This window comes from Myotis myotis, unplaced genomic scaffold (assembly GCF_014108235.1).
Source record: "Myotis myotis isolate mMyoMyo1 unplaced genomic scaffold, mMyoMyo1.p scaffold_m19_p_1, whole genome shotgun sequence".
Lineage (NCBI taxonomy): Eukaryota > Metazoa > Chordata > Mammalia > Chiroptera > Vespertilionidae > Myotis > Myotis myotis.
The window spans coordinates 149,851,337-149,912,284 of NW_023416313.1; the positions used below are offsets into that span (position 1 = coordinate 149,851,337).

At 50.1% G+C, this 60,948-nt stretch overlaps 4 protein-coding genes and 1 pseudogene across 14 annotated transcripts; 2 read left to right on the forward strand and 3 right to left on the reverse strand.

Moving 5' to 3' along the window:
• The first annotated feature begins 966 nt into the window (after window positions 1-966).
• Window positions 967-2,150, forward strand: LOC118664178 (olfactory receptor 5AU1). The gene has a single exon (XM_036324009.1). It carries the CDS (start codon window positions 1,163-1,165, stop codon window positions 2,096-2,098), a length of 936 nt encoding a protein of 311 aa, XP_036179902.1. The 5' UTR covers window positions 967-1,162; the 3' UTR covers window positions 2,099-2,150.
• An 827-nt stretch (window positions 2,151-2,977) lies between these two features.
• LOC118664185 lies at window positions 2,978-3,920 on the reverse strand (annotated as a pseudogene).
• Window positions 3,921-22,540: 18,620 nt separating this feature from the next.
• On the reverse strand, window positions 22,541-28,405 carry TMEM253 (transmembrane protein 253). The gene is made up of 7 exons (XM_036295625.1): window positions 26,210-28,405; window positions 25,964-26,105; window positions 25,496-25,606; window positions 25,346-25,402; window positions 24,951-25,067; window positions 24,692-24,838; window positions 22,541-24,339 (listed from the first exon to the last, which is right to left on the reverse strand). The coding sequence occupies exons 2-7, from the start codon at window positions 26,069-26,071 to the stop codon at window positions 24,259-24,261; spliced, it is 621 nt and encodes a 206-aa protein (XP_036151518.1). The 5' UTR covers window positions 26,072-26,105; window positions 26,210-28,405; the 3' UTR covers window positions 22,541-24,258.
• Window positions 22,801-37,824, forward strand: ZNF219 (zinc finger protein 219). Of its 5 annotated transcripts, XM_036295601.1 has the most exons (6): window positions 28,673-28,783; window positions 30,596-30,640; window positions 34,340-34,431; window positions 34,717-36,130; window positions 36,373-36,504; window positions 36,759-37,824. In XM_036295601.1, exons 3-6 carry the CDS (start codon window positions 34,426-34,428, stop codon window positions 37,358-37,360), a joined length of 2,154 nt encoding a protein of 717 aa, XP_036151494.1. In that variant the 5' UTR covers window positions 28,673-28,783; window positions 30,596-30,640; window positions 34,340-34,425; the 3' UTR covers window positions 37,361-37,824. The 5 variants fall into 5 exon arrangements, with proteins under 5 accessions (XP_036151468.1, XP_036151505.1, XP_036151486.1 ...); XM_036295575.1 differs by lacking the exons at window positions 28,673-28,783; window positions 30,596-30,640 and adding an exon at window positions 22,801-22,969; XM_036295593.1 differs by lacking the exon at window positions 30,596-30,640 and having other exon boundaries at window positions 28,638-28,783.
• Window positions 37,825-38,260: 436 nt separating this feature from the next.
• ARHGEF40 (Rho guanine nucleotide exchange factor 40) lies at window positions 38,261-60,620 on the reverse strand. Of its 7 annotated transcripts, none has more exons than XM_036295546.1 (24): window positions 60,393-60,620; window positions 56,532-56,729; window positions 54,686-55,937; window positions 54,371-54,538; window positions 54,109-54,229; window positions 53,097-53,193; window positions 52,909-52,989; window positions 52,683-52,799; window positions 50,978-51,073; window positions 50,780-50,895; window positions 50,262-50,388; window positions 45,970-46,119; window positions 45,726-45,869; window positions 44,648-45,258; window positions 44,285-44,519; window positions 43,858-43,944; window positions 43,083-43,298; window positions 42,202-42,372; window positions 41,211-41,388; window positions 40,332-40,436; window positions 39,989-40,132; window positions 39,353-39,483; window positions 38,930-38,991; window positions 38,261-38,795 (listed from the first exon to the last, which is right to left on the reverse strand). In XM_036295546.1, exons 1-23 carry the CDS (start codon window positions 60,393-60,395, stop codon window positions 38,935-38,937), a joined length of 4,605 nt encoding a protein of 1,534 aa, XP_036151439.1. In that variant the 5' UTR covers window positions 60,396-60,620; the 3' UTR covers window positions 38,261-38,795; window positions 38,930-38,934. The 7 variants fall into 7 exon arrangements, with proteins under 7 accessions (XP_036151439.1, XP_036151428.1, XP_036212570.1 ...); XM_036295535.1 differs by lacking the exon at window positions 60,393-60,620 and adding an exon at window positions 58,834-58,980 and having other exon boundaries at window positions 45,970-46,092; XM_036356677.1 differs by lacking the exon at window positions 60,393-60,620 and adding an exon at window positions 58,834-58,980 and having other exon boundaries at window positions 38,930-38,976.
• Between the last annotated feature and the right edge of the window lie 328 nt (window positions 60,621-60,948).

Consider the following 60,948-nt stretch of genomic DNA (forward strand, 5'->3'; position numbering starts at 1 on the left):
TTCGTTTTATCAATCCTGTGTTAGGTCTATCTCCCCAACGAGAATAATCAAAGCTAACATTCTTTAATTTTTTTCATGTACCAGGCTTTATTTAAATGCTTTACATGGATTAACTCATTGAATTTTTACAACAATCTTTTGAGATTAATGGTATTATCCCTATTTTACAGATGAGAAACCTGAAACTCGGAATGGTCAAATAACGTTTCCACAGTAAAACAAATAGAAGGTTTCGGCTTGGAACGTGGGCTGTCTGACACCAGAGCCTGTGTGTTTAAACACGAAATATACTGTCTCTAAGAAGGTCAGACACTCTTTTTTTAAAAAATATTTTTTTATTGATTCCAGAGAGGAAGGGAGAGGGAGAGATAGAAACATCAATAACGAGAGAGAATCGTTGATCAACTGCCTCCTGCATGCCCCCCACTGGGGATCGAGCCTGCAACCCGGGCATGTGTCCTTGATTGGAATCGAACCCGGGACCCTTCAGTCCACAGGCTGATGCTCTATCCACTGAGCCAAACCAGCCAGGACAAGGTCAGACACTCTTGAATTCCTGACAGGGGAACACAGAGCTAAGCATATGGAAGGCAGTCAATATATATTTGATAAGTAACTGTTGGATTATTTAGAATTTTTTAAGATTCCTGAGAGACCAAATTGTGTATATATTTTTTAATATTTTCCATTGGTGCTCAAGCAATGCTTCCCAATTAACCAACAAGTAGAGAAGACTTTCTTTTTAAAAATTTTATTTTATTTATTTTTGTTGTTAATCCTCATCTGAGGATATTTTCTCCATTGATTTTAGAAAGAGTGGAAGTGAAGGAAGGAGGGATAGAGAGAGAAAGAGTGACACATTGATTGGTCGCCTCCTGCATGTGCTGGGAATGGAACCTGCAACCCAGGTACATGCAGTTGACCGGGAATCAAACCCCTGACCTTTCAGTGTGCAGGCCGATGCTGTAACCACTGAGAAACACCAGCCAGGATGAGAAGACATTCTTTATGACTGAGTTCCATCTACAAAACCAGACTTCCTCAGTCAGACCAGTCTCCAGAAGGCTGTCCTCAGGCCAGAACTAAATCTAGTGAGACCACTTGGGTGCTCTGCCTCATTTCTGGTGCTCTCCATTCTCCACACCCAGAGCATCTGAGAAATATGAAAGGAGCAAACCTGAGCCAAGAGATGGAATTTGAGCTCTTGGGCCTCACCAGTGACCCCCAGCTCCAGACACTGCTCTTCGTGGTGTTCCTGGGCATGTACATCGTCACTCTGCTGGGGAATCTGGTCATGTTCCTTCTGATCCATGTGAGTGCCGCCCTGAGCACACCCATGTACTCTCTCCTGAAAAGCCTGTCCTTCTTGGATTTCTGGTATTCCTCCACGGTTGTCCCGCAGACCCTGGTGAACTTCTTGGCCAAGAGGAAGGTGATCTCCTATCTTGGCTGCATGGCTCAGATGTTCTTCTATGCGGGTTTCGCCACCAGCGAGTGCTATCTCATTGCTGCCATGGCCTACGACCGCTACGCTGCTATTTGTAACCCCCTGCTCTACCCTGTCACCATGTCTCCTGAGGTCTGTGTCTCTCTGATTGTAGGCTCCTACGGTGCAGGATTTCTCAATTCTCTTATCCACACAAGCTGTATCTTCAGTTTGAAATTCTGTGGTGCTCACGTGGTCACACATTTCTTCTGTGATGGACCGCCCATCCTGTCTCTGTCTTGTGTGAGCACCTCACTGTGTGAGATCCTGATGTTTATTTTTGCTGGTTTCAACCTTTTGAGCTGCACCCTCACCATTTTGGTTTCCTACCTCTTAATTCTCTTCACCATCCTGAGAATGAATTCAGCCCAGGGCAGGTTCAAGGCCTTTTCCACCTGTGCTTCTCACCTCACCGCTGTGTGTCTCTTCTATGGCACAACACTTTTTATGTACCTGCGCCCCAGGTCCAGCTACTCCCTGGCCCAAGACCGCACAGTCGCAGTGATCTACACGGTGGTGATCCCAATGCTGAACCCCCTTATCTACTCTTTGAGAAACAAGGATGTGAAGGAAGCTTTAAGAAAGGTTTGGAGCAGGAAAATAATGGAATGATCTCAACTCGTTACCGCATACCTTTAGGAAGCCGAGGAAACTTTACCTCATGTGGTGCTAATCTGAGCACATTCCCATGCTCACCCAGGGAGCAGTGGGCATGCTCTCTGGTCTAGACGCAGGTGCTTCTGCACCAGCCTGCCAGCCTGCTGTAGAAAGAGTTGGTGGTGTCATAGAGACGAGAAAGAAGTGACTTTTTTCATATGATTCATTCATATATCCATGTTTATGAACATTTCACTCTATTGTTAGAAACTGACACTTATATTCTTCATGGTAAAGTTTCCCCTTACCTAATTCGAAGACCTTGGTTGATTCTTTAGAATCTCCTCTTTGTAAAAAATGACTCCTTGGCTTAAACATTTTTGTATTGTCGAGTTATTTGAATCATACTGTAACAACAACTTTAAAAGTTCACATGATGTTTCATTGTCTTTGTTGACTTTTTCCCCTAGCCAAATAGCTACTTGGTCACTTTCAAACTGAATAAGCTTGGGCATATTAAGAATCACAGATGTCTCATCTTTTGTTTTTAATTAAGCTTTTGTTCTTTTACTTTTTAAAAAATATATATTTTTATTGATTTCAGAGAGGAAGGGAGAGGGAGAGAAAGGTAGAAACATCAATATTGAGAGAGAATCATTGATTGGCTGCCTCCTACATGCCCCACACCAGGGATCGAGCTCCCAGCCTGGGCGTGTGCCTTGACCAGAATCAAACTGTGAACTCCTGGTTCACAGGTCGATGCTCAATCACTGAACCAGGCCAGTTGGGCTCATCTTTTTTTTTCTTTTTTCTTTTTTAATGGACACAACTTTTAGAACTCTATCTTCTGTCAACCTTATTTCTATTCTGTTTAAGAGTCTATGGAAGAACAGCTTAAGACCACTCAGTGGTTGTTCCTACCCATTCAGTGGGCTGAGCAGTGGGGGCTGGAGACCAGCCTTCAGTGGCAGCTGAGCACTGCAGGTTTCAATAGGAAACGGCTGAATAGGCACAGAGGGTACCTGTGCCTTCAGACCATTCTGTGACCTAAGGTTACGCAGCAGTGAACTTGGGTACCAAAGTCCATTCACCCTGAAACTCCTCCTTGGCCACAGCCTTTCCAGCAGTGGCCTGCTCTTCATTTTCCGTCTTTGTAGAAGTAGAGATCAGGTATGACCTCCCTGTGGGTGGTCAGGGGAGACGGTGCTGCATATGCAGAGTACTTCCCAGGCCAGCATCCACCACAGCAGACCCACTGAGTGAGCCCCCTGTTGTTGCAAGGGATGGCAATGCCCACATAGCTCAGAGGAGAGTCTGTGATACACAGAGCAGGGGGAGGCAGGTTAACATAAGGCACCTCCGTGAGAGGCTGGTGGTCAGCCCTGGGGTCAGTAACCACCAGAAGTCCTAGCTCCCAGAAGGCAGCCTGGATCTGGGTGGTGGAGGTTCCAGGAGTGAAGCGGCTATAGCAGTGGCTTCAATGGCAGCAGCAAACGTCAGCGCAGCTCCCTGGCCGGTATTCCTGGACGATGTGACACTGACCTCAGCGGGGGTTTCAATGGCAACAGTGGCACGAGCTGCCAGCAGAGGCTCTCCCAGGTTCTCTTCAGATTGATGATGCAGACACCACCACGCTTCCTTTTGTAGATGTTCTGTTTCATTTGAAATCAAAGTTAGTGCCACCGAAGTGGGGTCCTGCTGCAAGGAATGTCAGGACATCCTCCTCCATTTGTGGGACATCAAGGGCTCCGGACATTGTGAAAGTTTCCCTTCGTGTGGAAACCCAGAACAACACTGTGGGCACCTCTCTGGGTAGCACGGAAAAGATGATGTCTCGCATTTTAATTGGTGTGGTTTAAAATTTTTTTTTAAATATGGGGGCACGCTAGAAGGGTCAATGGGGGGAAAAAAGGGAACCTGTGTAATAATTCCAACAATAAAGATTTTTTTAAAATGTAAATAGACTTTTAGAGAGGGAGAGAGAGAAACATCAGTTTGTTGTTCCACGTCTTTGTGCATTCATTGGTTGATTCTTTTTTTTTTTTTTTTTTTTAAATATATTTTATTGATTTTTTACAGAGAGGAAATTGGTTGATTCTTGTATGTGCCCTGACTGGGGATCAAACCCACAATCTTGGCATATCGGGACAATGCTTTAACCAGCTGAGTTACCTAGCCAGGGCTAAGAGGTGTGAGTTTTAAATTAAGTACTCAGATACTGCAGGTAAATCATTCAGCATATAATAGTCATTGGTATGTTCCCTTACCTTTTCCTTTATAGCAGCACCCCTAAGCTCTCACAGAGTAAGAATGAGGAGAACATATTTTGCCTTTCTAAAAGACTGTTGTCCCTGCTAGCATTCTGTGCCTGGTAATTTGTAAGTTGTGATTGAATTAAACTAAACATTTTTAATTAAATCAGATAGAGGGAACTCAATCCGGCATCATATTCCTGGGCTGTTTGTCCTCCTTGGTAAACGTGAAGAAAAGGAACCAGGCATGCTTGGCTGGTCCCCTCGCGAGGGGAGACCTGCCCTGGCTCAGTGAATCCATGACTCGCTCAGCAAAGTCTGCTTAACTCCGGAGTTCAGTTTCATAAAGACTATTTTCCCACAGATACCATTCGTATACTTTCGCCTTTAACAGTAACACAATTGATATTTTGCTGTCTATCTGATTATATTTTATCCTTTTTCTAAATTGTTTAGAATCAGGAGGGGAAGAATGGTGCTATGTATTGACACACCCACACAAACATCCTGAATATCCTAAATTTAATGGCAACTTCTCCTTTCCTAATAGACTTTACTGTTAGCCTTTAATAATTAACGTTGATCATATTTAAGTATAGTGATTTTCTTTTGGTGCTAATTAGAGATTTTATTAGAGGTGGTGTAGTATAGCTGATAAGAATGTGGGCTCTAGAGCCACACTACCTTGGTTCAAATCCTGGCTCCATCATTTCCATATGTGTGACATTATTTAACCTCATTGAGTTCCTTTCTCCTTTGTAAAATAGGGATAAAAAATAATTGCAGCAATACAGTTGTTGTTAGGAGAATTAAATAAATTAATGCAAGCAAAGCCCTTGGAACGAATGCCTGGCATAAATAGCTGTTCTTATTAGAAATGGCTGCTGAATTTTTATCAAATGCCTTTTCTATAACTTGATATAGTCATGTAATCTTCCTCCTATATTATATTTCCGAGGTAAATTGAAGACATAGATTTCCTTAAGTTAAACCACTTTTGTTTCCTGGAATCCTACTTGGTCATAAAATGATTTTCTTTTAATAGACTGTTGGATCTGATTTGCAAAGAGATTATTTAGAGTCTTGGCATCTATATTCAAAAATAAACTTGGTTTATGGTCGTTTTTTAAAATATATTTTTTATTGATTTCAGAGAGGAAGGGAGAGGGAGAGAGAGATAGAAACAAAAATGATAAGAGCAAATCATTAATCGGCTGCCTCCTGCACATCCTACACTGGGGATTGAGCCCTCAACCCAGGCATGTGCCCTGACCAGGAATTGAACCATGCTCTACTGGTTCATAGGTTGATGCTCAAACACTGAGCCATGGGTTTTATGGTCTTTTTGTATTATCTTTATTGTGTTTTAGTATTAAGGGTAAACTAGTTTTATAAAATGTATTTAAGTTCTTTCAACTTTTCCAATAGAATAATTTAAATAAGATAGAAATATCTGTTCCTTAAAAATGATTCTCAGCTATAAACCCATCTGGAACTGGTGCCTTTTGAAAAGGTAGATCTTTAATTAGCTTTCCAATTCCTTCTTATTTTAAATATATTTTTATTGATTTCAGAGAGGAAGGGACAGAGAAAGATAGACATATCAATGATGAGAGAGAATCATTGATCCCATGCATCCTGCACGCCCCCTACTGGGGTTCAAGACTAAAACCTGGTATGTAACCTGATTGGGGATGGAACCGTAGCCTCCTGGTTCATGAATTGATGCTCAACCACTGAGCTGGGAATTGAGGACTTTTAATTAGTTTACCAAGGGATTCCCAGGCACCCTAATGTTTCATGAACATTGCACCAAACTCGAAGAGTAAAGGGACCATGCTACTCTTGTTCACCACTGTAATCCCCACATCTGGAACAATACCTGGAATATAGTGCTCAATAGTTATTGAATGAGTAAATGAATGAATGAATTCTGGCATCAGTGTTTATTATTCTTTCAGAAACCATGTCTCCTTTACTTTAGGGCAACGATTTTCAACCAGTGTGCCACGAGAATTTTTAAAACATGCAATACCTGACTATTTAGTCAGGGGCGCTCATCTCTTTTCCCTTAGATTGTCAAATGAAAAATGACAACAGCCAACACAACAATAGCCATCTGGTGTGAATGAACCAAAATTATACCTATTTTTTCACCCTAGCCAGGTGGCTCAGTTGGTTGGAGAATCATCCACACACCAAAAGATTTAGGGTTTCCTCCTGGCCAGTATGGCTCAGTGGTTGAGCACTGACCCATGAACCAGGAGGTCATAGTCAGGGCACATGTCCTGGTTGTGGGCTCAGTTCCCAGCAGGAGGAGTGCAGGAGGCAATGGATCAATGGTTGTCTCTCATCATTGATCTTTCTATCTCTCGCTCCCTCTTCCTCTCTCTCTCTGAAATCAATAAAAACATATTAAAATAAAAAGATTTCAGGTTTGGGTTTGATCCTAGGTTGGGGTGTGTATGGGAGGCAACCAATTGATGTTTCTCTCTTCCCCCCTTCCTCTCCCTTTCAAATCAATAAAAACATATCCTTGGGTGAGGATTAAAAAGTATTATACCATTTTTTTGATCAGATTGACAAAAAAATTTTTTTTGGTGTGCCGCAGAATTTTAGTAATTAGTTTATATGGGCCATGAGATGAGGAAGGTTGAAAATCATTGCCTTAGGGCAATGGTGCTCAAATGTTTTGGTTTCAGGACCCAAAGAGCTTGCCTTGGAAAATCCTAGCAAACACAAGATGATATAAACACGTTTTCTATTCGTCATTAAAGTGATATCTGTACACTTCCCGTAGCCTCCGGAAAGCTCTTCTGTGTACTCATAAGAGAATGAGAACGAAAAGGAGGAAAGAATCTTAGTATTATTATGAAAATAGCTTTGCCCTCTTGAACTTCCTTTGTGAATCATTGTTGGCCACAGAGGCAGCATGACATGCTGGTTAAAGTGCATGAACGCTAGAATAGGGGCTTCTGGAGGTGAATTGCCTCTTTCACGGACTAGCCGTGTGACATTACTTAACCTTCTTGTGCTTCATTTTCCGTATCTGCAGAGCAGGGATACTAGTGCCTGCTTCCTAGGAGTGTTGAGTTAAAAGACTGTAAGTGTTTAAGACAGTGTCAAGCACACAGTAAACATAACAAGGATAGATGTAAATCTGATTAGAAATGAAGGTGGTCCTAGCTGGTGTGGCTTCATGGTTGCGTGTTGACCCTGAACCAGGAGGTCACAGTTTGATTCCTGGTCAGGGCACATGCCCGGGTTGCAGGCTTGATCCCCATTGGGGGGCGCACAGGAGGCAGCCAATCGATGATGTTTCTCTCTCATCAATGTTTCTATCTCTTTATCCATCTCCCTTTCTCTCTCTTTCTCAAAATCAATAAAAACATATTTAAAAAAAAGATGCATTGATCTCGTAAAATGAAAAAAACATTTAGAAATGAAGGTGGTATTATTATTATTATGCTACATGGTTGCTCATAACTGCTATTTCTCAGGCCCTTTTATGAAATGTATTGGAGTAACGTTGGTTAATGACATTATATACGTTTCACGAATAAACTTTGCAATATGACACATATATCCCATTGTGTGCTCGCCACCAGAAGTCTAGTCTCCTCCCATCACCATGTATTTGATCCCTTTATAAACTTAGTCCTCCCCATACCCTCTTCTCCTCTGGTAACCACCATTCTGTTGTCTGTGTCTATGAGTTTTTTTTTTTTTTTGTTAGTTTGTTTTGTATGTTCATTTACTTTTTGTTTTATACCCCACATATGAGTGAAATAATATGATTCTTGTCCTTTTCTGCCTGATATATTTCACTTAAGATAATGTTCTGCAGATTTATCCATGTTGTCACAAATGGCAATATTTTATCTTCTTATGGCTGAGTAACATTCCACTATATATATATTAGGTATACTTTAATCATCTGTCAAAGGACACTTAGATTGTTTCCATGTCTTGGCTATTGTGAATAATGCTGTAATAAACATAGGGGTACATATATTGTTATGAATAACTGTTTTCAAAATTTCCAGGTAGCTAGATACCCAGAAGAGTAATTGCTGGATCATATGGTAGCTCTATTCTCTCTCTCTCTCTCTCTCTCTCTCTCTCTCTCTCTCTCTATATATATATATATATATATATATATATATATATAGGCTATATAATAAAAGGCTAATATGCAACACAAGACACTAGGGGGTAGGGGCCGGGGGAATGTCAAGGGGGGGAAAAAGGGAGACATGTAATACTCTTTGTAATACTTCAAGCAATAAAAATTATTTTTAAAAAATGGCTAATATGCAAATCGACTGAGCAGCAGAACGACTAGTCGCTATGATGCACACTGACCACCAGGGGGAAGACGCTCAATGCAGAAGCTGCCCCCTGGTGGTCAGTGCGCTCCCACAGAGGGAGTGCCACTCAACCAGAAGCTGGGCTCATGGCTGGCGAGCACAGCTGTGGTGGCAAGAGCCTCTCATCCCCCCTGGCTCTCCAGGGCTCCTGGACTGATCAAGGGCACAGGCCAGGCTGAGGGACCACCCCGAGTGCATGATATATATAATTGATTTCAGAGAGGAAAGGAAAGAGAGTGATAGAAACATGAATAATGAGAGAGAATAACTGATTGGCTGCCTCCTGCATGCATCCCACAGGGGATCGAGCCCACAACCCAGGCATGTGCCCTGACCGGGAATTGAACCATGACCTCCTGGTTCACAGGTCAATGCTTGACCACTGAGCCATGCCGGCTGGATGACAGCTCTATTCGTAATTTTTTGAGGAACCTCCATACTGTTTTTCATTGTGGCTGTACCAATTTACATTCCCTCCAGCAGTGTATGAGGGTTTCTTTTCTCTACATTCCCTCCTGCACTTATTTCTTGTCCTATTAATAATCATTTAACCAGTGTGAGGTAGTCTATCATTGTTGTTGTTTTTTATTTTATTTTTCAACTAGAGGCCCGGTGCACGAAATTCGTGCACAGGGCCGGGGTCCCCTCAGCCCAGCCTGTACCATCTCCAATCCGGGACCCCTTGTGGGACATCCTTCTCACAATCCTGGACTGCTGGCTCCTAATTGCTCACTTGCCTGAAAGCCTGGTCACCCCAAACTGCCCCCCTCCCCGTCAGCCTTGTCACCCCAAACTACCCCCCTGCTGGCCTAGTCACCCCTCATGCCCCCCCTGCCAGCCTGGTTGCCCTATGCAGCCTCCTTGTTCAGTTATTTCATCGTCCCTCACTAACCCCCCTGCTGGCCTGGTCTTAGGCAGCCATCTTGTGAGGGCGTGAGGGTTAATTTGCATATTACCTCTTTATTATATTGGATTACAGTTTACATTCAATATTACTTTGTATTAGTTTCAGGTGTACTTTACAAAGTGTTCCCCCTGATGTTTTCAGTACTCACCTGGCACCATATATAGTTATTACCATATTCTTAAATATATTCACTATATTCCCATGACTGTTTTGTAACTACCAATTTGTACTTCTTCATTGTGGTTTTGACTTGCATTTCCCTCATAATTATATCTGTATTTCCCTTATAACTATATATCACATATCTGTTGGTTGGGTCCTTTTTTATGAGCACAAACCTCATTTGCAGCCCATCCATCCTGCAACCCAGTATCAGAGGTTACAGGTTTGGACAAATGTTCTAGTTCCTTTCCTGAATTCTTTTTAAATTCCCTGATATTGTTTGTTGCAATCTATTGCAAACGAAACTTCTAGTCTGTACCTCTTTTTTTTATCCCCACCGGAGGATATTTTTTCCATTGCTTTCCAGAGAGAGTAGAAGGAGGGGAGGAGGGGGAGAGAGAGAGAGAGAGAAACATGGATAGGTTGCCTCTCGTGTGCGCCCCGACTGGGAGTGAGGAGCAAACCTGCAACTGAGGTACATGCCCTTGACAAGGAATCAAACCCGAGACTCCTGGGTGCACAGGCCGATGCTCTAACCACTGAACACACTGGCCAGGGTATAGTCTGTCCCTCTTCAGATGGTTTTATTGCATTCTTATTCTCTTTGCTTGCTTTTCCATTTTCAAAAGGCAGTTCTTCCCTACAATATTTTTTTGACTTAGTTAGCCATGCAAGAGATTTTTTTATTTCTAAGTATATGCTTATTTATCTCTGAAATTCTCTTCCTCCTTCACTTTAATAGTTTCCAGGGTCTTTGGTGTTATTTACCTTTAAAACTATATCTTTCCATTTTTTCCCAACGAAAAGTTTCATTTAAGAAGAAGAGTTTTTGGCCCTGGCCAGAGGGCTCATTTGGTTGAGCGTCTTCTGTGCACTGCAAGGTCACCGGTTCGATTCTGGTTGTGGGTTCAGTCCCCGATTGGGGTGGTTTTGGGAGGCAACTGATCAGTGTTTCTCTCTCCTCTCTCCCTCTCTCTCTCTCTCTCTCTCTCTCTCTCTCTCTCTCTCTCTCCCTCTCTCTCTCTCTCTCTCTTTCTCTCCCTCTCTTTCCCTCTCTCTCTCTCTCTCTCTCTCTCTCTCTCAAAATATCAATAAAAAGCATTTTTTTAAAAGAAGAGTTTTTGGCTCAATATAAGAAAAACCTTTAATAAATATTTTGAGCCCAAAATTACTCACTGGAGGAATTTTGAAAATTCACCTATATTCACTCCACTCAAACGTAACCATTATATGTTGGCATATACAATTCCAGTAAGTTTTTTCCCCTATGCAATCGGTGTTTTTTATAATGAAATTGTCATCATTCAAATATACTGTTTTGGTTTAATAATATATTAACATATGACAGACAAACACTCCTTTATTTCATTAAATATTATTCTACAACATGTTTTAAAAAGGACTCAAGTAGCCCAGCCAGTATGGCTCAGTGGTTAAGTGTCAACCTATAACCCAGGAGGTCAAAGTTCGATTCCCAGTTAGGGCACATGCCTGGGTTTCAGGCTTGATCCCCAGTAGGGGGCGTGCAGGAGGTAGCTGATCCATGATTCTCATCATTGATATTTCTATCTTTCTCCCTCTCCCTTCTTCTCTCTGAAATCAATATATATATATATGATTTCAATATATATATATATAAAATCATATATAAATCATATATAAATATATATATATTTAAAAAGGACTCAAGTAATCCTGGATTTTTGCAGAATAATTAGAACAGTAGTCCTAAATGACTACTCAATGGACAACCAGAGTAATTTGATATTTATCCTTCTACATTTTTTCTATGCATATATTTTAGAAAAACAAAACCAGCTATATACCAATTGCTTTGTAATGTGCTTTCAAATATTGCAGCAAAATTTACGTAACATAAAATTCACCATTTTGATTATTTTAAAGTGTACAATTCAGTGGCATTTAGTAAATTCTAAGTGTTGTATAACCATCTATTATCTAGCTCCAGAACATTTTCAGCTTTGCAAAAAGAAACCCGGTAGCCAGTAAGCGGTCACTCCCTGCTCGTTCCTTCCCCCAGCCCTTGGCAACCACTGACATGCTTTCTGTTTCTATAAATTTGCCTATTTGAGGTATTTCAGATTAATGGAATCATACAATGTGTGTCCTTTTGTGTCTGGCTTCTTAACATAATATTTTCTGGGTTCATCCATTTTGTAGCATGTTGGAATAAGAAATATTCCATCATATGGCTATATGCCACATTTTGTTTATTCATTCATCAGTTGATGGACATTTGAGTTGATTCCACCTTTTGACAACTGTGAATAGTGCTGCCATGAATGTTCGTGTGCTTGTTATTTGTTTGTTTGTTGGTTGGTTTAAACGCCTGTTTGGTATATGAGTGGAATTGCTAGATCATGTGGTAATTCTATGCCTAACCTACTGAGGAACTGCCACGCTATTTTTTCTTTTTTAAAATTTTTTATTGATTGACTTTGAGAGAGAGAGAGAGAGAGAGAGAGAGAGAGAGAGAGAGAGAGAGAGAGATTGATTTGTTGTTCCACTTATTTATGCATTCACTGGTTGCTTTGCTTCTTTTTTTTTTTTTTTTTTTTTTTTTTTTTTTTTAAATATATTTTATTGATTTTTTACAGAGAGGAAGGGAGAGAGATAGAGAGTTAGAAACATCGATGAGAGAGAAACATCGATCAGCCGCCTCCTGCGCATCTCCCACTGGGGATGTGCCCGCAACCCAGGTACATGCCCTTGACCGGAATCGAACCCGGGACCTTTCAGTCCGCAGGCCGACGCTCTATCCACTGAGCCAAACCGGTTTCGGCTGCTTTGCTTCTTATATGTGCCCTGACCAGGACTGAACCTGAAACCTTGGTGTATTGGGTTGACACTCTAACCGAGTTATCTGGCCAGGGTCCACGAAACTATTTCCCACCGTAGCATTTTAAATTCCTATCAGCAATACATGAGAGTTCTAATTTCTCCACATCCTTGAAAACACTTGTTTATTTTCCATTGTCATTTTTTTTAAAATTTTTTTTTATATATATTTTATTGAGGTTTTACAGAGAGGAAGGGAGAGAGATAGAGAGTTAGAAACATCGATGAGAGAGAAACATCGATCAGCTGCCTCCTGCACATTTCCCACTGAGGATTTGCCCGCAACCCAGGTACGTGCCCTTGACTGGAATCGAACCTGGGACCTTTCAGTCCGCAGGCCGAAGCTCTATCCACTGAGCCAAACCGGTTTCGGCTCCATTGTCATTTTTTTTTTTTAAATATATATTTTATTGATTTTTTACAGAGAGAAAGGGAGAGAGATAGAGAGTTAGAAACATCGATGGGAGAGAAACATCGATCAGCTGCCTCCCGCACATCTCCCACTGGGAATGTGCCCGCAACCCAGGCACATGCCCCTGACCGGAATCGAACCCGGGACCTCTCAGTCCGCAGGCTGACGCTCCATCCACTGAGCCAAACCGGTTTCGGCTCCATTGTCATTTTTTATAGTTATCCTGGCAGAGGTGAAGTGGTGAAGTGGTATCTCATGGTTTCAAATTGCATTTCCCTAATGACTAATGATGTTCAACATCATTTTCATTTGCTTATTGGCATTTGTCAATGTTGTGGATTCAATCCCCAGTTAGGGCACAAGCAACCAATGAATGCATAAATAAGTGGAACAACTGATCTCTCTCTCTCTCTCTCTCTCTCTCTCTCTCTCTCTCTCTCTCTCTCTCTCCCCCTTCCTCTCTCTCTAAAATTAATCAAAGAAAAATATTTAAAGCACATTTGTTAAAGAAACAAAAACAAAGACCCAAAGAGGTGATTAGACACAGGGGATTATATACTATTTTAAAAATACAAGGTGAGAAATTGTGACAAGACAAAGGAAAAGGGGTTTGGACTTACGGGAGTGGTGCGTTGTGGGAAGTAAACACGAGGGGGAAATTGATGGAAGATAAGGGTTATTTTAGTAAAGTTTTTTGTGAAGACCCTTCACGGTGCTGGCTCTGTCTGCTGTGATAACGATTGTTTTTCTTCCTCCTGCTATGGGAAAGGGGTTGGGGGAAGACCTCAGGGAAGCTTCCCAAAGTAGGTGAGGCCTGAGCTGAGTCTGAAAGGATCAGCTGCAGATAGCGACACGAGGGGCTGGTAAGGGGCTAACGCTAGATACCACAGCTTGAAGTAGGCATGGAAGTAAGAAACATATGTGCCAAAGTGAGATGGTTTGACATGATATGGCTTTGACTTCCCATTAGTGTTTTAATTGTTTTAACTTCTCACTACTGTGCGTAACACACAGCCCTGACCCACCCAGCCTTGTAATGAGTCAGTGCTGTCATCGTCGTCATCCTTGGGCTAATCAAAAATGAAAAAAGAGGGAGAGGGAGGGGGTGAAGCTCAAAGATGGGGTGGAAGTGTTTATCATACATGTTAATAATTTAAAACTTTCTTTAGGGCTGCAACCGTCCTCAGACTGTTGTCACTGAAGAGTTAAGTGCAAGGAAGGGGATGTGGGAGATGACACTGGAAACACAGGCAGGGGCCAGATCACAGGGGCCATTACACCATTTTAAAAAGCTTGGACTTAAACTTATAGGTCAGTGATGGCGAACCTTTTGAGATCGGCCTGTCAGCATTTTGAAAAACCCTAACTTAACTCTGGTGCCGTGTCACATATAGAAATTTTTTTATATTTGCAACCATAGTGAAACAAAGATGTATATTTTTGATATTTATTTTATATATTTAAATGCCATTTAACACAGAAAAACCAATCAAAAAAATGAGTTCGCGTGTCACCTCTGACACACGTGTCATAGGTTCGCCATCACTGTTATAGGTGATGGGGATGACTAAGGACTTTAAAATTTTATTTTTATTTTATTTTTTAAATATATTTTATTGATTTTTTACAGAGAGGAAGGGAGAGAGATAGAGAGTTAGAAACATCGATGAGAGATGAGAGAGAAACATCGATCAGTTGCCTCCTGCACATCCCCCACTGGGGAAGTGCCCGCAACCCAGGTACATGCCCTTGACCGGAATCGAACCTGGGACCCTTCAGTCCGCAGGCCGACGCTCTATCCGCTGAGTCAAACCGGCTTTGGCATTTTATTTTTATTTTAGAGAAAAGAAATAAAAGAGAGGAGAGGAGAGGAGAGGAGAGGAGAGGAGAGGAGAGGAGAGGAGAGGAGAGGAGAGGGAAGGGGAGGGGAGGGGAGGGGAGGAGAAAGAGAGAGAGGGAGAGAGAGAGAGAGGGAGAGAGAGAGAGAGAGAGAGAGAGAGAGAGAGAGAGAAAGAGAGAGAGAGAGAGAGAGGTTGCCTCTGGCACTCACCCTGACCAGGAATCAAACCCACCATCTTTTGGTGCATGGATGACACTCCACCTGAGCCATACCAGCCAGGGCACAACTAAGGGCTTTAAGCAGGGAAGCTGGTGGTCACATTTAGGTGGCTAATGTGAAAGGTATCTGAAAAGGACAAACCAGGAGACATAGAAACTATTCAGGAAGCTTTTTCTGTGGTCTAAGTGAAAGGTGGTGATGAAGAGAAAAGGACTCAGTCAAGAGTAGAAAATCTATAGAATATGGTGAGTAACTGGCTATAGGAAACGAGGGAGATGAGTTTATTTATTTTAAAAAATTTACATAAAGTAGTTAGACATTTATAAAATTTATGAAGTGATCCCTCTGTTAAGTCTAATACCCACCTGGCTCCATACATAGCTATTACATTATTGACTATTTGAGGGAGAGGAGTTTAGTATTCAGCTTATGTGACCAAGTGATAACACCAGTTAAGGTAGAAAATTCAGAAGGGAGAGTGGGGTGTAAACACAGGGGAGGATTTCAGGTTTTGGGTGTGTAATATGGTTCTTGTAGGTCTCTTTTTAAATAGAAGAATCTTGGAGAAGTTAGACATTAAGTTCTTGAAAAATTTTCTTATTATATCTCTTTATGGCACTAGTTTTCAAGGAGGGAGGCTATTTAGAGCCACAGAGGACATTTAGCAATGTCTGTAGTTTTTTTAGAGATTTTTTTTGTTTTCTTTTGTTTGTTTTGTGTGTGTGTGTGTGTGTGTGTGTGTGTGTGTGTGTGTGTGTGTGTTTAGAGTGAGAGGAAAGGAGAGGGAGAGAGAGAAACATCGATGTGAGAGTGAAACATTGATTGGCTGCCTTTTGAATGCCCCCTACCGGGGATCAAGCCCGTAATCTAGGCATGTGCCCTGACTGGGAATCAAACCTGCAACCTTTTGGTGCATGGGATGACACTCAACCAACCAAGCCACCTGGCCAGGGAAACGGCTGTAGATTTTTGATTGTCACAACTGGGGAGAGGTTGTGCTACTGGTATCTCGTGGATTGAGGCCAGGGATGTTGCTAAATATTCTACAATGCAGAGGATACCCTTCCACAACAAAGAATTACCTGGCCCAAATGTAAGTAGTACCTGTTAAGTCTAATACCCACCTGGCTCCATACATAGCTACTACATTATTGACTATTTGAGGGAGAGGAGTTTAGTATTCAGCTTATGTGACCAAGTGATAACACCAGTTAAGATAGAAAATTCAGAAGGGAGAGTGGGGTGTAAACACAGGGGAGGATTTCAGGTTTTAAGGACTAGCAGAATACTTACACCTTACTTTAGAATGTTGCTGAGGGCCAGTCATTCATATTAGAGAACTTGGATGGACAATTAAAAAACATCAGTGCCACTGAGAAACCAGATCCTAGTGTTGGAGAAGAAATTAAAGGTCATCTATCCCAACCACTGAGCTGATATTTGCTTCAATAACCAATCAGTGCAGAAGTGCATTGTATGAAATACCTCCAACATATCCAGAGGTTCAGAGTCCAATTTCAAAGCAGCTCATCTTTGGAAAAGTGTTCAGTTTCTTCTCTTTTTTGGTCTCTCTATAACAAGTAACCATTGGCCCTGGCCAGGTAGCTCAATTGGATAGAGCATCATCCTGATACATCAAGGTTGTGGGCTCGATCCCCTGTCAGGCCACATACAAGAATCAACCAATAACTGCACAACTAAATGGGACAATAAATCAATGTCCCTCTCTCCCTCCCTCCCTCCCTCCCTCCCTCTCTCCTTCCTTCCCTTCCTCTCTTTCTCAAATCAATTTAAAAATACAACAACAACAAAAGTAGCCACTGGACCCAGCTTCACTTCTTAGGTTCACAAAGAACAGTTTCTCTTCATCATAATTATCTTTGAGATTTATAAAGACATCAGTCCTGTTTCTTCTATGCCATGACTTCCTTTGAGTCCTCTTGCTTTACCTAAAGCATAAGAGTAGGTGCATAGCATTTTCTTTATATATAAAGGAAACACATATTATAAAAAGGTAAAACAGATTAAATTGTACCTTGGGATTGGGACTTGGGGAAAAATATTTTAAACAAGAAAACTTTACAAAGGCAAGGTAAAATAGACTAGAATCAACACAGACAACTCATTAACTCTAGACAGAACACAGGAAGAGTTTCTGGTAAGAAAAATAAGCCTAAAATTAAGATAAGTAAAATCAAGAATAACATGCAACATCTATAATAATAAAAGGGTAATATGCTAATTAGACCAGACGTCCTTCCTGATGAAGCTGGGGACAGAGGGAAGTCAGCCCAGGTCCCAGGTGCCTGCTGGCAGCTGGAGGAAGCAAGCTTGAGTCCCAGATGCCAGAGGAAAGCTGGTGCTGCCAGCTGGGGGAAGGAAGGCCTACTCGTGCACAAATTTTGTGCATTGGGCCAATAGTCCTATATAATAAAACCCTAATATGCAAATCGACTGAAGGGTGGAACGACCGGTTGCTATGACACACACTGACCACCAGGGGGCAGATGCTCAACGCAGGAGCTGCCTCCTGATGGTCAGTGTGCTCCCCCTGTGGGAACGCCACTCAGCCAGAAGCCAAGCTCACGGCTGGCTGGCTGGCGAGCGCAGCGGCAGTGTTGGGAGCCTCTCCTGCCTCCAAGGCAGCGCTAAGGAGGCAGCGCTAAGGACCCCTTGGGGGATGTACGCCTGCCCACTTAGGCCCAAGGGACCGGGGTGGGCATGGACTGTGAGAGGGTGGGGGGCCAGGCTGAGGGAATCCCCTGCCCCCCAGTGCATGAATGTTGTGCACCAGGCCTCTAGTAAAATATAAATTAAATAAGGCAGAAAAAAACATAGAAAAGAAGGTAAAACAAAAGAAACAGAGACAACTCCCATTTAGTAAATGGCATCTGAATTTCAAAGAGAAGCAACACATGGCAGCTTAGTAGCAGGTTATCTCTGGCCTGAGGCCTAAGGAAATTGTACAAGGAGGCTCTTCCCTCTGAATTTTATACAGGGAAAGCAGGTTAAAACATCAAAGACAGTGGTTTCCCCTCCTCCTCGTTTCTCCTCCTCTTCTGGGGTTAGGGGAAATGGGGGAGTGGTAGAGTCAGAGCCCTCATAAACACACACACACACACACACACACACACACACAAATGTAAAGTGTACAAGAGGGGCTAACAGTAGGGACAGCTCTACAGATTTGCTTTAACAGACTGGAACGTTTTTAACACATTATTATAATTAGGGGAAAAAGGCGCCAAGTAAAAATGTTTTCCAGCCTTTTCTCCTGTGCTGAGTCACTGCCCAGTCACCAGTTCAGCTCAGGGCAGTCTCCCAGGCTTCCCGTGCTCTGGAGAGGGGCCTCTGATCCCCTCGGTGCACAGACCCTGCCCTATTTATAGGAAACACTGTCTCCCAGTGACAACACTGCCACTGTTCTGCTCAGCTCATCAATCAAATATCACACTTGAGGCAGCACCGCGGGGCAAGCCAAGATGATGGGCGTGGACACAGAGCAGCACAAAATGGGCCTGGACGAGAAAATGAAATCCAGAAACTCCACTGAATAATCTTTCCTCGCTGAGATTAAGAACATCTCAGTCCAGGTGGAGAGGGGTGAGTCGCTACCCAGGATTCATCAGGCCAAGCAGGCGAGGTCAGCTCGGATTACTCCTAGATAGTTGAGCTTACTGATTTCCGTGGCGTGGCTCACTTCCAGGATTGCATAACAGACAGAGGCCCACACGGGTGCGGATGACTCGGAAGGGCCCTGCGCTTCCCCGCCTGCTCGCAATGTCCAGGTCCGCGCCACGCTGAGTGTGCCGCTGGCCTGGCGGACTCATTGCAGGGGAGGGATTTGGGCGGCGCCGGCAGCGTGCAGAGATCCTTTCTCCAACTAAGCCGCTGCCACACGCCATTACCTTGCGGAAGGCTCTCTGTGAGACCTCCACCCGGGCAGCCGGGAGGCCACGAGGTGGCAGCAGAGGACACACCCGGGCCACAAAACCTGAACCATCTGCAAAAGCAGCTCATTTCATTTGGGAAATATCATTCGTTGCCTATAATGCTTATAATCATGTATTCAAGGCCAGAATACATGTCTGAAAAAGAAATGAGGGTAAAACGCATCAACATGGAGAATTTCCCACCCACCGCAGAATTCAGCTGCGTATGAAGGCATATGAATAGGACATTTCTCCAATGCTTAAAGCTAGGTACATCGGCCAAGGACTTTAAAAACTGACGTCAGCAGGAGCCATGTCACAGTCACTTCTTCCTGTGAAGTTTCAATAGGCAGCAATTTAAGTAAAATATGAGTGACTTCCACAGAAGCTGCCAAACTGACCAAGGGATAGATACTTTGTTGGGAAGCACTGCAACAAAGTAGAATGCTTTCAGGGAGTAGCCAGGGACTCTGGCACTAGGCAGAAGGGAGGGGTGATAAGGAGGTCACAGGACAAGCCTCACAGACAGTCTTCACTTGCAGCTGGCAGAGGACAGTGCACAGGAAAGGGGCATTAGCAGCATTGGACTAAATCTCTGAGCTGACTTACTAATGCTCCTTTTGTTACACATCTGTCCCTCCCCCAGTTGTTACCACCAAAAATGTCTCTAGTCATTGCCAAACAACCCCTGGGGGACTAAAGACTGCTTGAGAACCAATGCCATAGAGCGGTTTGATTTTAAAAGTTTTAAGAACATAATGTTAAACCTCTCCAAGACGTGAATTTCAGAAAAGATCCGGAAAGCCTACAAAAACCATATTGCACATCTAAAACCTCAATTCTGTCAATGTAAGAAAAATCCAAACCTGTAAGGATTTTTATGAGTTTATTTGATTAAAAAAGGATCAAAAACAAAAAATACCAAAAAAAGAGAAAAAAAATGAGTTTATTTGAGTCAAACTGATGATAATTGCTGAGAAGCATGATATCAATGGATTGAGAAAATGCTCAGGAAAATGGCAATTGTACCACTTATGCTAAACATCAGAATCAAAGGGGAAGACATAAGGGGGTGACATGAAATTTACTGGCAATAGATTAGGAAGGCAAGAGAAAACAAAAGGTGGGGTGGGGATCTCTGGGACTGGATAGAAAGTACAAGCAATAGACACACACTTATTTTACATAGGTGGGTGTAGGATAGTTAACAATTAACAATCCTATATAATAAAAGCTTAATATTCTAAGTGTCCAGTTGTCTGGTCATCTGTTCAACCAATCAAAGCATAATATGCTAATGATACCCTAAGGCTACTCAACCTCTCGCTATGACGTGCACTGACCACCAGGGGGCAGACACTCCGACCGGTAGGTTAGCTTGCTGCTGGGGTCCAGCCGATTGGGACTAAGCGAGATGGGCTGGACATGCCCTGGAGTCCTCTCACAGTCCCTTGCCGGCTGGCCAACCTCCTGCGTCCCTCTCCGGCCTCAATCATGCACCAGTGGGGTCCCTTGACCTGGCCTGTGCCCTCTCACAATCCGGGACCCCTTAGGGGATGTTGGAGAGCCGGAGCTGCCCCCTGGTGGTCAGTGCGCTCCCACAGGGGGAGTGCCCCTCAGCCAGAAGCCAGGCTCACAGCCTCCATGGCAGTGCTAAGGATGTCTGACTGCAGGCTTAGGCCCGCTCCCTGCGAGGGCTCCCCGAGGGCTCCTGACTGCGAAAGGGTGCAGGCCGGGCTGAGGGACACCCCACCCCGGTGCATCAATTTCGTGCACCAGGCCTCTAGTAATAACAATGAGGGGATTTGTGGTCTGCTCTGTGCAGTGGTTGTGCTTTGATGGGTCCAGAAAAAAGGAAGTTACTTTGATATTGATTGTCCAAAGATACGTTAACAGGTATGTTATTATACATACAAAAAAAAAAATGACAGACAAGCTCAGTTTGACTTTTGTTAGGGAAAAATGCCAGCCTAGGACATGACTACCTACCATGAACTTTTAATTTCAGACCATCCTATGTGGTTAATTTGGTTTCTGAGTTTGTGAGGCCACCATGTAGGCCTCCCCTGAGCTTGTCAGGTTTAGTATGGGGCCCTTTTTGTCCACAATCCCTACCATATGTTTGTATAATGGAGAGACTATAACTGAAGGATTACAGCCTGAATCTGGTCAATAAAAAAAATTAGTTATTAACATTTTAAAATAAGATGATTTCACATTTAGAAGCGAGAATTTTTTACTTTTATAGGAAAACTGGAACTATGACAATACTTAGGCTCACAGTCCCACATGGCGTATGTTTGGATGGAGCTGAGTGGGGGGAAGTTCATTAAATAGAATCTATGCTTATTACTTTACCACAGTTCACACCACTCTCTATTACCTTACACCGTTTCACTCATTTTCACTACTACTCATCTCTATAGGCAATTTATTTTCAACCTCTGACGGGCTTTATAGTTTTAAATTATTTTCTATGTGCGATTCTATTTTAGCCTTGATATATCAGTAGAGAAGTTAAATACTGTGATTATTATCCCGATGTAAACAAAACATAGTTCAGAGAAGTTTGATTCGCCCAAACTTATACAACAAAACCAGAATCTTTAGCCCTGGCCGGTTTGGCTCAGTGGATAGAGTGTCAGCCTTCGGACTGAAGGGCACATGCCCTGGCTGTGGGCTCGATCCCAGTGTGGGGTGTGCAGGAGGCCAGCTGATCAATGATTCTCTCTCATCATTGATGTTTCTCTCTCCCTCTCCCTTCCTCTCTGAAATCAATAAAAAGTATATATATGTAAAAAACAAACAAAAAACTCCAGAATCTTTAGATTTCCTCTTTCAGTTCCGTTAATTTTGGGGAGAAAGTTTCTATCAAGAACTTCATTTAGTGATTCATGCAACAAAGCCAAAGAAGTAGATACGGACGTAACTGCTAGAATAGATGAGTTCCAACTACTAAGCTGTTCAAGTATCACTGCAAATGTTTAACTTTTCTTTTTTAATGACTATTTCTGCTTCCCTTCTCCTTACAGGAATATGAAAAGCCTGCCCGTCTAGCTGTCTTGAAGTTGGGTGTGGCTATATGACTGGCTTTGGCCAGTCAAGTTCGAGTGGAAGTGGTATTTGTCCCTCTGAGGCAGAAGCATTTAAGAGCTCATGAACAATTCTTCATGCCCCGAGAAGGGGTGTGGGGGTGCTCTAAGCTTCATAGTGACATGGCAGGATCTCGAAGTGGTGGAAGTCCATCTGCTTGGGTACCTGAGTAACTTATAATGAGCAGAGGCGACTGCCTACTACGCTAGACATGTAGTGTGAGAGATAAACCTCTGTGGTTTTAAGCCATTGCGATTTTGGAACTGCTGCCACGGCATAGCCCAACCTGACTGATACAAGGACTCATTTGCATGGTCGCTGAACTTTTTCAAGAACTACAATGCAATTCCTAGACCTGATCATGTCACTAAAATTTGTAGTTCCTATCTGGAAGACAGAATCAATTGTTGATTTTTTTTTTTACACCCCTACTTTCCTCATCCACCGCCACCTTCTAACTTGGAAGAAAATTATTTTCTGAATCCTTCCCACATGAGCTTGCCATTATTCTGGCAGTTGGACTGGGAAGAGAAGAGAGCGGCCCGGATCTTTTTTCCGTTCCAAAACCTAATCCCAGAACTATCCCCACCCACTAGCACGCACATAACCTTGTCATAGGGCGCCTATTACCACTCCCAAGGTGTCACCAACAGAAAGGAGTTGCCGCTGGCACCGCTGCAATGTTAGGGCAAGGCAGCCAGGCTGCGCTCTTTCCTCGCTGGTGCCTGGGCTTGGCCAACTTCGGAGAAGCAGCATTCTCCGAGGGAAAGAAGCCTTCTCAAGTGGGAGCAAAAATGAGTGTGCGGCGCACACCCATCCCGGGCACTATGTGAATGTGGGGTGAGTTCTTTTAAGTCCTCCAGCTCTGGGCAATTTCTAGTCGGGCTCATAAGCTGCCCTGGTTAGGACTCCGGGGCCGCTACCGGTTTTTCTGGGCTTTTCTCAAGCCCACTTGTGCTTGTCATCTTTGCACACTTGCAAAGTTCACAAACGGTGGGGGTTGCGCGCAACACGAGCTCCGGCCACCAGACGGCCGCCGGGATCAAAGGTCGGCGGGGCCGCGAGAGGCTGCGCCTGCGCATTCCCACTCCCGCCCGGGCGAGAAGGGGTGGCGGCAGCGGGCTCCTTCCACCGCGTGCTCGCAGAGGCGGGAAAGTCTCAGGTCGAGCCGCCGCGCCCCTCCCTCTTCCTGCCCCGTCCACCTGTCTGCCCTGGGAGCCGGACCTTCTCAGGCGGCCAGACTTCGGGGGAGGGCGGCGTGCAGGGCCCTGAGCTTCTGACTCATCATCTCCAACCCCCTTCTCGCGCGCGCTCCAAGTCTCAGGACTTTAGACTTGGGCACCGTCAGAGGGGGCGCGATGACAGCATTTGGGGAACCCCAGCTTTGCCGAGGGCCATCCCCCACCGCCTGCGGGTTTCCGAAGCTGCCAGAGAGAGGATCATGGGGCCACAGTCAGCTCTCAGTTGCCCTGGTTGGGGTAGCGGCGCCCCCTTTCGGAATAACCCGCCTGGCTCCTCCCTGAACGCCGGGCCAGTGGTCGCGTCCGAGGAAAGTCGGCTAGGCCCGGACTTTCTGCTCCTCACGTCACTCAGCAGATGCACAGCGCCCTCACCGCGGAGAAAAGGCTCTTTATTTCCCAGCAGGCCGCGGGGGTACGGGGCATCATGGGACTTGTAGTCTCCGCTGGAGTACGGAACCAGTCGGTGGGGGAGAACTAAAGCGCCCAAGAACTGATATCAGAGAATCGCCGCGTATGGGAACCTGGGCTTGGAGTGGATGGGATTATGAAAGGTGGAAAGAAGGGACATAGTGAGATGAGGAAGATTTGAAGCTATATGGGACGGGGGTGGGTAAGGATGGAAGGGGGGAAGCTGAACGTTAACCTAAGGATGTCCTGCTGGGGGGCAGCTTTTCAGGGCAATGGGGTGAGGGAAGAATCTGGTCTAGGTATAGCTTCCCCTAGACGAGAAAGGGGGCTAGTCTGAGTGGAAATTGAAGGTATTCCCACTGGATTGCATGCAGGTCTCCAGGGCCTCCATCTGTTTTCTGAGTTTGGTGGGGTGCAGTAGGGTCCGGAGAACGCTCCCGCAGGGTAGGAGAGCAGCGCTTGTCTGCTTCCCTTGCCGCCTCATTCAGTTGTTCGGTTTGCTGTGCTAGCCACCGCGGGACCGTTCTCCAAATCAGTAACTTCCTCCAACTCAGAGAGACCCTGAAAACCAGACAGAAGTGTGAGGGGTGAGAAAGGAGGAATCCTCGACAAAAGCAACTTCCTCCTCCTCTCTCATTTTTTTTTCTCTTGTGTTCCTATAGCCCTTCTAATATTTAGGCAGCTTTCTAATGCTCTCCCACATTTCTGGGTCCAACCATTTAGACATCCAATTCCCTCTTACCCACCACTAAGGGAGGTATGTCCAGTCAGAAAACCAATTAGCATGAGTCTAGGACCCCTCCTTTCCTCCCTGCCCCATTGTTTTCCTTTAAGTGCCACTGGCCAAAATAGCCATTGGAAAAAAATGAGCTCCTAGGTAGCTGCTCCATACTTTCCTCCCTGGCGTCAGTACCTCCTGCAGTTCCTGGTAGTGCCGACTCTGTCTCCTGCAGCATCCTGGCTTCCTCTGGTTTAGCAGGAGTAGGGAATACGCTGAGACCAGCACTCCTCCTAGGGTGAGCGCCTCAGCACTGAGCTCCAGCACCAACAAGCCTTCCAGCTGCAGGTAGACAGGCTGAAGATGCTACAGGGGAACCAACATGTTTGCCCCTGCCCTTATCCCTCTCCGGCTCCTTTTGCCTCCTCGTCTTCCCATCTTCTCCTTTACTCACCGGTACCATGGAGGAGGCAGGTGCTGCAGGCCCCAAGGCTGTCTTCATCACCTCAACCACCACCACAATGAAGCCAAAGATCAGATTGACGGTGTTGAATATCATCATGGCGCGCACCTGCCGGTGAACCAGTTCAGCCCTGCCTGGCCTAAGGGGACTCGTTGCAACCCCAAGCCCAAATTGCACCTACCCGAAAACAGAACTCAGCTTTTATTCTAACAGGGCCCTCAGCCCTCCATGTTTTTTGCTTTTTGCCTTAGTCTTTTAGGACTGTCAGGCAGAGAGCTGACAGGATTAGCTTGGAGAGCCACTTTCTAGGTTGAGGGGTGGTGTGTGTGTGTGTGTGTGTGTTTTGGGTGGTCAAAGAATAGTACTGCATTCACTTCCCCTCTCACCTTCCAAAGGCGGGGTGCTCTGCGCAGCTCAAGGGTAACAATCCCAGTGAGGAGACCCTGAATGGTGAGAAAGGCAAGTGTTGAGCTCTGGTCCTATTAGTGAAGGGCCCTCAGGATCTTTCTTCCGTCCTCTGTTGTGGTGGATCTTACCAATGCTCCAGGTCCAAGCGGCAGTGCTGTGGCCATGTGACAAGCAGAGTTCAGGCAGGCAACTGAGACAGCCAAGGGCACCACAGCCACTGCTAGCCATAGTTGGCTCACCTGGAGGCCAGACGCAAGGGAACTGTCAGGGACCCCCTCCCTCCTCCCACCCCCTGCAATTGGCCGGAATGCCTGGTGGTGGGAAGTAGCCAACCAAGGGCAGTGAAGGAAGGGGATATCATTTAATCTGTTCCGCCTGATGTCAGTTTAGTTACTTACCTGTGTGCTTTCCCCACATGATGGAAGCTGCTCATAGATTAAGGGTTTTGCCTTATTTATTCTATGCTCCCCCCACCCTCCTCCCTCTCAGAGTCTAACGTTTTCAAACACATGGTAAGTGTTCACAAAACATAGAGGGAATTGAATTGGGGTACAAGTGGATATGCTGAAGCTTGGGGTAGGGCATCCTGGCCTCACCGCCAGCACCAAGAGGTGCCCACTTTGCCTGTGCCTTGCCCAGTGCTGTAGCTTTTCCAGACGAGGGCTGGGTCTCTCTTGCTCTTGCTGACCAGCTCTGTCCCCCATGGCTCCCTTGATTGCTGAGCTTGGTATTTTTTTCCTGGGAAAAAGGCAGGAGACAGGTCATGCAGGAGCCTCTATTTCAGCTGCCCCTCCGCATGCTTCTAATATCCAGGGAGTTGAGGCTCAGGACCTCTCACCTACCTACTCTGAAGCAGCTACTCCAAGGGACCCAGCTGGGCTTGGAGCTCCTGGTGGGGCCTGGTGGCTCAGAGCTGACAACAGACTTGTCTTGGCTGAGACAGGCTGTCAGGGTTGAGGTGTGGTGGGGCAAAGGTCCCTAAGAGGGCCTAAGGATCCAGGAAGTGGCCGTAGGTAGATATCAGCTGCTGTTCGGTCCACGAGATGCCCAGCTCTGCCTTGCTTTGTTCCTGTTTCCTGTTGCCTCCATCTCTGCCCATCCTGGGTTCCTCTTCTGATCACTCACCCATGGATGCTACCACCCTGGGCCCTAATTCTGCCCCCCGCCCCCATTTCCATCTAATCTTTCTCCTTTTTCTTTTTCTTTTCTTCCTCCTCAAATAACTTGCTGTTCCCTAGGGAAATCCCACATTACTGTCTGGATTGTTCCCATGTCATTACCACTTGCAGCTTTGTCCCCAAACCGGGCAAGTTTTAATTCCCTTGGCTTCCTATCTGTCACTTTCTGAATGGTTTCTCCTCTCTCCTTCCTTTTTTGAAGGATTTTCTCTGGATGGGACACTGACAAAGAGGATGGGGTGCCCTATTATAGTGGGGATTGTTTTTAGCTCAGTGATAACGGGCAGTTAGACATGTATAGAAGAGAGTCCCCAAATGGTCAGTCTTGCGAAGGATGCTATTGCAACAATTAATATTTTTGACAGATACAAGTTGCCTTGCAGCCCTGCAGCCAGGCTGACCTGGACTAAAATCTCAGCTCTGCCACTTTCCTAGCTGTGTGACCTTGAATACATTATTCTACCTATTTGAACCACTGTTTGTTCAAACTGAGTTATAAAACGGGGGCTAATAATATGACTGTGAAGGGTTGTTGACTCATGGTGGGTGCTTAGTAACCATTAGTGGCGCTGATGAGGTCATACTGTGGTGCCTGATGCCCATATACTAAAGGGCTTATTCAGAAGCTAAGCTGGGGATATTTATTTCTACAATAGGAAGCGGAATCAGCGGGGCCCAAATATATATTTAGAGATCAAAAATAGGAAAGATCCATCTTGATGCAGAGCCTGAGGTTTGGAGGCAACTAGACCTATGTTCAAATTCCAGATCTACCTGGCTGACCTTGTGCAAGTTACTTAATCTTTTGTTTGCTTACCTATAAAGGGAAGTTAATAATACCACAGGGTTCCTTTGAGTATTAGGAGAAAATGTATATAAACCAGCTCGGCCCAACACCTTGCACATAAGTGCTCAATAAATGCTAGTGGCTATTATCATTATTATTATTGATGATGAAAGAAGACTGAGCCAGAAGACCCTTGGGAGTTAGTACCGGGAGGCTGGGTTCTGTGAGGAAAGCGGCCTTCTTTGTGAGCCGCTTATGCCCTGCTCAGTGCCGAGCCTATGCTCATTGGAGCACTGTGCCCACTCTTCTTTCCTGGGGAGTGGGAATCACACTTAAAATGGCTGAGAACTGCTGTGTATTAACTTTGTTTGGTAGCGGTGGATGGTCTGACAGAATGTGAGGTGCTGGGCTTGCACTGAGGCTCCCTGAGCTGGCAGGCCAGGGGAAGGAGACTCTTTAGCCTCGTTGTCCTTACCTATAAATGCGACCTAACATTTCAGAGTGTAATGGTAAGGATTATATACTGTTAAATATGTGAACAGGTATTCAGTAATTACTGATTAGATCTGACTACACTACTTAAAAACATATAGCCCCTGTCCAGATTGTCATCTCCTACAGGGACGGCGCTACACCCCCTCATCCGTTCATCCCCCACCGCGCCGAGCAGAGGGCCGGGTACTCCGTAAGCACTCGGTACATATTTGTTGTATTGAAGAGCCAGTAAAGTGACTTCAGGAATGGAAAACAGAATTCGAGAGGAAGGTGCCGGAATTGTTTATCAAGAACAGAAAGGACCGAGGAGTAACTTTAAATAATGTTTCTTACACGGCAGACATGAGCTATCTCTATCATCGCCCCTCCTCCTCCCCAAAAAGAGACACAAATTGAAGGGAGAGGCTTTGAGATAAAACCCCAGGAAGAACTTCCCGAGTCTGTGCATGTCGGGGCAGAAAAGGCGGCCGCGCCAACTCCTTCCCTGGTATGTCCGGGTTTGGGGTGGGAGGGGCGGCGCGGCTCGGAGGCTGGGGGAAGGACGGGATGACCTTTCCGAATCTCTCCCGGTCTCCGGCAGAAACCGTCCGCGCCCCACCCCCTCCCTCCGACAGCGCCCCCCGTCCCCGCACGGCCCGCACCCCGCCCCTGGCGGCCGCCCCGCGCGGCTCCCGGGGTGCCCAGCGCCCAGTCCCCGGAGCCGGAGCCCGCTCCCGCTCCCAGCGCGCCGCGCCGCCCCCCGCATGCTAATGGCCGGGCCGCCTCCCGCCGCACACAATGCGGGCCAGGGCCGGGGGCGGGGGACCGGGGAGGGGGCGGGGGCCGGGCCGGGGGCGGGGGGGCCGGGGCCCGGCGCATCTCCCCCGGCCCCACGTAACGCTGACGCCCGCGCCGCCGGCCCGCCGCCCGCCGCCGCCGCCGCCGCCGCCCGCTCCGCCGCCGCCCGCTCGGGGCTCGTGAGTAGCCGCTCCCCCCACTCCCGGCCCCCCCTCCGCCACCCGGCCCCCGCCCCCGGCCCCCTCCCCCCTCCCGGAGGGGGGGCCCCCCACTCCGCGCGCCGGGCTCGGAGCAGGTGCAGGGGGCGGGGGCGGGGGAGGGGCGCCGGCTCGACCCCAAGCAAACTTCGCCCAGAGCTCCTGGGGGGGCGGGAGGGGGGGCTGCGGCCTCAGAAGCCTGGAGAGCCAGGGGGGTCTCGAGGGAGGGGGGCCAGGTGGGGAAGCCGGGAAAGGGGGCACCAAAGGGGAAAGGCCAGCGGGGGCGGGGGGGGGGGGGACGGGGACAGCCGTCTTTGTAGGGGCCCGAAGGCAGGGCGCGAGGGGCCTGGGGTGCAGGGCTGCACAGCCGGGAGCCTGAGTGGATGGCCGCCCCCCCACCCCTCCCCAGGTAGGGCTGATGGAGGAGGGAGAAGGGACCCAAACTCTCTGGGAGCAGGGGTGGGGGAGGGGAGAGGATGGGGGGTGCTTCCCTCTCTGCGTCCCAAACAAAGTGTCACAAAGAGCTCGGCCGCCGGCAGCAGCAGAGGCGGCTGCAACTCCGCTTTTGTTCTCCCGGCCTGGGTAGCTGAGCCCTGGCCTTCCAGGCTTCCAACCCTGCCCCCCATCATCCTTCTGGCTTATCTTCCCGGGGAGGGGTCTGGGGTGCCGCTCAAAGGACCTCTTGTGCAGGATCACAGGTCCTGCCCTACTTGCCAACCTACTTGTGGGAGGTGGATTTTCCCAGAGGCTCTCCTGCCCTCCCCCACCCCCTCATCCCAGGACTGGGGCCCATATGGCTGCTAAGACTCTGACCTTTTAGGGTCAGTTCCAGTTAAGGGAACTTAGGGCTTGCTCTATGCCCCCTCCCACAAATCTAGAACTTTCAGAAGAGGGGTCAGGTTGGGACATGCCTGTGGAGTAAGACTCGCCGTCGTGGGGTGGCAGTAGGGGAGCAGGTGTACCTTCCTCTTGCCTCCTGCTCCATTTTTGGAGTTCATGACTGAGATTCCATGCCCCCAACTCAGGAGAGTGTACCCTCAATGTAAAAGGTGGGCAAGCTGTGGTCTGGGGTCAGTTTGGAGGCGCTACCTGAGCAGTGATGTTCAGAGGGCTGTGGAGAGGAGACCATAAAAAGAACTACTGGGATGTTTGATAAAGGTGGTCTTGACTGTAGACCCTCTAGGAAATTCCTTTTCTTTATCCCTGTCTAATGCAGTGTTAATAATTGTTAGAGGGCGTGTGGAGGTGTAGGAATCCCCATCGAGGGAAAGACATCAAGTATTAGAAATTATCAGTGAGAGATGCCTAGCCACAGCTATACCTCATGCCCCTTACACTTTGACCCTACAAACTTTTGAACCACAAGGCTTGAGGGACAAATATCATGGTTCTCCAGCCAGCAGACGTTTCTATGTACCCGTCCCTGTTGTTTCCAAGAATCTTCTCACCAAACCTTTCATCCTTTCCTACTCGGTGAGGTTTGGTGGTCCACACCCCCTTCTCCACCAGCTCTCCTCGAACATAAAAGTAATTGGCCTGTTGCTTTGGGAAGTTTTCTGATCCCTATCCCTGGCCTTGCATCCCTATAGAACCCAAATAAGGGCAAGATAACCCCTGATTCCCAGTGTGGGAGGAAAGTAGGTCAGTGCTACTGTCTGGCCAAGTCTCCCGGATGGTGGTTAGGGCCTGACTATAGAAAACTGTTGATGATTGCCCACAAGCAATATGTGCATGACCTGGGTTCTAAGCCAGTTCATAGAATCTTGGGCCCTGTCACTGTTTTCTCCTATTGAGGAAAACTCATCGGATTAGGTGCCTGGGACCTGGTTTGGTGTGGAGGTGAGTCAGATCTTGATTGTGCCTACAGGGTCTCTCAGTGGGTTTATTGATTTGAGGCCACCCTTTGGAGAAAGTCTCCCTGCTCAGGAATATAGTTTCAGTATGGGTCTTCTTGTATATGACCGTATTTCTATCCTAGAAACTGCTATGTACAAAGCAGTGGTTTTTTTGGAGGTAGGGTGGGGTGGGGGAGAAAGCTTTGCCCTATTCCAACTCTACTTGCCTCAGATATGAGGTCAACTTCCCCTGAAATATTTTGCTTACTATTCTACAGGCAGTTTCAGGGGCCCTAGAATCTTCTCAGAATCAGAGTATGTGCCCATAGGTTAGTCAGCTATGACCATGCAGTATTCCCAGCCTTCCCCCTCCTCCCCCACCATCTGCTTCCTCTGAATATACCAGATTGGCTGTACACCAGGATGTTCCGGGAATCCCCAGGAGAGCAACAGAATGTGATGGACCCAAATACGATGCCTCACTCACTCATTCCAGGATGTACAAACTGTAACTGTCAGGACACTCCTTATAGCTAATTAAAATTCTTCTAGTTACATCTATTTTGTTATATCTATTTTCAGTGTCATCCAAAAGGCAAAAATAAACCCTCTGGTACCGCTGTTCTCCCCTCCCTCCCCCCATGGCTTCCAGGGAAGAATTTTTAAAAATCTAGCTTTTCTCAGTGCTTTAATTGTGGTGTTAAAATGTCAAATGTGGCCCCTCTAGCACTTCATAGCTCTAGCTAGGTATGAGGTGGCCACAGTGGCTCCTCTGGTAGCCCACTGCACTCTCCATGGTACTGAAGGGATGACCATTTGTTTTAACTCCACTTGGGGTCCAGAAGTCTTGTGACTCAGAACTACAAAACTTTCTAGCAGGAAGGAACCACCTATATAAATTTGTTCAATCCCCTTATTTTACAGATGAGTAAGCTGGGATGTTAAGTGATTTACTGAAGGTTGCATGACTTTTAATGGTCTGATTGGGCCCACAATAGCCTTGTACCCTTCAGTCTTATTCTACACTTTTCATGATACTACTCAGTGAGCCTGGCTACACTCTTGGTCCCAGAAAGGGGATTTTTTTTTTCCAGAATCCAGAAGATGAGGGTGGATGCACTAATTTGGAGCTACAGAAATACAAATATTAAAAGTGTGGTGGAGATTGTTTAGTGACCCTTGGACAAGGACACTTTCTTAATTAACCTCTTGTTAATAAAATTCCCTTAACCCAGATTCCACATGTAACAGGTACCTGCTGGCTCATGGAGTCTTTTTTAAAAAAAATATAATATATATATATATATATATATATATATATATATATATATATATATATATATATAAAATTGACTTCAGAGAAGACAGGAGAGGGAGAGGGAGAGAGAGATAGAAACATCAATGATGAGAGAGAATTATTGATTGGCTGCCTTCTGCACTCCCACACTGGGGATCAAGCCCACAACCCAGGCATGCAACCTGACCAGGAATCAAACCATGACCTCCTGGTTCATAGGTCAATGCTCTACCACTGAGCCTAGCTGGCCAAGGGAGTAATTTTTTATAAATAATCTTTTCTTTTCATTATTTGTTTATTTTTTAAAATTCTCATCTGAGAATATTTTTCCATTGATTTTCAGAGAGAGTGAAAGAGAGAGGAAAAGACAGAGAGGAATATCAATGTGAGAGAAACATTGATTGGTTGCCTCCTGCACACATCCTGACTGGGCTGGGGAGGAGCCTGCAACCGAGGTCTGTGCCCTTGACCGGAATCGAACCTGGGACCCTTTGACCTGCTGGCTGACACTCTATACACTGAGCCAAACCGGCTAGGGCCATTTTTTATTTAATTTTATTTATTGATTTTAGAAACATGGATTTGTTGTTCCACCCATTTATGTACTCACTGGTTGATTGTTTTTTTGTTGCTAATCTTACTGAAGGATAGTTCTTCCATTGATTTTAGAGAGAGTGGAAGGGAGTGGGGAGGACAAGAGAGGAGAAAGAGAGAGAAACATCGATGTGAGAGAGTCACATCAATTGGTTGCCTCCCGCATGCACCCCAACCGGGGTGGGGAACCTGCAACCTAGATATGTGCCCTTGATCAGAATCGAACCTGGAATCCTTCAGTTCATGGGCCAATGTTCTAACCACTGAGTCATGCTGCCAGGACCCATTCATGGAGTGTTATCACATCCAGTAAATATCAAAAATTAAAGAAACTTGGACCTCCAGAGCTTTTCTTTGCTGATAAGCAGGGCTGACTTCTGGCCCAATTTTCTTCCATTAAAGATCCTTAAGCAAAGTAATGCTTGAGTCTTTTTCTTGCTTAGTAACCCATTTCATGCCTATTGTAAGAAAAGTTCTTTATATATCAAATATTCTTTCTATTTCAGGCAAAAAAAAAAAATTGATTAAGTCCACATTTGTCTAGCCTTGACCAGATAAAATTATATATGCAAGCAGGAAGGTATACTGACTGACTTCTGGTCAGCCTCCCAGGCCTATTTCCATGAATCTTTATTCTGGGATGGCTTCTGTGTCTTAATGCTAACCTCCTCTGCAGCTTATGTTCAGGAGCAACCCCCCCGCCCCCCCCCCACCCGGACCGCTCCCCCCCCCCCCGCCACCCCCCCCACCCCCCCAGCCCTCTTCCTCTCAGCTCTCTTCTTCCTCAGAACTGGACCTCTGCACATCCCAGGCCCAGGGAATTTTAGCCTGTAGAATTTTAACCCTTTTCTGTTCAGAGCATGTGCTGAGCCCCTATCTGTGCAGATGGCCCAGCCCCGCCCCCCGTCCCTCACTCCAGCCTCTTGAGCTCAGAGCCAGTGTAATCCTCCTCTTGTGTGAGCGAGCCTCTCCCCTGCAGAGAGGAGAAAAGCCTGCTTCGGAACAGCCCTGGACAAAGGGGCTGAGATGCCCCAGCAAACTGCAGGTCCCAAGGTTTGAAACACGGGAATGAATCCTAGCCGGTATTTGCAGTTTTTAGCCCCTTCCCCAGGCCAGCAGCGCCCCTTAACTTCCACTCCTCCCCCAACTCTTTCTTCATTCCCTCTCCTTCTGGCTCTCTCCCCCTTCGTGCCCCTCCCCCTCTGTCTGTCTCCAGACTGCTGCTGCTGGGAGGTGTTTCTCTCCCATGCATGAATGAGTCTCTGTAATGAATGGAAATGAATGGATCAGGAATCCAGGCAGAGGGAGGGAGAATGAGGGGGAAAGACAGAAAGACAGGGTAAGAGCAAAGGAAGGACTGTGGAGTCTGGAAGGATGTTTGGCTTGCTGGTCAGTTAGGTATCTGAGAGCAACTGTTCCCACTTGGATAACTGTGGAGCATGGCAAGCCCACCCCATTTGCTCATCAAGCTGCACACCCCAATCTAAAGGAGAGAGGGCTATACTGTGATAGTCTCCCCACCACCAGGGGGTGGTGGTGGTGATGGTGATGGTGGTGGTGGTTGTAGTTCTTCTGGACCAGGCATTTAGAACGTGTTTGGGGGAAGAACGTGTTTGTTCTCAGGAAGCTTGGGCATTGGCAGATCAAGGAGTACAAGTTCTGGAGACAGCAGCCGCCTCCTGCCTCAGGATGCAAGGAGGGAGAAGGGTTTCAGGAATACAGGGTGCTAAGAGTCTTGAGTTGGGAGTGACTATTTCTACTGCTGAAAATCAGGACTTATCTTTTCCTCCACATCTCTCTCTTTTGCTTTAGCTCTTCAGCACCTGTTGCCTTCACTAGCAGCTTTTCCTCCTCCTTTTCCCTGAACTCCCCAGAACCAAAGAATGTGAAAGGGGTCCATGGAGGTGAGTGAAGCCTGGCCTGAACCTGCAAGTACCTACAACCATACTTCCCCGCCCCTCCCTACCTCTCTCACCTTCTGACCCGCCCTTATTATAAGTTATCTCCGTGTCCGCAACAGCCCAATTCCCATTCATCCTCCAGTTTCCCTAAGTTGAGTGGGAAGGGTGCCGGGTGTACTTGGTGTAGGCCCCAGTCCACCCTCCCTTGGGTTCTATGGGTCTCCGCGTCCTTACCCCACACAGCTCTCCTTTCTCCACCCTTTGCTCTATATACATCCTTCTCCACAGGGCTCACGTCCCCGCGCCCTGGGCGGCCACTTAGCGCCCTCACCGCCGGCCTTCGACGGAGAACTGGATCTGCAGCGCTACTCCAACGGACCAGGGTCTCCAGGAATGGGAGCGGTGGGCTGGTCTGAGAGTCGCGCTGGCGAAAGGCGCTTTCCCTGCCCGGTATGCGGAAAGCGCTTCCGCTTCAATTCTATCCTGGCTTTGCACCTGCGGGCGCACCCAGGCGCCCAGGCCTTCCAATGCCCACACTGCGGCCACCGTGCAGCCCAGCGGGCCCTGTTGCGCTCGCACCTGCGCACGCACCAGCCAGAGCGCCCGCGAAGTCCCGCCGCACGCCTGTTGCTGGAGTTGGAGGAACGCGCGCTATTGCGCGAGGCCCGGTTAGGAAGAGCCCGAAGCTCAGGGGGCCTGCAGGCCACTCCTGCCACTGAGAGCCTGGTGCGGCCCCAGGCTCCATCAGCATCCACCTTCCGTTGCCCCTTCTGCAAAGGCAAGTTTCGCACCGCAGCGGAGCGGGAACGCCACCTGCACATCCTGCACAGGCCCTGGAAGTGCGGCCTATGCAGTTTCGGCTCCAGCCAGGAGGAGGAGCTGCTGCACCACAGCCTGACGGCCCACGGAGCTCCTGAGCGCCCTCTGGCGGCCGCCTCGGCTGCCCCGCAGCCTCAACCTCCGCCCCAACCTGAACCCAGATCAGTCCCTGAGCCCGAGCAGGAGCCGGAGCAGGAGCCGGAGCTGGAGCCCGAACGTGAGGCAACCCCAGCCCCTGCTGCTCCTGAGGAGCCCCCGGCGCCTCCAGAGTTCCGTTGTCAAGTGTGTGGCCAGAGCTTCACCCAGTCCTGGTTTCTCAAGGGCCACATGCGCAAGCACAAGGCCTCTTTTGATCATGCGTGTCCCGTGTGTGGCCGTTGCTTCAAGGAGCCCTGGTTCCTTAAGAATCACATGAAGGTGCATGCCAGCAAGCTGGGCCCACTGCGTGCCCCGGGGCCTGGCTCTGGGCCTGCCCGGGCTCCCCAACCTCCTGACCTGGGCCTGCTGGCCTATGAGCCGCTGGGCCCCACGCTCCTCTTGGCCCCAGCGCCCACCCCGGCTGAGCGCCGTGAGCCCGCAAGCCTCCTGGGCTACCTGAGCCTGCGAGCTGGCGAAGCCCGGCCCAATGGCGAGGGCGCCGAGTCTGGGGCTGGCCGCAGCTTCGGAGGCTTCCGCCCCTTGCCCTCTGCGCTCCCAGCTCGGGCTCGCCGGCACCGCGCTGAGGAGCCTGAGGAAGAAGAGGAGGTGGTGGAGGCCGAGGAGGAGACCTGGGCCCGAAACAGGGCGCTGGGCCCTCTGGCCTCGCTGCACCCACGCCCAGGGGAGGGGCCAGGGCACTCTGCACCTGCTTCGGGGGCCCAGGCAAGGCCCGCTGCCGCGCAGGGTACGTAAGGGGTCTCCTGTCTCTGGGGTTTTCCGCATCTGGTCCCACTCTGACGCCACCACTTCCCTCCTTTTAAAAAGGATCTCGTAATGCACCAGCTCCACTCAGCAAATCCAACCCCTCATTTCCCCCAACGTGCTGTTTCAGACCCTAAGGGGGACGAAGGGTGGGTCTGGGGCGCATGGCTCCGATAGGGTTAGGGCAATGGGCCCCTCTGATGTCCCCTAACGTGTGTATTGCAGAAGAGAATGGGCTGATCGTCGGAGGGAACCGGTCTGAAGGGAGCCGGGGGGCTACCGGCAAAGATTGTCCCTTCTGCGGAAAATCATTCCGCTCGGCGCATCACCTCAAAGTGCATTTGCGCGTGCACACAGGTGAGGGGGCAGCCTCCGGGGTGGGAGGGTCCTGGAGGGCAGGAAGAGAAGTGAGAGGGCCGACTATGGCTTTTGGCAGCCCAGCCTTCGGACTGGCCAGATGCGGGCGCAGGGAGACCCTTCTTTAGTAAATCCGAGGGGGCGGGAGAGGCAGCGTTTCTTTCCTGGTCCAGAGGAGGTCTGTATGTTGAACGAAAGGTGGGTGGGGGTGGGCAGTGATCTCGTCTCTGACCCTATCGCACCCCCTCCCGCAGGCGAGCGCCCCTACAAGTGTCCGCACTGCGACTACGCGGGCACCCAGTCTGGCTCGCTCAAGTATCATCTGCAGCGCCACCATCGGGAGCAGAGGAGCGGGGCTGGCCCAGGGCCACCACCGGAGCCGCCCCCTTCCCAGCGGGGTTCAGCCCAGACGTCTGGAGCCAAGGTGGCTCAGCAGCCTGCGACTTGGGTGGAGGGCACCTCGAGCCCCCGGCCTTCCAGCAGCACCGCGCCGGGGTCCCGTAGGAAGCCTGCCAGTCCTGGGAGGACCCTGCGCAATGGGCGAGGCGGTGAGGCCGAACCCCTGGACCTGTCCCTGCGGGCGGGGCCGGGAGGCGAGGCCGGGCCCGGGGGTGCCCTCCACCGTTGCCTCTTTTGCCCCTTCGCCACTGGAGCCCCCGAGCTCATGGCCTTGCACCTGCAAGTGCACCACAGTCGCCGGGCTCGGGGCCGCCGGCTTCCCCAGGCTGATGTGTCGCTGCCCTATGTCCGAGCACCATCAGGAGAGACCCCTCCCAGTCCTCCTCTGCAGGAAGGGGAGGAGGGCCCCGGGCTGCTGAGATCCGGAGAGGTGGGGTTGGGGGGGCAAGAACGGTAGGAAGCCCTCTTAGGGGCTGTTAGTTTAGTGAGCTTACCCTGCAGGAGCGGGGGAGCACTAGAGGTAGTTGGGTAGAGCAGCCAGCAGGGGGGCAGTGTGGGACCCATATCCCAGCCCCAGGTGGACCAGAGGTAAAGGGTATGGAGGGCATAGGGGGGTGGGTGGGCAGTATGCACCCAGCCCCGGGGAGTCACAGTGCCTTAGAAGTGGCAGGGGTGAGGATCAAAGAATGGGTTCCCAGGGCTGGCAGAGAGGATTGTGCCCCTGTTGAGGAGATGCTCTGCCAGTCCTTGCTGGTCCATAGGCATGAGAGTTTATTTTTGTACAATGGGTGGGGGTGGGGGGCACTGTACCCTTCTAAGCCCCTTCAGGGGTCCTGTAGACGTCGCTATTTTTGGTACGATTCCTGTCATCCCTGTCGCAGAGTTGTGTCCCCAATAAACAGGTGTCTTGAGGCACAGGGACACTGTGTCTGTCTGCCTATGTCCTGTCCTCCTCCTTGGGCCTTTCTGTCCAGGAAAGAGGCACCTCTTTAGGCACTTAGTTATCACCTAAAGAGCTTGGGTTTTACCCCCAGGCTTTGGCTTCAGCAGCTCCACTGTGGGCCCAGGAATTGGCATTTAGCAAGTGGCCTAAGGGATTCTCATGTATTGTGGTCTGAGGACCTCTCATTTTTCAAATGTGCTGAATCCCATCTTAACCGAGACTAGCTCTGCCTCAAGACGTGGGTGTGTTGTGAGAGGAGGAACTTCAAAGGGTGCATTGAGTCTCTGGGAACCACTGTGAAGAAGGGACATTCTCTTAGGCCCAGCCCACACTGAGCTTTGGTTGAGGGAAAGTGTTCAAGTTAGTATTATCACCTCAACCTAGAGGACGGCTTCTAGCTCTTTGGACACAAAGTGTGAGTAAATACATTTAATATAACAATAGGATTATAATAACAGTAATTACACATATAAAGTTTGCAGTTTCCCACACCACCCTCATATATTGGTTTGCATAGCTCCATTTCCTATGACCCCCCAGGATGGAGTCACTAGGAATGATGGGTAACCTGGCAGGGATGGGTCTTCTCAGGGAGAGTCGGGGTGGGAAGAAGGGGAAACACTGGTCACCCGGGTTTGTGACACGGGGCTGTGCCCTGGGAGTGAGCAGTGGCCCAGGATGGGGAAGGACTGGGCCAGGGATAATTCCCCACCTCCTGGGTATGAAGGCGGCAAGCAAGTATGGCTACTTTGGTTCCTGAAGGAAGGCACCCAGTTGGGGAGAGCAACAGAGATAGTGGTAGCAGGGAAACACGCTGGTCCTTTGACCTCTCTGTCCAGGAAGCAGAGGGAAGGAAGTCAGTGCTCTTCCAGTCCTTCACTATGTCCCACTGCCAGCCCAGCCCAAAATGTGCTGAGAGGAGGGGCTGTAGCCAAGTTCTGGATTTTCTCTAGAAACCAGGAGAGAAGAGGGAGATGGGTTGGGAGAGGGAAGAGGCTGACTCCTAAGCAGTTGCGGGGAGGAAGGATGGTACATGCAAGAGGGAAGGAGTGTGGAGGTGGTAGAAAGGGGGTACTGACTCACCCAGGTCACAGAGGTGTGGTGGGGTCACTCAAGGCTCGGGCATGACTCTTAGGGGAGAGAAACTGCAGTGAATTAAGAGGAGAAGAAATGACCTCTCCCCTGTATTCCATCTCTCTCTCTCTCTCTCACATCCCTGTCAATTCACCTTTTTCCTCCCAGATTTAATCCAAGTCCAAACCAGGCTGTTGGCATTCTCCCCTTACCACCCACTCCTGCAGTGCGCTCTTTATTAAAGATTCCTTTTCACTTCTGACCTCAATGCCTCTCAGCCAGGGGTGGGGGAGAGGACAAAGGCAGACTGTATCCAGCCTGTAGCCTTGCTGGCAGCACAGGCTCACTGGTTCCCCTGCCCTCATGGGTTGAAAGATTAAAAGAGCCCACCCAAAAAGTGGCTGAAGAGGTCACCCATTCCTAGCTCCTTACCTGCCGGGATAGCCCTAAGATCCCTCCAGTGGCCAGAGTGGGAGTGCTGCTCCTAGGGTGGGGGGGTTGCAGGCTGGGGCTGTTTCTTGGTCCTGGGGACGCATCTCCAGAAGAGTCCAGTGTTTCTGGGGCTAGAGGGGAAGCTAGGGTGAGAGCAGGGTATAGAACTCCTAGATTACCTTAAGCAACCAAGCTGCTCCATCAGGGAAGAAAAAGCTCTATAGCAACAGGAAGCTGTGAGTCACCATAGCAATCCACTTGCAAGAGAACCGCCCCCTACCAAGAGGCAGGAAATTGTCAGCAGCGTCATTAGAGCAACCAGGGAAGAAGCGACAGGAAACTATAAGGATTGCCATGGTGAACCAGGAGGGTACAACAGGAAGCTGAGGCAGTTTCCATAGAAACCCAAGGAGAGCGAGAGAGAGGTACAGAGGAAGTGCTTCATAGCAACAGGCTGCTGTAGTAGTACCCTAGCAACCAGATGGAAGGCTCTTTTAGCAATGGGGAAGCTGTAAATAGTTGTCATGGCAATGGGGCTACTTGGCTGGAAAAAGGAATTGCTCAGCAGCAAGCAGCCTGAACATCACAATGGTGACCCAGCTGTTGGGGGGAGCCACCCCTTGAGAGGTGCCTCACCCAGGGAAATTTGCTTGACGTCCAGATCCCAGGCCTCCTCCTCGACGCGGGCAGGCAGGGAGCAGGCTCCCGGTGAGAGGCCCGGAAGGGAGGGGCCGGCATGCTCAAAGGATGACACGGCCACAGAGGCCCGAGTCCTGGCGGCTGCAGAGAGTGGGGGTGGGGGAGGGGTGGGGTGCTGGTGTGGGAAAGCCCTCCTGGCTCCCTGAAATGACCCTAAGTTTCACAGAGGGCTTCCCAATCAGTTCCACAATTTTCCTCAGTTTGTACCATGCTTCCCCAGCTGTGCCTTCACTGTCAAGGTCTTGACTCTGGCGGCCACCCCCCAGCATTGGGCCCTCACCTCTTCCCGTGAGCAGGGCACTCAGCGTCCGCTCCCCAAGGGCCTTGATGTCCAGAAAAGGCTTATTCCCAATGCCCATCGAGACCATCTGCTGCACTCGGAGCTCTAGGGAACAGAGACCCTGTTACCAACCTCCTTTTGCCCCTTCTCTGCTCCAGCCTTAGCCCCGTTATGGTTGACTCTTCTTTGCTTCTTGCCAACTCTTATTCCTCCCTCTCATTCCTCTGGTGTCTCTTGTCACTCTTCCGGGTGACTGTCCCGACATGGATGGAGATGGTGGTCCTCAACTTCCTCCTCAAACACCTGTCTCTTTTCTCCTGTAGTTTCATCCTCCCCATTGACCATTCTAGCTGCCCAACTTTTCTTCGGATACTCACGTTTTTCCTTTTATCTTGGGTGTTAAGAGCAAAACTCACATTTCTACATACCTTTACAGTTTACCAGTGCTTCCATATATATCACCTTATTTAATATTCCCCATCACACTGAGCTGTAGATATTACTTTCCATTTTTTTCATATGCGTGGAATGAGGTTCAGAGATTTTAAAAAAGCACAAAAAGCAGATGCAGGACCAAAACAAACGAGCTCAGGTCACACAGCAAGTAAGTCTGGGACCCAGGTCCGGTGCATGCTTTCTCTCTTTCGCTCAGCCATTTGCTCTTGCTTCCCTGAAGCTTGCTGGATTCCTCTTTCCTTTTGGTTCACCTTAGACTAATTTGTATCTCAGCTTCCTTTCTCAAACCATATCTTAAATATTCTCATAAGTCGTTCTTCTTTCTCCATCCTACACCCTGTTTTCCCAAGTGGTCTCCACACTTTCCAGCTAACCTGCCATAATCTTGACCCTAAGCACACCCTTCCCATCTCTGCCTGTTACCCTTGTTATGGGCCGCCTGTCTCCACAGCAGCTGAGCGATAGAACTTGTCCACTTGAGTTTGATCTCTGGTGAAGCTGCCTGCAGAGTGTATGCCTCTCTTGCCCGCCGCCGTCGAAACCACAGCTCAAAGCAGAGCCCGCTGTCCCCGATGTTTTCTGTTAGCCCCATGTCAGCAGTCTGAGAAAGAGCGGAAAGAGTGGGTAAGGATGGAGTGAGTCCTGGCTAGATAGTACCACATGGAAAAGCGTTACACTTAGCCTGGCATGTGGTGTATGTTCAGTAAATGTTTGCTCAACACCTACCATGGGCCAAGTGCTCTACATTTAGTCTCCATAGCAACCATAATTTATAGAAGGGGAATGCCCAGAGACATGAAACAACTTGCCCAAGGGTTTATCATAGCTTAGTAGAGAAGGAAGGTTCAAACTCATGTCTATGTTATTCCAAACCTAGGCTTTTTTCCCCCCTCTGTACTGTACTCCCCCACCCCACCCCCAAAGAGCTGGAACTAGTGTATGGGGACAAAGTCTAGAAACCCTTAGAATCATGCCACATAGCCACAGGTTGCCACTGATGTTTATCTGGACAGCAGAGCTGTTTCATTAAGGTAAGCCCTCCCTCCTTTTGGCTTCTTCAGTTCCATCATGTTAAGCTATATATGCATGTCCTTTCTCCTCATCCCCAGAGACCATTCCTGACTCAAAAGGCATGTGTGTTCTTAATGGGAAGGGTCCTCCTTCTTTCTGGCTTGGAATGCCTCATGGGCCTCCTGCATGAATGAGAAGGAAAACCCCAAGGAGGAGACTGATGACGGACTTCTATCACCCCGATACCCTAACTGATGGTTGGTTGCAGGCCAAAGCCTGTTCTAGATGATGCAGATTCTGAACCTGGGTTGGGGTTGAATTTACAGAACATCCTGAGTTCTCAAGAAGAACATGACTTCCTGACCCATTCCTTGCCACCCCTCCTTCCTGCAAGGCATTGTACCTTAAAGGCCTGCTTGTAAACAAAGGTCTCAGAGCCCCCCTCAGAGCCCTTGAGCTTGCTGAACAGGAGGAGATGCTCAAAGAGAAAGACATGGCGAAGGCACTTCTTTCGGCCACAGATGACGGTGAAGGGGTCCCGGTGCAGGAGCTGTCCCTGTTCCTTCAGGTCTGCCTGGAGAAAGGAAAAGGAAAGGTTACTGGCCCTGGAACCCTTTGTGTATGTTTTACGGGGAGTAAAAATGGGATTTATAGGGCAAGGGCCTAATGACTAATTCTCAGACAGAGTTGGAATCAGGGCAGCACTTGGCCTAGAATCCACCTACTGGTCAGTGCACGGCACACCTGGCCTAGCAGCACAGCTTGCCTCTAAAGATGGAAGGCACATTGCACAGTAGGTTTACAGCCTCTCATGGGGAAACCTTTGAATGTTGGGGACCAAAGCACCACTTTGCCCCAGGAAGAGAATCAACAAAGACCTGATGGGGAAAGAAATCTATCCCAGAGGAGGTAGGTTTTCGGCCTGTATTGGATCTCAGGGCTGGAAAGAGATTAGGTAGAGGAGAATAAGGTATGTGTTGAGTGTTGAGATGCAAGAGGAAATGCAGAGTAGTGGATGGAGAAAGAGAAGAATTAGGAAAGGAACAGGGAAGCACAGGCAGATGTAGGATCATGGGATATTGAGGAGGATATCGCTTCTTTATTTAAAGACAAGGAAACTGAAGCCAAGTGAAGTTCAGTGACTTGACTGCGGTCACCCAGCTGGTTAAAAATTACAGCTTGGGACCCTCTGACCTTGAGTCTAGTTCTCTTATCACCAGCCCACACTGCCTGAGGCCACAGGGCTGGGCAGTTTGAGCGGGAGTGACTGGAGCCTGGCCTCACCTCACAGCCACGCACTGCCTCCACAGCCAGCAGGTCTCTGCCCCGGGTCTCTTGTTCCCGAAGCAGCTGCACTGCAGCCCCAAGGGCCTGGCGCTCAGAACTCAGCTCAGGCCCCGCTTCCCTTAGGAGCTCCTCCAGGAGCCGCCCATAGCGAGCCAGCTGTTCCAGGGGCTGCTGTAGGGCCCTGGGCAGGTGAGGAGCACTCTCTGTGGAGCCCTAGGTTGGGGAGGAGACAGACAGGGATTAGGGGAGGGTCCAGATCTGGTGGGGACTGAGCTCTGTGGGGAGGGTGGGTGGTACTCCAGGCTCTGGGGAATGGATGAAGCTCAGATAATATCCCAAGGTAAGGCAAAAAAACCTTTCCCCAGAGAGAAATGCAGGGATTCAGTCATCCTCTATATCTTGACACGGAATAGAGGAGGAATACAAATAATCCTTTCTATTCTCTGGCTTTTAACTTTCGAATCACTTTCACATCTTTTATTGTGAGGTCTTTTGATCCTCAGAGCACTCTGTGAATTAGTTATAGTGAGTTTTGCCCCCATTTACCAGTGTAGAAACAGAGGCTCAGAGGAACCAAGAGTCTTGGTGAGGAGTCCCTCAGGTGGACTCGATAAGACCTAGGTTCTGGGAGATCATCGGTAGGTCACGTTCCTGGGCACGTGCGGGAAAGCTTTTTCCCCCGGAGAGGTTTTGAGCTTGGGTGGAATTTAGGGCTTCCAGCCCGCCCCCCCCCCCCCCCCGCTTCTCATGAGGGTTGGAGAGAAAAGGTTACCTTGGTCGGGGGGCCGAGTGCAGCCAGAGCATTCTCCAGTTTGTGTCGGTGCTTCACGTACTGAGCGTAAAGGCTGAACTGGTCCCCCTGTGCCAGTAGAGGAGAAGTAAGCCATCCCTGCACACAGCCCCTTCCTCTCCTCCTCCACATCCTCGCTGTAGTCCGAAGGAGGGGCAGGGTCACAGGGAGCACTCAGTCTGCTAAGGGAATGGTGGGCTCCCGTGGAGAGTGAAGGCCAGGCAGCACTTGTGGACAGGGGCACAGAGGCTGAGTAGGTCCAGGGGGGCCCAGGCAATAGCACTAGGCCCGAGTCTTGGACCACACATTTTGGTGGGGATGGGGTTGGGAGACAGACACTGAGGAGGATCAAGTGGGTGGAGCTGAAACATGACCTGGAAGAAGGAAGAGGTTCTATAGGATCACTCACATGGCGAAGGAAGCAGGCCCCAATTCGCAGGGGGTGGGTGGCACAACCCTGAAGCTCCCGCAGAAAGTGTGTCCGATGGAAGCTGCGAAGCCTCTCCCGGACACTCAGGGCCGCAGCCCAGGTGCCCCGTAGTTCAGGGGTCAGCTCAGACCCAGGAGGTGGCACTGGCTCACTCAGAGTGGCCACATATTCCTGCTCACAGGCAATCAGCTCAGACACCAGACGCTGCTGGGCACTGCAGGTACAACAAAGAGTGGCAGAGGAGACTGGGGCGTGGGAGGGAGTCACCACCCCAACAATGTCATTCTTTTCCTGCTGGGCAGTTGTGCCTGCCTCTGGGTACTGATTGGGCTGGGCTCTCACCTGATGCTTCGCTTGCGCTCCATCCGGGGGGTGCCTACTCCCCAGGGCCCATCTGGACCCCCGGACCGGCTCAGCAGCACGTGTTCCCGGGGTGAGCACGTCCTATCGACCACCTCGGTACTGGTGACCTCCAGGCCTCGGATCAGCACAGTCCTCGGTGGTCTGCCCTCTCCTTCTGGAGCTAGTTCAGGGCCCTCCTCCTCACAGTCCTCCCCACAGGGAGCCAGGGAGCAGTGGGATGGGGCTGCTAGCGGCCCAGGGCTGCTGGGGAGCAGCAGGGAGCTGAGGCTGGGTGAGGGGCTGTGGGGGCCCCGCTGGGCCCCTCCACTGCTGGCACTGTCTGCCCTCCGTCGCCGGTGGCCTCGTGGACTGGCCTCCTCTCCCAGCTGTTGCTGAATCCTCCTCTCCAGCTCCTGGCAGCGGGCCCGGCAGCGGCCCCATTCTCTCAGGGCTGCTGGGCTACCCAGGTCCAGGGCCAGGGCCCGCATCTCCTGGAAGGTGCCTGTGCTGGGCTCTGGGGCTCGCCGCAGGGCCAGGGCTGCCAGCACGGCCTCCCGACCTGGCCCCGCTCCTGCCAGCCTGGCGGAGCCTTCATCTACCCACTCATGTGCCTACAAGACCAAAGGGTTGGGAATGAGAGAGGAAGGAGTGAGGCCTGTGCTCTCCCACATGCTGCCCGACGACAGCTCCGGCCTCCTTCCCGATGGCTTGCCCATCACCCTCCCGGTCCTCTCAGCGCATGTCCCCTCGCTCTTCCAGCACCCCTGCCTGACCATGCCATCTCAGCCGGCATGGAAGCAGCAGCCTAGATGAAAGAATAGCCAATGTGTACACAGCATTTGTCAGTGGTAGGCTCTGCACTAAGTGCCTTTTATGTATGGCTTGTATAATCCTCACAGCAGCCCTGAGAGGTAGGTGCCTATGGAGGCACACTCAGGCTTGGTATCTCATCCCAGGCCATTTAGCAAGTAGGTGGCAGAGCCAATAGTGAAAGCCAGGGAGATGGCCACCTGAGTCCCTGCTTTTAACAACTATCCAATCAGTCTGCCCAAGCAGAAGAATGAGGCTGCGCACACACCTGCTGGAAGAAGCGCTGTAGCCGCAGGGCCCGGTGGAGGCCACTCTCCACCTGCTCCAGCCGCTGTTCAAAGATATCCAGAACCTTCTGGGAGGCAGTGTCCTCTTCCAGGGCTAGGGCGTCCCGTGCCTGGGCCAGGCGCTCCTAGAGAAGGGGGGCTGCGCTCAGACCTGGTCCTCTTTCCCACTCAATCCCCCCCTTCCTCCCGAATGTCTCCTCTCTCCTGCTCCTCTCGCCTTCTCACCTGAACCTCAGCACTGAAAGCCTGGAACCGGAGCTCTGTCTCCTGCAGGGCAGACAGGCAGTCCCCGGGCGCAGCGAAGCTCGTCAGCTGCTCCTCCCCTGGACCTGAGAGCCACTGCAGCACCTGGGGCAGGCAGGGTGGAGAGCAGGGCTGAGAGGGAGAAAGAGGCCTTGCAGAGGGAAGGAAAAGGAAGCCGAGGCCCAGCTCCACCCCCACCAGCCCAATCAGCAGAACCCTGGGTGAACTGTTTCATCTCAGCGGTCAAGTGGAAATGCTAACAGTGAACGGTAGTCGTTTCCACAGGGCCAAGTGAGAAAGTAAGATCTTTGTAAAGCACCAGATGAAGGGGAAGCTAGGCTGGCAGGAAGCACTGAGGCAGGTGGGTTAGGTTTCCAGGGATATACCTGGAGATGAAATCAATAAAACTGGTGTGAGCCTGAGGCAGGATGAGGGACTGATGAATCGAAATGAGGGCCAGGAGAAATTTCACATTTACCGAGCCCAGTGATGGGTGTGCAAGGTACCCAGGGAGCAGGGTTGGAGAGAGGGCTCAGGAGGTGGTTTTTGTGTGTGTGTGTTTGCACACACAGGCACCTAGTTGCCTATTATGGGCACTACTTACTCACTGGTTCTTGGATATTTGACCAAAAAGGGATGGTAATTTTTTCCTCTGAAGAAAGGCTGGAAGCTGAGTGAAACTGCCTGAGGATAAGTCAGAATGCTCCTAATTACCTAACACTTCCATAGTCCTTTGCTGAATTCATTTGGTTGATCCTTACACCTCTGTAAGTGTAATTATCATCTCCATTCTACAGATGAGGACTTGGGAACTCAGAGAAGCTTTAAGACTTGTCCAACATCTTACTCCTAGCAGAGCAAGAACTCAAGCTGAGCACATTAGACTTCAAATCCTATCTGCTAACGTTTTTTTGAGTGTGTGTTTTTAAAAAAATATTTTTATTGATTTCAGAGAGGAAGGGAGAAGAGAGAGATAGAAACATCAATGATGAGAGAGAATCACTGATCCGTTGCCTCCTGCACGCTCCACACTGGGGACTGAGCCCACAACCCTTGACTGGAATCAAACCTGGGACCCTTTAGTCCACAGGCTGGTGCTCTATCTACTGAACCAAACTGGCTAGGGTGGTGGCTAAAGGTTTTTAAACAGTGGGAGAAAACAGGTAATAAGCAAGCAAGCAAACAAACAGTAAGATATACAACCCTTTGGATACTGGAATGGAGGGAGCGAATATGCAGAAATCCCAGAAAACAAAGAGCCCTGCCACTACTTCTCACACCCTGAATTGACCCTTTTGTCATTGGCCCTGAATTGACCCTTCCCCTGATGCCCAGAGGCAGGCCCATGATGTGAATTCACTCACCAGTGCTTGGGGTTAGAAAGGAGCAATCAGATTTCAAAGCCCCCTCTACTCCACGTGGTAGGGTGGAGAGCAAATCCATAAGGGGCTCTTAACCATAGGAGAGAAGAATCAAGGTTCAGAGAAGCCAGCCTTATCCCTGAATCTCCCCCACAAAGAGGCCTTGGTTGCCAAGGCACTTAGGGCTTCCATTGCCCTCTCTTTCCAAGCAGCCTTTCCAACCTCAGGTTTGGTGGATGACACTGTATAAAGAGTTGAGCCCATGCCTGGCCAGCATGGCTCAGTGGTTGAGCATATGACCTATGAACCAGGAGGTCATGGTTTGATTCCCGGTCAGGGCACATGCCCAGATTGAGGACTCAATCCCCAGTGGGGGAGGGGGTGCAGGAGGCAGCCGATCAATGATACTTTTCATTATTGATGTTTCTATCTCTCTTTCCTTCTCCCTTCCTCTCTGAAATCAATAAAAAATAAATATATCTTATATAGCCGAAACCGGTTTGGCTCAGTGGATAGAGCGTTAGCCTGTGGACTGAAGGGTCCCAGGTTCGATTCCGGTCAGGGGCATGTGCCTGGGTTGCGGGCATATCCCCAGTGGGAGATGTGCAGGAGGCGGCTGATCGATGTTTCTCTCTCATCGATATTTCTGGCTCTCTATCCCTCTCCCGTCCTCTCTGTAAAAAAATCAATAAAATATATTTTTAAAAAAAATCTTATATAATAAAAGGTTAATATACAAATTACCCCAACTGTGGAAGGACTGGTAGCTATGACACACACTGACCACCAGGGGGCAGACACTCAATGCAGAAGCTGCCCCCTATTGGTCAGTGCATTCCCATAGGGGGAGCTCCGCTCAGCCACAAGCAAGGCTGACAGCTGTGAGCTCAGTGGTGGTGGTGGTGGGAGCCTCTCCCCCCTCTTCCGCAGGACTAAGGATGTCCAACTCTGGCTTAGGACATCACCTGAGAGCTCCTGGGCTGCCAGAGGGATGTCTGACTGCCAGCTTAGGCCCAATCCCCCAGGAAGCGAGCCTAAGCTGGCAAGTGGACATCACCCGAGGGGTCCCAGACTGTGAGAGGGCACAGGCCAGGCTGAGGGACCCCCCACCCCACTTGAGTGCATGAATTTTCATGCATGAGGCCTCTAGTATCCTATCTAATAATAGACAAACATGGTAATTAACCATACCTCTGACACGCTTCCCATTGGCTAATCAGGGCGATATGCAAATTAACTGCCAACCAAGATGGCAGCCTGTAGCCAGGCAGCTGAAGTGAACAGGAGGCTTGCTTGCTCCAGTGACGGAGGAAGCCAAGGTCCCCCGCCTGTCGCCGCCCAGCTCTGAGCTGCACTCTAAGCAACTATGTTGCAATTATAGAAGCTAAACAATCCCCAGAAACCTGCTTTCAGCCAGCCGGGCCTCAGAGCTGGAGTTGCAACAATGTTTTAATTATAGAAGCTAAACAAAGCCCAGATACCTGCTTTCAGCAGCGGAGGCCTCAGAGCTGGAGCCGAGCCTCAGAGCTAAAGCCAGCTCTCAGCTCCAGCAATAGCCATAGAAGGTAAATAAATCCCAGAATAAAAAAAAAAAGAAAAAAAGGAGAGGTTGGGAGCTTCAGTCACCCGCCAGCCTGAAAACGGCCCTCAGCCCCTCACCCAGACTGGCCAGGCACCCTAGTGGGGACCCCCACCCTGAAGGGGGTGTGACTAGCTGCAAACAGCCATCATCCCCTCATCCAGGCTGGCCAGGCACCCAAGCGGGACCCCCACCCTGATCTGGGACACCCTTCAGGGCAAACCAGCTGGCCCCCACCCATGCACCAGGCCTTTATCCTATATAGTAACAGGGTAATATGCAAACTGACCCTAACAGCAGAAGGTCTGGGAATGACTGGTCACTATGACACACACTGACCACCAGGGGGCAGACACTCAATGCAGGAGCTGCCCTCTGGTGGTCAGGGCGCTCTCACATGGGAGGAGCTCTGCTCAGCCAGATGCTAGGCTGATGGCTGCCAGTACAGCGGTGGTGGTGGGAGCCTCTCTTGCCTCCTCAGCAGCGCTAAGGATGTCAGACTGCAGTTTAGGCCTGCTCCCCGCTGGCAAGTGGACATCCCCTGAGGGCTGCTGGGCTGCTAGAGGGATGTTTGATTGCCATCTTAAGCCCAATCCCCCAGGGAGCAGGCCCAAGCCAGCAGGTGGTCATCCCCTGAGGGGTCCCAGACTGCGAGAGGGCACAGGCCGGGCTGAGGGACCCTCCCCCCCTCCCCCGAGTGCACAAATTTTTGTGCACCGGGCCTCTAGTATATATATAAAATAGTTGAGCCTGGCCAGTGTGGCTCAGTGGTTGAGTGACTCATGAGCCAGGAGGTCACGGTTTGATTCCTGGTCAGGGCACATGCCCAGGTTGTGGCCTTGAGTGACTTATTGGTTTTTTGGGGTGTGCAGAAGGCAGCCGATCAATGGTTCTCTCTATCAGTGATGTTTCTATCTCTCTCTCCCTCTCCCTTCCTCTCTGAAATAAATAAAGACATAAGAGTTGAGGGGGCATGGGTGGCAGAATAAAGAGCTGGTATCAATAGTCATTTATTATTTTTAAGCTAAGGAGGTAGGCACTCTAGGATCAATCAGCTCTTCCCAGACCCCCTAGGATGCTGAGCATCTCTCACAAACTTTAAGGAGACTTGATCAAACATACAATGGGAAGGGGAAATGTGGTTTCTCTTCTTTGTTGGTCCCTCGTGTTGAATCTCACACTGACCACGACTAACCTCCAGGGGAGGTAAGGAGAGAGGGAGTGTCAGTCAACCAAGCTAGGTTAGGAGAACACCATCAACTCTATCAGTGAAAGGGGGGCTGCTGGAGGCCAGTCCCCCAGGTGGAGTAAGAGGTCTGGGGGTCCTGGTTTACCTGTTGGAGTCGGTGCAGGCGTTGCCGCTGCTCCTTCTGTTGCACGTGCAGGTTGGACAGGCACACAAGCTGGTGAATGGCTTCATCTACCTCCTGATATAGTGTAGCTGGGCCTGGGCCCTCCAGCCTGAGGAAGGAGTAGGGCAGAATGAACCACTGCCCTTCCTTGTCAAGCCCCTCCACCCCTATTCCATCATCTCATCCCAACAAGAGAGATGGCACAGCATCATGGGTCATCATGTGGGCCTGGACTTGAATCCTAACTCTTTCATTTACTGACTGACCTTGGCCAAGACATTTAACATTTCTGACCTGCCAAATCCCCATTTGTAATCATAACTAGCATGTAGGGACCTTGTGAGGGTTATGAGATAAGTGGAAAAGCATGCTATCTTGCTATCTTGTCCAGATACATGCTCAGTAAGAATGTTCTGGCAGCTAAGGTTTATTGGCCACCCTCTGTTGTGTCTCCACCTGCCACGTCCACCTGCCCCAGCACACATGCCCCTCCCTCATACTTGCTGCTGTGGGTGGAGCGCAGCCTCATCAGGATGGCACCCCCATCCCTCTGCAGTTCCATCAGCCGGGGATCTGCCAGCACCTTCTGTAGGGGCTCCGGCATTCCTACCGCCTCCTGGGAGCAGGGAACAGTTGACAGTTGGGCTTCCACCAGAGAGTCCCCACCCCATGCCCTGTTGCCCCATCTCACTTCATACCTCTCCCTCTGGCTCTGCCGCTCCCTCCAGCTCCGCAATGGCTTGCCGCACAGAGCCCAGCACACCCTGGCACAGCCGACACAGCCTTGCCACTTCCTGAAACATGCACACAGGGAGGGAGTCCAGGGGCAGAGTGGAGCACAGGGAGCACACGGGGCAGCCCCAGAGACCTTTGTGGAGGCAATGCTGGCTTCATTTCGTGACTTTGTTGCTTACTAATTGTATGACCTTGGGCAGGTCCAGAAACCCCCCTGAATCTCAGTGTCCTCAACTGTAAAGTCCAGATAAGACATAAGGGATTTTGTGAGGTTTAAAGAGATGCTGCTGTGTAAGCACCCAGCATGGGCCTGGCACATTGTGGAGCTTAGTAAACACGAGGCTCCTTTCCTTTGTCTGCATTGGGTCCTTACCCTATAAAACCCTCCTCCCAGCCTATTCAGATCCAGGTACCATGTACATAACTTAGAGACCATGTTACAGACCTCCTTGCTTCTTTTTTTTTTCAGACCTCCTTTATTTTTATTTTATTTTTTAAAAATATATTTTATTGACCTTTTCACAGAGAGGAAGGGAGAGGGATAGAGAGCTAGAAACATCATTGAGAGAGAAACATCGATCAGCTGCCTCCCGCACACTCCCCGTATGTGCCCGCAACCAAGGCACGCCCCCCTGACCGGAATCGAACCTGGAACCCCTCAGTCCGCAGGCCGACGCTTCATCCACTGAGCCAAACCGGCCAGGGCCAGACCTCCTTTAATACTTGGCTCAGATCAGGTTTATACCTATTTTCTTTTTTAAAAATATATATATTTTTATTGATATCCGAGAGGAAGGGAGAGGGAGAGAGATAGAAACATCAATGATGAGAGAGAATCATTGATTGGCTACCTCCTGCATGCCCCCTACTGGGGATCGAGCCCACAACCCGTGTACCCTGACCAACAATCAAACAATGACTTCCTGGTTCATAGGTCAACACTCAGCCATTGAGCCACCCCGGGCTGGGCTACTCCTCTTTTCTTGTATACATTTAGATTCATAGAATCAGAAATTTTATCACAATAGATGTCCTTTGTGGGGGGGAATCCTGAGGCCTGGATGTTGGTGCAGGGAGCAGGTACAGAAAGGCACCATCTCAGGAAATGGTATACAGTAACTTATCCAACGTCATGTGGAACCAGAATCAGATTTCCTGGCTCTCAACTCCTTCCAGAACCCCAGTGATGCTATTTTGCAGTTCTTCAGTTGTTTCTGACATCTCCCACCAAAATTCACATGCAGCTTAATATCATATTAAGAATTTATTTAAGTACTGGCTGGTGTGGTTCAGTTGGTTGTAGCATTGTGCTATGCATGGGGAAGGTCGTGGGCTTGATTCCTAGTCAGGAATCAGGTTGCAGGTTTGAGCCCCAGGAGGCAACCTATAGATGTAGATCTCTCACATCAATGTTTCTCTCTCTCTCTCAAATCAATTAAATTTTTTGTTTAATATACTCATTCCATTTCCTCAGTAGCCCACGCAAGGTACATGCACCATATTTTGCTCATGGTTTGTGAGCCATAAGTATACTTGTTGAATTGATTGGAAGGGAAACCACTTTTTCCCAACCCCTTAGTTGTGTCTCAGATCTGCCTTGTCTCCTAGAGTGTTCTCAGCGGGGTCATTCCTGGCTCCGCGTGTCCTGGGTGGAGGAAAGTAGCTTACCTGGTGTGTCTCTACCCAGTGGCTGGGAGAGGGCTCCCTGTGACCTCCCAAGTCCCACTGCAGCTCCTCTGGCTTGGCCACTTTTGTCAGATCATTCTCTGACAGCAACTCAGCACCCTGTAGACACATGGAGGCAGGGGGTTTCTCGCCTGGGTGCCACCCTTGGATTCCAGCTAACCTCTTCTCTCTCCACTACTGAGGGGCACTAGGTGGGAGGGGCTCAAACCTGAAATCCATGGAGCTCAGCCGGAGGGTCATCATGACTGAGAAGCAGCAGTCGCTGAATGAGACGGGGGTCTCCTGAGTCCTGAAGGAAGAAAAGCCCAAATCGTGGGCAACTGGGTGGCCTGGGATGGGTTAGGATAAGGGAAGAGTTAGGATCAGGAGAAGTACCTGTCCCTAGGGATTGCTTACCTGAAGTTGACTGAGGACAGGAATGAGTGCTGGAGGCAGGGGAGGTGCCTTGCGAAGGTCTAGCAGGACGGACAGCCCCAGTGTCTGTAGATCAGGCCTGTGGGGGCAGGAAGAGCCAGGGAGGCAGTGTGCGTGTGTGTGTGTGTGTGTGTGTGTGTGTGTGTGTGTGTGTGTGGAATAGTAGCACAGGGTCTGGCTTTAGTGTTACTAGTTCACCGAAGTTAGTTCCTGGTATGTTTGGGAGGCAATGGGCAAAGGGCCAAAGTCTGGGATGTGTGTTCAAGAAATGGTGTGACCTAGCAATCAGTCTATATTCACATGGCTATTGGGTCACAGGTCAGGGTCTGGAAAATTAAGAATTCTTCGCTCTGGAAGGAATAAATTCAATGCCACCATGTAGCATGGTCCCTAATAGGTTCTTGGTGTTCAATAAATAGTTGTTGAATAAGTGAGTCAATGTCCTGATAGTATAGGGCAGCGGTTCTCAACCTGTGGGTCGCGACCCCTTTAGGGGTCGAACAACTCTTTCACAGGGGTCGCTTCAGACCATCGGAAAACACATATATAATTACATATTGTTTTTGTGATTAATCACTATGCGTTAATTATGTTCAATTTGTAACAATGAAAATATATCCTGCATATCAGATATTTACATTACGATTCATAACAGTAGCAAAATTACAGTTATGAAGTAGCAACAAAAATAATTTTATGGTTGGGGGGTCACCACAACATGAGGAACTGTATTAAAGGGTCGCGGCATTCAGAAGGTTGAGAACCATTGGTCTAGGGAGTGTTTCAGGATATTAAAAGTCAGCAGTGCTGATTTTAAGGATCTATGTAGGTATCCTGGGGGTTGGGGGTCAGTGAAGTCAGAAGTCAACGACTTGAAATTTTGAGAAATAGGTGTCCTAGATGTCAGGAGGTTAGTGTCTTGAGAAGAGAGGGGTCAAAGTCCTCATGACCCAAGAGGTTAGTGTCCAGGGTGCCAGCAACGGGCCTCCGTTACCTGAGCAGTGAGTGCAGGAAATGAAGAGCAGTGCTCAGCATGCCTCGGGAGGGTGGGGGCTCCTCAGGAGGGCACGGTGGGGTAATGGTCAGCAGAGCTCGCCCACTATGGTCAACCCCTCCTGAGGACACAAAATGGCCAGACTGTCCTTGCCGGAGGCAGGCTTTGGCTACCTCCCATCCACTCTGCCTCCCTCTGCAGCCCACTTCAACTGCTTCTCTTCCGTTGTTCCCTTTCCCTTCAACCACTGATGCTCACTGACCAGTCAGGACGAGGAATCCAGATGCCATCAAGTCCCAAGCTATGTCAGGGTCATCAGAGATGGAAACCGGAGGTGCCTCTTCTGGGATCCTATCCCCTTTCACTTCCTGCACAGGCTCCAGAGGTGGTGGTGGAGGGTCAGAGGGGAGCCCTTCAGGATCTGTGGGTCCTGCACAGACACAGACAGAGCTATGGGCCTGAAGTGAGACCGAGTATGGCTGTTCCACTCCCAGCCTCACCTCTGCTTCTCCTCCAGCCCCTTTCTGAGGCCTAACCTACACTGGCCCTTGCCCCATTGGCCTCAGCATCACCTCACCTCCTGTGCACACCAGACTCGGGCCCTTCTGCTCTCTCTCTTGGGCCTTCTCTTCCTTAGTCCCACAGGCTTCTGGGGGCTGCGGCTCCTTTTCATCTGCTGGTATGAGCTCCTCTTTTAGCTCAGACTCTGGCTTCTCTGGACCTTCGAGTTCCTCCTTAACCAGGCTGCCTCCTGGAAGCTCATGCTCACTTGGTGAAGGCAGATTAACAAGGGCTTCTTGTTGGCTGGTCTCTTCCTTGTCCCCAGGGTTCAGTGGGACAGGAACACTGTCCCCTCCTCGGCTAAGAGCCCCTCTGCCTGCAGCTCGCTTCTTTCTCCTGTTTCCTTTGCCTGTTCTCCGAGGGGTTCCGGGTGGTCCTTCAGATCCCTGGCTCAATCCTCCCCCAGCCTCCGCTGGCCTCAGGGGACAAAATTCAGAGGCTTCCCCCAGAGCCTCTGCTGGGGGCTCAGATACCTCCTGGGCTGCTGCCTCTGGGAGAGACTCAGCTTCAGGGGGAGACCCAGGGGAAGCCCCGCTGCTGCTCCCCTCACCCGGTGGGCGTGCCCCATCCTGGTCTGGAGGCCCCAGGCCCTTCTGGTGCATCCATGCTCGGTGTCTCCGGTGCCGGCCCTTCCCTCCAGCACCCTTTCGGGTGGGTACCGTCCGGGTTCTGGAGAGGCCCGAGGAGCCCTCAGCATCCGTGGGGCTCCCCCTCATGGGCAGTGTCACCTCCAGTAGCTCCACGTACTCGCCCTCAGGTCCTTCAGCAGGGGCATTGTGCCCATCCCCAGGACTCCTGGTGCCCAGGGCGTCCTCAGGGAGTGGAGGGCTGGGGAGCCCTGGGGGTCCGGAGGGCAGTTCTGGGGGCAGCGTGCTTGGCCGATGTCCTACCATGGGGTTTCCTTTGTGCACAAATCGGGGGCAGATGAGCTCAGCCCAGGGCAGCCGCTGAATCCCAGAGGGTGCAGAGAGTAGGCAGGTACTGAGGCGACCTGTTGGCCGGTCCTTATTGATGCCTTGTAGCCACTCAGGTGTGAAGAGGTAGGCACTAGCCTCATTGGGCACAGGCAGCTCCTGTACACGCCCACCTCCTGGGGCCAGGCACTTAAGTACCAGGCGGGGTGCTTGGGCTGCTGAGGGCACCACTTGCAGGTAGAAGTCCCCTGGGCACAGCAGCTGCCAGGGAAGGGCTGCTAGCTGTACCACCACCTGCTCATGCAAGCAGAGGGGCCAGCCCTCATGGAAGAAGAGGAAACCGCTGTACTGGGCCTGGGGAGAGAGACGGGAGGCTGTGCTCAGGCTTCTGCTGATGAAACCAACAGGAGGGGGCAGTTAGAATGGAACCATCCTAGGCAGGAGTGGCCTTATGCCTGGTGGGTTATAACCCCAGGGGAGCAGGTGTTCATGTGGCAGAGGAAGGGCTTGGGACTGGCCAGTTTTCCGGTGGTAGGAAGCTAATCCCATGTGTGGGAGTAAGAACTGAGTCATGACAAAGACATGGTCAGCAGAGACCATTGTCTTGGAGGACTCAGAGACTCTCAGGAGGTTTTATAGCTAAAAAAGTGAAAGATCTCTATTGAGCCACATCTGGGAGAGTTAGTATCTTGACAATTGATGTGAGGGAAAAAAATATCTGGAATTGGGTCTGGAGGGTCAGGGTGTTTGGGAGTTGATATTTCTTAGGGGCTAATTTTCGAGAAAGATGAGTGTCTGTGTGTTAATATCTGAGGGGCTGTGGCTCTGGAGAGATCAGGATCAGGGAGGCTCCCATCTCTGGGTGGGGGAGATTAGTCAGCCTGCCTAGTCTCCGGAGTGAGGCAGAAGATCTTAAGGGAGGAAAAACAGGAATGCATGGTCACTCACACAGGCTTCTTGCTGGATCTTGGCAAGCAGATGCTTGGCGGGCACCAGGAAGTCCAGAGTGTACCTCAGCGCATCTTCCCGGTAAGTCCTTTCCACTACCTGGAACACCTGGCCCAACAGTGTGGGGGCCGTTGCCTCAAAGGGCGGGTACAGGGCGGCGAGCGTGCTCTGCACACAGTCTTCCACGGGCTCCGGCTCCTGGGAGAGATAAGACCAGGCTGCAGATCACCCCAGCATGGCTCCTTGGGAGTGGGCTGGTACGGGGCTGGCTGTATCACCCCGGGGTCCCACTGAGAGCACAGAGAGGGCACTCAGGAACTGCCGGCTGAATGAGCTCAGGATGGGAGTGGCGCTGGGCCAGTCAGAGTGCACAGGCCTTGCAGTGCACTCCCTGAGGGAGCTCTGAGAACTTGGCTGTGGAGATCTGGGGAGAATTTGTTGTGCATGTCTCTGATTAGGGCCACCCCTGATCTTAAGGATCAGGGTGATTGCACAGGCCCTCCCAGGAGAGTTGAGATGGCTACTGGGATATCAGGGGACTGAATTATGGCTGAGAGCTCTGGAGGGTGGAGGGCTTTCACACAGCATCCTGCAAGCCCCTCTTCACAGGGCCTACCATCCACAGACCCCCTGCCCCTGCCATCTTTAAAAAAAGTTAAATAGCAGTTTAATTTTGACTGACAATACAATATCTTAGGCCATCCATTTAACCTCTATACCTCAGTTTATTTTCCTGTAAGATGGGTGATATTTTTGCTGTGCTCACTGTTGAGGTATACAACATTTAATTGTTTTATATGCATTTAAAAAATTTTTTTAAAGCAAAAATACTAATTGTGAATGAAAAAGAGGCTACATAGCAGACCTGACAAGTTCAGTGGCCAATAGTAACCACACATAATACATTCCCAACTGGGTAAGTCATGATGGGTAGTCAAGCGCCAGACCTATAGCTTCCTTAGTAAAAGGTTAATCTTTGCTTTAATAGAGCCCTGCCCATTGTTCTTGTGCAGCTAGGATAACATACCTTTCAAATGCCAGAGTAATCTTCATTTCCAGACAACTTGGAGGCATAAGCACCCTCAGGAGAGAGCAGGTGCACCAAAACTCACTGCTGCCTTGTTGCCTGCATATTATCTCTAGTTGCTGTAATGTTAAATGTTAACTACCCTGAACCCGTCAATGTGAAAGAAGTATATATCTCTCCATTTTGCTTTTTATTCAACCCCAGGTATCCCCCCTCCCCTCTTTGCTTTCTCCCACCTCCTTAATCTACCACCAATGGATTTCATGTAAACTCTCTTACATTTTCTCCTTTAATTCTAAATGTAAATAAGGCAATGCCAAACTGCCATTCTCAGGAGCATTTTCTCAATCTATTGAGATCTTGCTTCCAAGCATGTCCTCAGTTTGGCTCAAATAAACTCTTTAAAAATTATTTTATTTTTTTAAATTAACTTTATTGGGGTGACATTGGTTAATAAAATTATATAGGTTTCAGGTATACAATTCTACACCATCTATATATTATGTGTTTACCACCATTTACCCCCCCTTCACCCTCTTCCACTTCCCCCCACCCTCTCTTCCCTCTGGTAATGACCATACTGTTGTCCAGGAGTCTTTTTTTCCTTTGCTTAATCCATTCAACCTTCTCACTCACCCCTCAACTTCCTCCCCTCTAACAGCTGTCAGTCTGTTCTCTGTATCCATAAGTCTGCAGAGACCCCCATTAAAAGAGGTGGTGCCACCACCCATGAGTCATATGCTAGAGGTGGTTGTTGGATGGGAGGGAGGACTAGAGGGCTGTGTATCTTGAATCTTTCTAGCACCCTCTCTCCCCTCTCCCAGAGTGGCTGTGAAGCAATCACCCATTCCAGAGCATGTGGGATTGGGTTACAAAGAACTGGGTGGGGACAGTTGAAACAGGAAAAAGTCACAAAAGGAACATGTGGGGAAGGGAGAAGCAGGCCTTGATGGTCTGTATTGGAGCTGAAATCTTTTCTGATTTCAGCAGGACTCTCTCTGCCCATCTCCACCTGGAGCCACAGTCTCAAAAGACTCAGCCCCACTTCCTCCAAACTCACCTCCTAAGTGAATTAATGGGTTATCTTTCTCCATCCCACACTCTAGACAACTACCCCTCAGGCAAACTTATTTCTCCTTCAAGATGGCTTTGAAGTTCCTTCACCAGATTTAATCGCTGTAAATGCGCAAGGGGATGCTCACTGCAGAGTTTTTCCAGTTCTTTACCTGCCCGATCCCCAGCCCCCGCATTTGCCCTGAAGACAAAGCTGCATACCATTCTGCTCCGGGTCCCTCCAGCCAGAGTTGCCAGCCAGTCCTGACCATGAGAAGCTAGGGCAGCCACACCGGACAGGGTCATTCCGTGCGTCACACAGAGACCCAGCCCCAAGGTGTGTGGGCGAGCAGACAGACCCCCAGTGTTCCGGGGCCTCGGCCAGCGCAGTGAACGTGGGAGGGGGGCGGGAGGAGATGGGCGGGGGGAGGGGAGAGCAGGGGAGGGGAGGCAGAGTGGGCCGTCCGCTCTGAGGCCAGCAGCGGGGAGCGGGGCGCTAGAGCTGGAGCAGCGAGGCAGCTGCAACCCATTAGGGGCGGTGAGCTCATGGCTGAGAGAGAGTCTCAGCCACAGGAAACGACACCGGCGGGAGGGGAGGAGGGGTCTGGGGTGGGAGGCGGTGGGCAGGAGCACCGAGACCAGGCCTCTAGGCCGCCCGGACCAAAGAAGAGACCAGAGAGACTGAGTCAGCTCTCCCTGGCCCAGTTCCTCTTTCTTCTCGCTCCAGCCTCCCTGCCAGGGTGCCCTTCCTTTAGTAGAGGAGCAGCCCCGGTAGTGCTCCTCCCCCTTCTCCACTCCCCGCAGGGAGCGCCTCCCAGGCAGTCCTCTCCTCTCCCCTCCTCCTCCCCCCTCCTCCCCTCTCTGCAGGGAGCACCCCTTAGGGCTTAGGCCGTGTCCCCCTACCCCACCCCCGCAGCGGACGCTCCCTGGCAGCGCCCACTGCAGTAATTCTTCAGAGAATACTTCTGGAGTGAAAGTTCGCAGGACAGTGACCACTCCTGCTGGTATGGGCTTTCCCCGAACTATGCCCTCCTGCTTCCTGCGCCCTGAGTGGCTGCTGCCAGGGTCCCCTGCCCCCTACAGGGAGCTCCCTCCCCTCTGCGGCGGGAATGCCCTAGCACTGCTTCTGTCCCCTGCAGCGTGAGCTGGGACACCCCCGCCCCCAACCTCTTGTCTGCTCCAGCAGCGTCACGCCCCCGGGCACCGTGAGCCCCCTCCCCATTCTGCCCACTATCCTGAGGCAACCTCTCTTCCCCGCGGGAATTTCCCTCTTCGGGTCTGGCCCTGGCCCTGGCCCTGGCCCAGGCTCAGCTGCGGCCGGTCCCCCAGGGCCGGATGGGTGGGTCCGGTTCACGGGGCTGGGGACTGGGATGGAAAATGGTAGTTGCAGGCAGGTCAGTTCTCATGACCTGAGGCCGGCCCCTTGCAGGGCCGCTGCAGCACCCGGGCCGTAGGAGGGACCCGGAGCGGGAGGGAAGGTCCTGCACAGGTCAGGACCGAGGAGGGCGAGGGGCGGCGTGTGGATTAGGGGAGAGACCAAAGGAGGATGGGGGAAGGGACGGGGAAGAGGAGGAAGAAAGAAAGGGCAAGGGCAGTACCCGGTGGGGACCGAGCCAGACAGCGGGGCAGACAGATCAAAGAGCGGGGGGCGGGAGGGGGAGTCCCGGGAGCGCGCCGCAGCCCGGAGCAGGCGTCGGAGGCACCCGGCTGGGTGGGAGCTGGCGGCCCACAGCGCACGGGGCGCAGGCGGCGGGCACCCGGGGTGGCGATGCGGGACTCACCATGGCTCGGCGCGGTTTCGCGTCCGACGCTCGGGCCGGCGGGCGGGGCCGGGCGCGCCGCCGCCTCCGTCCCGCCGCTCGCGTCTCCCGGGTCTGGCGGGGGGACAGCTCCGGCCGCGGCGCTCGGCGGCTCGGCTCCCAGGCCGCGGGGCCCCGCCAGGGAGGACCGAGACGGCCGCCCGCCCCGCCTCCCAGCGCCCGCCGGGCTCCGCGCCGACCCCCTGCCGGGACTCGCGGCCCCGACCCCCTCTCCCGCGGAGCCTCTCCCCGGCTCCCCCGGCCGGTCTGCCTGGTCCCCCGCAGCCCGCTCCCCCCTTCGCTCCCACCCCCACCCCCGGGGGGAGCTGCGACCCTGCCCGGGAGGCCCGCCTGCCCGAGATGCCCTTCTTTTCCCGCCACCGCCTCGCGCTCTGCGGGACCCTCCAGAGGCTGGGGCGTCCGTGAGGTCCCTGCACCCCCAGCTCAGGACCCGGGTCGGTCGGCGGCCGGAAGCCTCCGTCTCTAACTCGCCTGGGAACCTCTTCTCCCTTCAGTTGCCAGACTCGGGCAGGACCTG

Bases quoted from the DNA above. Each gene is read 5' to 3' on its own strand.
- LOC118664178 (XM_036324009.1), top strand. From the start codon at position 1,163: ATGAAAGGAGCAAACCTGAGCCAAGAGATGGAATTTGAGCTCTTGGGC.
- TMEM253 (XM_036295625.1), bottom strand. From the start codon at position 26,071: ATGGGGGACAGAGCTGGTCAGCAAGAGCAAGAGAGACCCAGCCCTCGT. The intron at 24,839-24,950 runs GTGAGTAAAGGA...GTCTACCTGCAG, and splicing joins CTGCCTCCTCCATGGTACCG to CTGGAAGGCTTGTTGGTGCT. The intron at 24,340-24,691 runs GTACTGACGCCA...TCTGGTTTTCAG, and splicing joins ACTACCAGGAACTGCAGGAG to GGTCTCTCTGAGTTGGAGGA.
- ZNF219 (XM_036295575.1), top strand. The intron at 36,131-36,372 runs GTACGTAAGGGG...TGTGTATTGCAG, and splicing joins AAGGCCCGCTGCCGCGCAGG to AAGAGAATGGGCTGATCGTC. The intron at 36,505-36,758 runs GTGAGGGGGCAG...CCCCTCCCGCAG, and splicing joins GCATTTGCGCGTGCACACAG to GCGAGCGCCCCTACAAGTGT.
- ARHGEF40 (XM_036356669.1), bottom strand. From the start codon at position 58,917: ATGACCCTGTCCGGTGTGGCTGCCCTAGCTTCTCATGGTCAGGACTGG. The intron at 54,539-54,685 runs GTGAGGTGATGC...GTGTCTGTGCAG, and splicing joins GAGTCTGGTGTGCACAGGAG to GACCCACAGATCCTGAAGGG. The intron at 43,299-43,857 runs GTAACCTTTTCT...TCCCCAACCTAG, and splicing joins CACTCGGCCCCCCGACCAAG to GGCTCCACAGAGAGTGCTCC.